At 30.8% G+C, this 67,738-nt stretch overlaps 6 protein-coding genes across 6 annotated transcripts; all 6 read left to right on the forward strand.

Annotated features, from left to right (window-relative positions):
* The first annotated feature begins 4,054 nt into the window (after positions 1-4,054).
* On the forward strand, positions 4,055-6,011 carry LOC128190863 (uncharacterized). Its single transcript, XM_052863073.1, has 6 exons — positions 4,055-4,175; positions 4,259-4,308; positions 4,392-4,535; positions 4,757-4,916; positions 5,292-5,323; positions 5,534-6,011. The coding sequence occupies exons 1-6, from the start codon at positions 4,087-4,089 to the stop codon at positions 5,926-5,928; spliced, it is 870 nt and encodes a 289-aa protein (XP_052719033.1). The 5' UTR covers positions 4,055-4,086; the 3' UTR covers positions 5,929-6,011.
* Positions 6,012-13,130: 7,119 nt separating this feature from the next.
* On the forward strand, positions 13,131-17,956 carry LOC128189719 (multiple epidermal growth factor-like domains protein 10). Its single transcript, XM_052861454.1, has 6 exons — positions 13,131-13,363; positions 13,597-13,655; positions 15,370-15,513; positions 16,186-16,312; positions 16,441-16,472; positions 16,659-17,956. The coding sequence occupies exons 1-6, from the start codon at positions 13,275-13,277 to the stop codon at positions 17,093-17,095; spliced, it is 888 nt and encodes a 295-aa protein (XP_052717414.1). The 5' UTR covers positions 13,131-13,274; the 3' UTR covers positions 17,096-17,956.
* A 3,733-nt stretch (positions 17,957-21,689) lies between these two features.
* On the forward strand, positions 21,690-26,468 carry LOC128189723 (uncharacterized). Its single transcript, XM_052861459.1, has 11 exons — positions 21,690-22,029; positions 22,668-22,729; positions 22,808-22,984; positions 23,066-23,180; positions 23,280-23,308; positions 24,142-24,235; positions 24,319-24,347; positions 24,640-24,711; positions 25,471-25,582; positions 25,726-25,769; positions 25,866-26,468. Exons 1-11 carry the CDS (start codon positions 21,935-21,937, stop codon positions 26,033-26,035), a joined length of 999 nt encoding a protein of 332 aa, XP_052717419.1. The 5' UTR covers positions 21,690-21,934; the 3' UTR covers positions 26,036-26,468.
* Positions 26,469-35,226: 8,758 nt separating this feature from the next.
* Positions 35,227-39,664, forward strand: LOC128189725 (uncharacterized). Its single transcript, XM_052861461.1, has 6 exons — positions 35,227-35,488; positions 35,611-35,669; positions 37,571-37,714; positions 37,868-38,087; positions 38,197-38,228; positions 38,933-39,664. The coding sequence occupies exons 1-6, from the start codon at positions 35,415-35,417 to the stop codon at positions 39,385-39,387; spliced, it is 984 nt and encodes a 327-aa protein (XP_052717421.1). The 5' UTR covers positions 35,227-35,414; the 3' UTR covers positions 39,388-39,664.
* Positions 39,665-40,932: 1,268 nt separating this feature from the next.
* On the forward strand, positions 40,933-43,950 carry LOC128189721 (uncharacterized). The gene is made up of 6 exons (XM_052861456.1): positions 40,933-41,332; positions 41,572-41,630; positions 42,644-42,787; positions 43,063-43,255; positions 43,371-43,402; positions 43,545-43,950. The coding sequence occupies exons 1-6, from the start codon at positions 41,262-41,264 to the stop codon at positions 43,667-43,669; spliced, it is 624 nt and encodes a 207-aa protein (XP_052717416.1). The 5' UTR covers positions 40,933-41,261; the 3' UTR covers positions 43,670-43,950.
* Positions 43,951-49,960: 6,010 nt separating this feature from the next.
* LOC128189724 (uncharacterized) lies at positions 49,961-54,232 on the forward strand. Its single transcript, XM_052861460.1, has 7 exons — positions 49,961-50,112; positions 50,274-50,335; positions 50,651-50,785; positions 51,335-51,433; positions 51,849-51,966; positions 52,070-52,146; positions 52,433-54,232. Exons 1-7 carry the CDS (start codon positions 49,967-49,969, stop codon positions 53,056-53,058), a joined length of 1,263 nt encoding a protein of 420 aa, XP_052717420.1. The 5' UTR covers positions 49,961-49,966; the 3' UTR covers positions 53,059-54,232.
* The last annotated feature ends 13,506 nt before the right edge of the window (positions 54,233-67,738 follow it).

Genomic DNA, 67,738 nt, shown 5'->3' on the forward strand with positions numbered 1-67,738 from the left:
TTACAAATATCTCTTACCACATCTTATATTATCATATAACATATTAAAATTATAAAAACTAAATACATATTTAAATCAAAACTATGTCCAATTAAAAGAAAAGAAAATCAATAAAAAAAATGACCACAAAAAAAAAAAAAGAATAAAAAAAAATTAAAAATTAAAATCATCAAAAACTTCATAATTTCTAATGTTTTTATGTTAAAAAGTACAGAGTATTCGCTATGGTAATAAAAAAACAAAACATTATGAGAAGGATTGTCAGAATCCTCCGCATTAACACTGTTTGTTATTGCCACATTTCATAGAACTGCTTCAAGTGGTTTCCTATAGTTAGAACCTGCACACATTATTATTATGTATTAAAATACTGCAATATAGGACATTGAATGATAACCAGACACATACTGTTATACAGTTATAGATATTACAGACATTGTTTGAAAGCACTCTAAATTTATTGATTTGATAGTCTTCATAAGAATGATACACCATAGATGGTTTTGTCTAAATAAAGAATGGTATTGTTTAAACGCAGTATGAGGGGAAAGTTAAGTATTCGTGGTTTCTTGTCGTGTATGACCGTGGTTGCGTAATTATGTAATCGTCATCCGTTCCACAAATTTAATGCTTTTGATCAAACGCTTGAAGTCATCTTTTCGTAAGTTCTATGGTCGATACAACGACCTTGTCAGCAAATACAATCTTCCACTGGGTCGCATGCTAATTGACGTTTTTGATACTAATTGTTAGACCATTATGAATCACCTAATTGTCTACGGACTTTTTCGATTTTTTTTTCCGATTACGAAAAAGAGCACACGGCGGGTATGACCGGTCAGCAGAAGGTGCTCATTCCTCTTAGGCATCTGAATTTACCTTTATCTTTTTGGAGGTCAGTGTTGCTCTGCTTTGAATTTGTATTTCGTTTTATGGATTTTTGAGATGGTTCATGGTTTGTTATTGTATTTTTTTCATTATAAAAAGTTGCTATAACAATTTCAAATTAATTTAATGTGAAATTCATGAAATATTATGGAAAAACATAATAATTATTAAATGAAGGAGGGGTCATTGATTTTATTTCCTGCTCAGTAAAACTCCACAGAATGGATTTAATGAGACCGGGAAGTTATAAACAACAAGCATACACATTTGAAAAATATGAAGGACCATTATTGGTATATATGTGTGTTTAGGCACTGTTATAATAAATCCGATAGGTGTATATATATATAAATGTAAAGGACTTTCAAACATCGACAGCATATCACATTAACATGTTTCCTCGTTCCTTCTTGTTTTAGAATAAGTCTATTATACCCAGATTATACGAGAACAATGTATAAGTTTTATATTCAGAGGTGTTAATTCAAAACTATTGGATAACTTTCTAAAGTTTTTTTTACAGCAAAACTTATTTTAAAGTATGTCCAGAAGGAACATGTGGCAAAATGGGTGAAGAGTCGAAATGCCCATTTAAATTAAACAAAACTTGCAATAAAGTATTAAATGCGTTCCCAGGCGATTGTTCGTGTTACAACACATAAACATACGAACACAAATACACACATTACTGAAAGAAAACTATTATCGTGTATCGCGAGCATTTGTTTTTTCCGGTTATTGATTATGGTTTGTACAAGGCTGATTTTCTTGTTTATTTTGCAATAGAAATGTTTTATTATGGTTGCTCTTTGTTACATTTGCACTGTCATGTCAAACTTATCTTTAATGTAATGAGGATTTTTCTCAGGCAACAATTCTACAGGTTACGCTAAAAATAACACATCGAAGAATCTCTCTCTCTCTCTCTCTCTCTCTCTCTCTCTCTCTCTCTCTCTCTCTCTCTTGACCTATCTATCGACAAATCTATGAATTTTTTAAATTGACGATTTAAGCACAAAGTAAACAATATTTATTTTTTTCACTTGTACAGGTTACGCTACGATAATAGATCGAAGAATATTTTTCTATATCGGCAAACTATACTTATTTTTTTCACCAAAAATGACCAAAGCACTGTCAGTTGTATACGTAAGTTTGTTTTCAAAACATAGATTTAGATGCATCTATCAAAATAAAAACCTCAAATAATATTTTTCTCTGTGTGTTGTTAATAGTTTTTTATTCTATTCTAAACTTCACATTAAAAGGGATTGTTAAAGATGACACTAAGATAAAAAATTGAAAAATTGCTTCATGTAGTGATAAAAAGTAATTTGATAAGTTTAATTTGCTGATGTTTGTTCATAGCCATATCCATGTAGTAGCCAAGCATATATTTTTCAGATTATGCTTAGCAGACAAGTAAAAATAAAACTTGAGCCTTGTTAACATATTCTAAGCGGCTGGTTTATCTAATCAATTAACTATACGACAATGCATATTACTGTAAATGATATTGTATTACACATGTACTAGTAGTTAACAAGAATGTCGTCCAATGATGCAGTTAGTGTAATTATTGTCAGTGGCCTTGATGTATGAAGGACTTCGATACAAAGTAACAACGAACCATGCTTAATCTTGTCCAAAGTCAGAAAGATACAGCAGGAGAAAAAAATATTAATTATAAAAACGTTGGACCAACTGGCTATATTGGTATGACTAAAAATGATATATTACCCGTTGGCATAGCAACATCGGTGATGGAATATATACCTAGATTTATGGGTGTATAATTAAAATATAAACCGCAAGTTTTAAAGTTTACCGGGGTATTAACTTGGTTGGTGACGTGATCATATTCTGTGAAGAAGGTTTGATCACGTACCAAAGAAATTAATATTCCATTGAACCTTTTAGCATTGCTGTTTATTACTTTTATTTAAGTTTGACAGGGACAAATTATTCTGAATCATTTCTATAACAGTGATTTTACGTTTTTTAAGCGCGTGCGATAGCCATTGTGATGCCATGAAAAAGTTCACGAAGAATTGAACGTTTTCGCTGTTTTAAAAGTTTATATAAGGAATTAATTCAAAGCAAAATTGCAAGTGTAGATGTCAAATCTTAATTTAAAAAAAAATTAACAAATTGTTTAACTTGGATAATAGATATATTACATAGTAAATTAAAATAAAATTGGCCTCATTTTAATGTTCATAATGTTAGCAATACCTTATTTTCTTGAAAGCTTATAACAACAGGCCCCGGGGCCATAAAACTTAAACCAGCTCACTTTTGATCTCAGTCTCACTTTTTCACTATATGTTTCTTTTGTAAAAGTGAGACTTAGATCAAAAGTAAGCTTGTCTAAGTTTTATGGCCACAGGGCCAGATCTGTTTTTGGTGTTGCATAATTTCACTTTTCTTAAATTCATTAAATTGTTAAACATAAAAAATGTAGATAAGTTTTGAAAAAAAAAATTTCTGTGAAGATTTTCTTTACAAGGCAATTATTCAACTTTCAAAAAAATAGCAAATACGCGCAAAATGACAAATAAGAAACAACTAGATTATGTAGATGATAATCTTGCGATCATTATTTTTTTTTATATTTATCCTTAACATGGTCGTACTATTTATAGATCCATAAAATTTTTTCAAGTGACTTCCAATACTCAGAAACTTTAGGGGCTATTCACTTAGTTTTGTACATGTGTACTGAGTGATTACCAGACATTTCCTGTTATATAGGCTTTAATTAAATAGATCGGTTTTTTGATAAAATTCATAAGTCATAATTATGATAATGAAAACAACACACTACATATTACTTTTTGTCTGAATAAAAAAATGGCATTGTTTCAATGCAGAAATAGAAGAAACGTGTTTTTTTTAGTTTTTCTGCCGTGTGAAGGTGCGTTTCAGTGGTTATGGTTATTGTCATCTATTCTACAAATCAAAGTTTTTTTTCTATTATAACAGTTATCTCATAGCGTGGTGTAACAACGTATTGTAAAATATCAAACTACTTCCATGCAAATGTTTTTTGAAAATGTTAATCTGCTTATTAGTTCATAGCGATCACTAAATATAAGAAGGATTCTTGATAGTATTTCCTGCTCAGAAAAACCCTACACAAATTATTTTCATCAGACCAGGAAGTTGTCAACAACAAACACACAACGTATAAAGAATATGGAGGATTATGTACATATGTTTACAATGCTGATGTTTGGTGTCAATGTGTGTTTAAGCTCTACTACCGTGGACCCCAATATGTGTAGGTAAGGTATTGTGAGGGACTATCAAACATCGATAGCATAACACATTTATAAGAATGTCTTTAAACGTTTTTGTCTTGTTTTAGCTTAGGTATATGCTGTTCAGACTATATCCTTGAAGGAGATCGGTGTATAGGTAATATTTTTTTTTAGAAATATTTAATCAAAATAAACGGAGTTCTTTTTAAATATTTTTCAATGAAACATAATATCTTAAAGTGTGTCCAAGTGGAAGACATGGCAAACATTGTAGCATAGTCTGCCCTAATGGATTTTTCGGACAGAAGTGTCAGAACAAATGCCCATCAGATTGTAACAACACCTGCAATAAAGTATCTGGATCTTGCCCAGGCCAAAGACAAGGTAACATCACACCTTTTGCTGGAATTAATCTTTATTATTACACACTCTCATTTCAAATATCAAACATTATACTTATATATAATCGACTTAATAAATTTAACTTCTTACGTTAGCATCACAGGCCTTGTCTAATTTACAGGACACAATTAAGATCGTGTTTTTGTAATATTTGCATTGTTATACTATGTTTATCTCCGAAGTTGTATGGATTGATTTTATAGGCAACAATACAACAAGTTACACTAAAGATAATCCAACAACGAATGATTTTGAGAAACAATTAGCAAATTTCCTAGGAGAAAACCTGTGGATAATAATTGGAGTAACATCGATATTTGTTTCTATTTCCTTCATCGGGGCGTTAATATACTGCGAAATCTGGTATCTATCTATCTATCTATCTATCTATCTATCTATCTATCTATCTATCTATCTATCTATCTATCTATCTATCTATCTATCTATCTATCTATCTATCTATCTATCTATCTGTCTATCTATCTATCTATCTATCTGTCTATCTATCTATCTATCTATCTATCTATCTATCTATCTATCTATCTATCTATCTATCTATCTTTCTATCTATCTATCTATCTATCTATCTATCTATCTATCTATCTATCTGTCTATCTGTCTATCTATCTATCTATCTATCTATCTATCTATCTATCTATCTATCTAGATTCGATAACAGTTTTTCCGTCGTTATTTTTAATAATAATTAATTATTTATTAATCAAACTGGCATTTCAGCAAACGGAAAAAAGAAGAAGTCACAACAACATGTATGTACTATTTTCAAACTAAAACTGAAATCCAACTTGTAACTTTTTTTATGATATATGATAATATGAGTATTAAATTATTTGTGAATATATACATTATGCATTCTGAATATTATAAAATACAGTAAGCAAGATACATAATACTATTGTGTTTTTGGAGTTATTTAATTGATAAAATGATATTAGTAAATACAAATTATTATTTTACAGTCCAATCAGATCAAAACTCACAACAGTTAAACGGTTTAAGATATGAAAGCGATAGCGTTTTTCGCAACAATTCATCTACCTTACAACCGCCTCCTAGAATTCACGAAAACACTACGCCAACGGGAGATAATGCAGCTACGCGACCAGAATGTGAATATAGTAAATCCAAAAAGCGTTATAGTCTCGTTAAAAAAATAACTATTTCGCGGGAAATGACGTCACACTCAGAGTACAGCGACGAAAATGAAGACATGTATGACAGTGATGAATTTGACGACAGTTTTGATGCTTGTAAAAAAGTTCAAATTTCAGATCTTCCAAAGAAAGATTCCTTTAAAACGTTTCAATCCGAAAATATAAAACCAAAGGAAACTTATGGAAAAGTATGGCTTTAGCAATATCTATGGACTAGCAATTTATAATAATTTCGAATTGTCTTTGCAGTGCTACAAGAACTCAATTTTTTCAGAAAAGAAACAAACTTATTAGCTTTGATTGTATTAGCCCCCAAGGGACGAAATATTGCCCGAGCATCAAACGGTCACTGGTGATATTCCGCCGACTGTAAGAATTAACATTCAGATGTTCTACCTGATTTTACTTCACAGTAATTCGCAAATCCTTATATCCGTTATGATTGTAAACCGTCGCATTGCACGTCTGTTGCAACCACTATTGAAATAAAACCACTATTGAAATAAATTATTTCAATAGTGGTTGAGAATGCATTTCATTAGAAAAATCACTTTGCAACCACTATTGAAATAAAACCACTATTGAAATAAATTATTTCAATAGTGGTTGGGAATGTATTTCATTTAAAGAATCACTTTACAACCAGTATTGAAATACAACCACTATTGAAATGATATATTCAAATAGTGTTTCGGGATGTATTCCATTTTGAAAATCAATTTACAGACACTGTTGAAGTACAACTACTATTAAATAATTTTTTCAATCGTAGCTTAGAATGAATTTCTTTATTAATATCACTTTGACAATTTATATTTTTTTCTTTAAATTTCTCTTTCTAGAAACATATTATGTCCTATGATATTGTATATTATTTGCACAATAATGAACATCTTGTAAATTGCCAGAACTTCTATTCAAACCCCCTGTGTCTTGAATAATTTCTTATTGATGATTATTATTATAAAATTAATATGACTATTAATATAAATTATTTCAATAGCGGTTGGGGGTGTACTTCACTACGACCACTATTGAAATATATTATTTCAATAGTGGTTAAGGATGCAATTCATTTCAACCACTATTGAAATAATTTATTTCAATAGTGGTTGGGGATACCTTTCATTTCAACTACTATTGAAATAAAGTATTTCAATAGTGGTTGATGATGCATTTCAGTTTTATGTCTATTATTATGTCTGTTTGTTACACTTTCCTTTCTGCTACAGGAGTTTCTTAAAAGAAGAAATATGTCTTATGAGATGATGAATTCAATTTTGATTATAATGTTCTTTGATTTACCTCTATATGGTCATGTTTCCCATACCATCTGTCATCTGGAACCGAAAGTGTTATGCACAGTCGGAATAATAGGCATTAGAATAACATCCTACCACAATTGAAATATTTTATTTCGATAATGGTTGTAATGAACCGCATTGTTGCAACCACTATTGAAATAAAACCACTATTGAAATAAATTATTTCAATAGTGGTTGGGAATGTATTTCATTAGAAAAATCACCTTGCAACCACTATTGAAATAAATCCACTATTGAAATAAATTATTTCAATAGTGGTAGGGGACTTATTTCATTAGAAAAATCACTTTGCAACCACTATTGCAATACAACCACTATTGAAGTAATGATTTTAATAGAGATTGAGGATGTATTTCATGATAAAAACTGTTTTACAGACACCATTGAAGTTCAACTACTATTAATTTTTTTTTATCGTTAATGGGAATGAATTACTTTATAAAATAATATAACTATGTGATCACTATTGTAACACATTTGGAAGGAAAGAAGTTGTAAATCATATTTGCAAACTATTTTGAAATGCAAGAAATCTAACGAATAATATCAAATACACAATTATGATACAAGTTTCACTACTGTGTAGAAGTAAATAACCAATTCTTGCAAATAAACATGCATATACATTTCTTTTTATCTAACAACTAATTCAAATGCACAATTAAGGTACTAAAGACTTGCATATTTCACGGTAATAGTAATCGATATATGATATAAATGTACTAATTTTAGGATGTCCACTGTTGTGCAGAAATAACCAATCCCCGCAGATAAACATATGAAATTGTGTTCAGATCTTTTCTTTACCTTTCTCTTTCTATAGATATATCATGTTTTATGGAAATTGTAAATTATTTGTACTAGAAGATAACGTTGTAAATTGCCAGAACTTCTATTCAAAACCCCTGCATATTAAAAAAAATTTATAGCTTATATATCATTATAGATTTATGTAATAATGAACATCTCTATTAAGATAGATATTTTCAATAATGGTTGAGAATGTACTTCATTAAGACCAATATTGAATGAAATAAACTATTTCAATAGTGGTTGGGTATACGTTTCATTATAACCACTATTGAAATAAATTTTTTCAATAGTGGTTAGGTTTGCATTTCATAACAACCACTATTGAAATAATTTATTTCAATTGTGGTTAGGGATGCGGTTCATTACAACCATTATCGAAATAAAATATTTCAATTGTGGTAGGATGTTATTCTAATGCCTATTATTCCGACTGTGCATAACACTTTTGGTTCCAGATGACAGATTGTATGGGAAACATTACCATATACGAGGGTCAATCAAAAAATACGAAGACAATGCGGCTGTCTATCATATATTTTTCATAAAAGTCATACTTAACAGATCAATCTGTGCACCAACACTTATGTTATTGATATGCGAAGTTTTAGTCCATTTGATGAAACGGTATTTTTGTTACCCCTTTTTAAAAACAACATGTTTTGTCACCACGGCGCACGGTAACGTACAAAACATGACGTCAAAATTAAACACGCACAGTTTATAGATATACCCCATCTTTATATCACGCTTAGTCTCTTGTGCCTTTCTTCTTACAATTTAAAATGGCACCGAACCACTTAACATCTTATTTGCACACATTTGCTCGAGAATCATAAGTTAGTTCTTCAATGTTTTCATTTTCTAACCGTGTATATCTTAGTTTACAGTAAGGATAACCCTGCACGTCGGTTGACGTTACTTCTTTTATGACCAAATATTTACAGATATTCTACTCTCTTTCGGACTGTTTTATATTCAAAATACAATGACCACCGCCCCCACAAAATTTATTACAGTTAAACACAAACTTGCAAATAATTGTTGACTTATTTTTTGCACCATTGAGCATTTTCACAGCTTGTATCGGCTTTTTCCTGAGTTAAATCCATTTTATTTGTACTTCTCGTTGCGCCGTGACGTCAGGCGACGTCAATGTTTATAGTCAATTCTAAAGAGGACTATCTGACTTTAGTTGCTAATATCTGTTCGACAAAACAATATATCCTATCATTATTTGGTACATAGAATACCATGACTATACTAAATTTGAAGTTTGAATATAATTTGGTTTTAAGCCAAATTTATAGAGATAATACTTTCAACATTATATGGTTTATTGTTGACATAACACACATTTTGACCGTGCGCCGTGACCTCATTTTTGCAGGATTTAATTCTAAATAATTCTTAGAAATAAAGAAATTTATTAACTTTTTTTCTTGCAAATTGTCTGAAACTATTGCTAAATTATGTCTACCAAATTTAGTAATGATATGACGTTAAGTAACATAGCTATGACAAAAGTCTTCGTATTTTTTGATTGACCCTCGTAGAGGTAAATCAAAGAACATTATAATCAAAATTGAATTCATTATCTCATAAGACATATTTCTTCTTTTAAGAAACTCCTGTAGCAGAAAGGAAAGTGTAACAAACAGACATAATAATAGACATAAAACTGAAATGCATCATCAACCACTATTGAAATACTTTATTTCAATAGTGGTTGAAATGAAAGGTATCCCCAACCACTATTGAAATAAATTATTTCAATAGTGGTTGAAATGAATTGCATCCTTAACCACTATTGAAATAATATATTTCAATAGTGGTCGTAGTGAAGTACACCCCCAACCGCTATTGAAATAATTTATATTAATAGTCATATTAATTTTATAATAATAATTATCAATAAGAAATTATTCAAGACACAGGGGGTTTGAATAGAAGTTCTGGCAATTTACAAAATGTTCACTATTGTGCAAATAATATACAATATCATAGGACATGATATGTTTCTAGAAAGAGAAATGTAAAGAAAAAAATATAAATTGTCAAAGTGATATTAATAAAGAAATTCATTCTAAGCTACGATTGAAAAAATAATTTTAATAGTAGTTGTACTTCAACAGTGTCTGTAAATTGATTTTCAAAATGGAATACATCCCGGAACACTATTTGAATATATTATTTCAATAGTGGTTGTATTTCAATAGTGGTTGTAAAGTGATTCTTTAAATGAAATACATTCCCAACCACTATTGAAATAATTTATTTCAATAGTGGTTTTATTTCAATAGTGGTTGCAAAGTGATTTTTCTAATGAAATGCATTCTCAACCACTATTGAAATAATTTATTTCAATAGTGGTTTTATTTCAATAGTGGTTGCAACACACGTCCGTTGTTTACTTTCCTTGACTGACTGTCTATTATGACGTCATCTTGTTTTGGAGTTGCGAAGAGTTAATTACGTCATTGTTCACGAATCAAAAAATCAGAGGCGATTATTTGAAATAGAGGGAATGGTCTCTAGATATTATTCCTAGCCGGTCAATATCTAAAAACTATTGGCCGGTCAATGTTTTGCGGACGAGCTAATTTTCCAATTATTGACTATTCGTCTATATAGACTTATACAGTGAGAATATACTACTGAATATAACAATTGTGTGTTATTAATTTTTTTGAAATTTCGTAGAATTCATAAAACCATTTTGGTTGGTGTATAATTAAATAGATACAAATTAATGAGACAAAAAGAAAGAATTCTTTTTTGGTCATTGATTTATTTGATTATCTGGTCCAACTTAGAATGTTGTGTTATATTTGGTATTTAACACGAATATTTACAAAGACGGTGTTTTATTTTGAGTATATAGTTTAGATTTGAACAATAAATAACCATTTGGAACTTGTGGTCATTCAGATTTTTTTTACACTGCTCTTTATCAAACTTTATGTCGACGCCGCCAAACATACTTAATAACAATTCGAAATTACTTGGAAAGAAGGAAATGTTGCTAGAGCGTATTATAACCCGCTGTTAAACATGTAACAAAGGGCAAATTTTATTTTTAAAATTTCTCCTTTGTTAAATTGTATCCTAAAAGCACTATTGTATTTAAATTGTGTGTTGCATTCCTTTTTAGCTCACCTGAACCGAAGGTATAAGTGAGCTTTTCTAATTACCTGTTGTCCGTCGTCCGTCCGTCCGTCTGTAAACTTTTCACATTTTTGACTTCTTCTCTAGAACCACTGAGCCAAATTTAACCAATCTAGGTACAAAACATCCTTATGGGAAGGGGATTCTAAATTGTTAAAATACAGGGCACAACCCTTTTTAAAAGGGAGATAATTGCAAAACTGCGAAAATTGGGTGGGTGTCTTGAAAAATCTTCTTAAGAACCGCTGCACCAGATTTGCCAATATTTACACCAAAGCTTGTATATATAGTGAACATTTTAAATTGTAAAAATCGCAATCCCCGGGTCAATACTGGGGTCCCAAGAGGGGTACCATTTAATTAAAAAAGACAAATTTAACATAGAAATATATGGGGGAAAATGTTTTTAAAAATGTATTCCAAGGACTACAGTGCTAAAATTAGTGAGATTACTATATAAGTACCCTAAGATAGTGTAGATTCGAAATTGTGAAAACCATGATCCCCGGACTAATACTACGTACGGCTCCAAAATATGTTCAAAGTTTAACATAGACTTATATAATGGGAAAATGTTTTTAAACTCTTCTTTTTGAGAATTACAATGCTACAGTTTGTGAGATTACTATGCAATCATTCTAAGATAGTGCAGATTCTAAATTGTTTAAATCATTTTTTATCAAAAGAAGTATTAAAAAAAAAAAATTTCCATGAAAAGTTTCTCATAGTTAAATTATCTGAAAATACATGTGTATTTTTATCGACTAGTTTTTTGGTTTTTTTTTTTGGAATTTCAATCCCGACATCAATTACTCACATATTGGGATTCAAGTGATCGGGATCAAAGATCATAAATTCAAACAAAAAAGTAGGAATCATTGATAGACTTTATCAACTATACATGTATATAGACTTTCCATGTTTTTTTAGTTTAGTCTATAAGACAGATGATCGATGAGAATGCAAAATCTAACATGCCACATGTCCTCATCACACCTGCAATATTTTTATTTGATGAATCGATAAAGAAGCTTTTAATGATTGAAATACAAAACAGATGCCAATATCGTCTTTTAATTATTTAACGAATATTTTTCCATTTTTTTCAGTGAAATGGGATTTTTTTTTTAATGCAAAGCGGTATTTTAGAGCTTAAAATTCAGTCTCATTTGTTGTGTAAAATAACTATGAATAAAAACATGCCAAGGACAAAATTGTTTCTTCTTTTTATGTATTGTTTAATATATGGTAAAATCGTGAAATATATGAGTTTTACAATATTTATTCAGAGTTCACTTCATAATAAACCCTTTCGAAATAAAATGATACAAGGACTATTGTTCAGGTGAGCGATTTATGGCCCACAGGCCTCTTGTTTATTACATTTGCTTAATAAGTTTTTTTAATTTGATTATATAATTCCCACCGAAGGTTTAATGTAAAGTCTACAGAATGTAATAGGACATTTTATGAACATTTGAATTTTCAAATCTGTACAATAATTTGATCTTGTTTCGTTCTTCAATCCAAAAAAGAAGAAAAAAAAAACAAAAAAAATTGACATAGTTATTTTTGATTTGAATAATATATCAAAATAATAATATTTTTTTAGAGATTTCTATCTAAGAGAATAAAAAAATATATATCAATTGTAACAAATTATTTCAAACACTGTAGCATTAACTAAAACAAAAATGAACTGTTGTTTTAAACATTGCTTGTTACTGTAGTTTGGTTATGCTTTTTTGGCAAACATTAATATATCTAAAAATAAATGAAAACCGACTCTTCTTTAATTTTTCTAATCGTCTTTGAAATTTTTTTAATTTTCAAACATAAATTAAGAGTACCAAAAATATATACCTTATGATCCAAATGAAGCAACATTTCTATTTGCACATACAATAAATACTACTTAGAATATGGATTTGATTTGGTTAAACCATTTATTTAAATGTGTATTGTTTATTCAAGAGATGTGCGTGTGAGTAACTAAAATCCTGGTCGGCCTAGGAACGATGTTGAATACTAGAGCTTATTCATTGTTCATTTTTTCATTACCTCGTAAATCTTCTTCCTGTTGAACTAACTCGTTGGTTGGTTTAACTTTGAGTTCTGAAACTTCCTTATTTTCTTCATTTGCTTTCCAGAGTATGACCCCTGAATTCGTATCCTGTCACCATGCTTTTATTTTTTACCTTTACTTCTTGCAACTATATTAAGGATTGTTTTACATAATAACAATGATTGACACAAGCAACAGGTCGTTATGGAGTATGACGATTTTGGTCACTGAAATACTTTCAACACTGTCTGCAGAAGAATGTAACAGGTCAGTTTCAATTAATTATCATGTAATATTAATGAAATGAAGAATAATAAAGACTAGTCTAGCCCATTACATTTTGTAGAAAAACAATTAAAAACAATTCTATTGAGACAATAGTTATATATTAATCAATGTTATCATTTACTTTGTTAAAAGTAAATCAACCTTAGCTGTTACATCAAATGCATAAACGTTTGATCTTTTTGTAAAAAAGAGATACATCTTTAAAATTTAAGGATAAACACTACTTGCTGCTATAACGAATACTTCGACACTAGCACTGGAAAATGTTTAAGTATGTTTTTGATTATCTATCTATCTATCTATCTATCTATCTATCTATCTATCTATCTATCTATCTATCTATCTATCTATCTATCTATCTATCTATCTATCTATCTATCTATCTATCTATCTATCTATCTATCTATCTATCTATCTATCTATCTCATTTACAACATACACCATAGCATAGCATAGCGTTAAAACCTCATAGCATAGCATTGGGATGTCACACAATAACATACACTCTCATAGATTCTCATTCGTCATATCATACCATAGCATACCATAGCATGCCATAGCACAGCATTATTTTAACTCGGTTTTAAATGTTGTTTTTTTTTCTAATAAATGTATACATATTGTATTTGTGGTAAACTTTGGCGTCTTTTTATTCTATTTTGAAAATGTGGAGCTCTTCTGTGTATGGAAGCGTTTTTGTTCAAATCTCATAGTATACCATAGCATTGCATAGCATAGCATAGCATACCATCTATCTATCTATCTATCTATCTATCTATCTATCTATCTATCTATCTATCTATCTATCTATCTATCTATCTATCTATCTATCTATCTATCTATCTATCTATCTATCTATCTATCTATCTATCTATCTATCTATCTATCTATCTATCTATCTATCTATCTATCTATCTATCTATCTATCTATCTATTTTCGCTTTATTCATGTTAAATAACATATTCAACTATAACGATTGAATTGGATGCAGAACTGTAAAACTTCCTTATTTTATATGATTCGCATACAGATGTTTTAAATTTTTGTTTTATTTTTTTATCTCTGCGTGAAGGAAATAGGGAAATATTTCCTTAATTAGATATGATTATACGATATACCAATTAATATTATGTACCAGGAAGTATGTGAAGCAACAATTAGGCAAATCAGAATAACAGTTTATTGCAACACGATTAAAAAATCAGGTGTATAATGTAAATGCAATAATCTGTAAATTCCATAATAATCTTGAATATTATATTCAATTATCAAACAGTCGTACATTAAGTTTGGTCTTGATGTTCATTGTACAGTCACATAATTTGAATAATTGTCTTCTTCAGTCATTGTTACTGATACAGTGATTGTTCATAGTTTTACAAAGTATATATATTTTGTATGTACTTACTGTACTGAACCACAATATTAGGGACGTTGAAGAACAATATATGTTTCTTAATGTGATCCGACTTGTTAAAAAAAAAAAAAGGTAAAGTTTACTCTCCCACATAGCATTACAACAGCTGTATGTTACCTTAAAGAGATGACCTCGATGAAAAAACAAAACAAGAAAACAAAAAGATAAAAAAAAACCCAAAAACAAACACCACCCCCCCCCCCCTCAAAAAAATGACAATTACCCAATTAAGTCGCATTACTTTGTGATCGATCTCTAGAGTTATACTTGACTATAAAAAATTAAGATGTTAATGAATACCTTTGAAATGATAGTTTTCTTCAAAACACTCTTTGCAATGTGGTTGACTGTTCAGGTCCGATTGAGATTGTTACCACAGAAATAAATATTATAGCTCAGTCGTCTCTTGTTTCAGATACTTGGATGAAAAGCCGACATAACAGCTACTTTTACTTATACGAAGATGTTATGCCATTAACTTTGCTTTTACATTAGTAACTCTTACACCACAATACGTTTTTTATTCATGACGGTAATTACTCCATCATCTTACACCATATTTTTCAGTTTGCAGACATGGAAGTGTGGGATGGAATTGTGAAACACCCTGTAAAACAGGATACTATGGTTATCTCTGTCGCACGCCATGTGAGTGTGTAGATCACCTGTGTGACAAAGAGACTGGGTGTCAGCCACGACAAAATAAGACATGTAAGTTGCTTAAAAAACATTTAAAAAAATCAAAATTAAAATCACACATTTTTTATTTTCTTAAAAAAAAACCCCACGTACGCTTAATGAATCGTATAGTTAAAATTATATTATTATGATATAAGTCAAATTCGTGTTAATGTGTGAGTTTACGATTTGCGGTTGACAAATGCGACATATATGACTAAATATTCTCTTTGAGTAAGTTAAAAAAAATTACAATTGTGTATGACAGAATACCAGATTTATTCAAATCGGTTTGTTATTGTCATTTTAAAGCGCTAAGCATAGCTCAGCGCTTTATTGTCGTAAGACTTCTACTTCCGGTGTATCGAATAACCGCCCCTATGAGCAGAAGTATACAACATTTAAACTGGTTAGGGGACCAGTCTAAGGGGATTATGCATATAACTGCACGGGCTATTGTGAATCGTACGGGCTATCGTGAATTTAAAGTACGGGCTTACATACATCATTGCAGGGGATGTCACGCAGTGATGAGGAAATATAGTACGAAAACAAAAGCTGAAATGTTTTATACAATACATATATCTGTTATATACACACAGAAGCTGGGTTAGCGCTTTTCAGTACTATCAGTACTTTTGAATTCATCGATATGTTTTCTGCAAGCAAATAAATTAAACTACCAATATTTATCCAACTTTTTAGCAAAAGACGTCAGTGATAATGCCACGAAAAATCACGACTGGATAGCAGCTAGCCTCAGTATCATGGTGTTAATTGTAGTCAGCGTTATTTGTGCAATAGTTTTGTACTTCCGTCGGAAAATAAAGCGGTAATAACGATAATTTTACACCTTCAAATGACTTATTACCTTTCTTATATTGATGAAAAAATTTGATTGTAAATACATTGTTTCTGTGATAATATTGCAAACTAATGCATATTTTCTGATTTGTTTAGATATTTGAAACGTTCGGTGAATCTCTGCTTAGGTAATCAGTTTATATTTCAATATTACGTTTTAATATTTTCATTCTACCATTGTATTTATATATCAATTCCATTGTTGTATCTAAACATGTTTACGGGTGATTTTTCTTACTTTAGAAGTTCGCATTATTCATGTATAGGGAAATAAAATTACAATTTATGTACATACTTTGTTTTATTACATTTAGGTAAAGAGGCAACAACATCTCAAGAACTCTCAATTGTTCAACCACAAGATTGCGTTCCGGTAGAAATTGTTGACAACGAGAATGATTTATCTCCAGATTACGATGACATTCGTTACTCGCAATGTATTCGTAGTAGTAGATTCAATTGTGGTGACTCACCACTTTGTGGCAATAACATGGTAGGAAATCGTGTTGAAGCTAAACGTCCACATTTAACGGGGTTCCATAATGCTGATAACAAAGTTGAAGATTACAGTCGCCTGTTATTGAGGAAGAATACGAATACGTGCATTTTAGTGAAAACAGCTATAACAGAGGATGAAGGCTATGTTTTCTTACAAAAGAATTACAAAAAAGCAACTGCAGAATCATCCATTCAAGGACGTCAGTCCCTGTCCAGAATATCAACCATTCACGAAAATGACTCCGTGGGATAAAAAGTTAAACACAATTTTCTTTGAATATTTCTAAAACAAAAATTGAAATGTTAACACGGTTAAAAACAAAGCAATGCATCATAATTAAATAAAATGAGAGACACTTTGTATTTGAAGATTTGTGAGATGTACGAAATAGACATTTTCACTCTTTTTTTAAGATTCTATGATAGACCAAGTTATTGACCCTAAGTTGTTCAATGAAATTCATATTGATGATGATAGTACTTTTTTTAAAAATCCTTTTTGATACTATTTATCAATAATATACATGTGTGTTTTTGAAAATGACTGAAAAAACATACACGTATATATACTTTAAAAATAAATCAATACGCCCCCCCCCCCCCCTCTTGAGAAATGTATATTGCGAAAACGTGACTGATAAATGTCAAATTCAATGATACCCCTATTGCATCTTATATACGCGTTTCTTTACTTGTTCGCACACGTGGAGGAATATAAGTATATTAAATGAGAGTTCTTGTGACAAAGCCATTGCAATATTGTTTTGTCTCGAGCAACATATGAGAAGTTGTCGACGTACTAAGTTTTAGTCAGTTATTAGTGTTTTGATGTTTTGATTCTGCAGGAATCTCTTACTGTGAACAGTACAATGAACATGTTAGAAAACAAAATTTTTGATTTTATTTTTCACTTGTTGCGAATTTTGTTTTTGTTTTTTTATAAAAGAGTGAGTATGTACAGACAATCAACACTTTTAACTCACTTGCCAAGCTATGGTACAAAAAAAACCATCAATTATTAAAAAAAATCGTTGCCACTATCGCCTGCCGTTTAAAATTCTCAACTGTTCATGTCACAAAAAATGTAATCGAATAAGTAAATAGTTGACCATCACCGTATTTGTTGAAGTTTGTGGAGCGCTAGCTCTAAATGTTTTTTTGATGTGTTTTTCAAAACAACTCAAATGGATAAATCTCTGCAGTTAGCTGCTTATAAAAAATACAAACAATGGCCAGGAAAAAAAATAGGTGCACATGTGCCAAGGAACCTTCAAGGTTAGTTGGAGTGGTCCAAGCAGAGCGCAGTTTACGATAGGTTTGTTTCCTTTCAAAATAGTCGTTTATTTACTTAATTTAACCTTTTAAAATGATGTCATAACAATAAAACAGCCATTCTAAGTTCATATTGTTCATCACAGATCGATTGAGTTTCGCACAAGAGTTTGATTGATTTTTAAAAATAAAATGCCTTGTTATTTTTTATTCCTAATAACCAATCACTGTAATGGTCAAAAAAGTGAAATTTAGGAACATAGTTAAATAAACACCTGTCTGGGGCTTTGCAAATTTTTACTAGTCCTTTACATTCTTTAAATCTATACATAACTATAATTACCCTAATAACGTAACCTTATTACTTTATATTTAAGCATGGAATCATTATTTTTTGAAAGATATAGTCTCATAACTGCAGCGGTGTGTGCATACAAATTGAGTAACGCGCGGTAGCCCACCTCTGCCCGAATAAAAAACTGTCTTATGTTAAAAGCATAAAGTGTTTTGTTATTTTTTAATTTTTATAACGTGTATTTAAAAACATTATTTTTGTAAACTAACATGCCTAGAAATGAAAGTTTGAGTGTGTGTTCTCCACTTATTTGAATGGCACTAGATTACATTTGTTGTAAATCTTCCTTATTTTTCATGTTCAGTATTCATTTCATGGGAATCATCCAAATAATTCACACCATAAGGAAAATTACGCGATGACCCCAAATGATATGTCATAGTTCAGGAAACCCCTTGTATTCGTTACTAGTATTGTTATACTTTCATGTTAAATACTGAAATCTGATTGGTTAAGACGCAGTTAATAATATTTACTATTACCCTCAGCGTTAGCAACGCACTTGGCAACGGGTAACATTAAAAAATGTTACATGCGCGAAAATTATGCGCGTGCGGTTAGCTGTAGAATTCACGTTATTCCTATATAAAAGCAGTAAAATTTTCTTAATTTTTTTTAAAAAGACATTCAGTATAACAATATAAATAGTGCCTGTTGGGAGGATAACAGTTGAAATTGACACCCCTCGAAAACCATTGTCAACCTCCGCTTCGCGTCGGTTGACAATGGTTTTCTCGGGGTGTCAATTTCAACTGTTACACTCCCAAACAGGCACTATTTATATAATGTGTCCGTCAAAAATTAATCTGTAATGGATTTGCAGGAGAACTATAACTGAGAACTTGAAATATGCATGTACAAGTTATACCAAAATATATTTTTCTACATGTAGCATATTATAAATACAATATCAGAAAACGTTTGTAAAATAAAAATTACAAATGAAAGCATTGGTTGAAATGTGCAGGATTTTGAATTAAAAGTGAGAAAAAAATGTTGATTATAGATTATTATGGCTGTACGAACATATGGCATACGCGGCAAAGGCATTCAGTAAGTTGAATTTGTTATGTTGTTTGTAATTAATTTTATATGGTTTATAAGTGGTCTGTAAATTTCGCATGGGGCAAGATCACTATTTACTGACACGTATAAACTAAATTAGGTAAAAAAGAAACTTTGCAACGATTGTGTCTTAGCGATGGCATATGATAAATATAATAATGAGAATTAATTTTTATAACAAAATTAAAAGTTTCAATGTGGGTACCAAAACAAAATACTTGTAGTCTCTTCGCCCACTGAAGCCATACAAATATAAAGAAGTCATAAGTCTCGATGAATTAGTAATATATGTTGTTGATTATCCATTTTATTTCATTCAACTATATGCATATACAAAAGTAATGTGTTTATTTATGTATTGTCAATTAGAGAAGTTAATTATTAGGTATAAGAAAAATAAGTTAAATACCAATTAGGAGTTAATGCACTTGCATTACTGTTTAAATTTTTAAGATCATAAAGAGTCTTTCATATCACAAGTATCAACTTAATGTTTGGGAGACTTTTTTTCTCCCTAACAGAAAAGTTATAAGGAAGAAATATGAGAAATCAGGGAGACTGTCATTAATTGATACAGCATAACCTACAGGAATTATGTTATGCAAAGATTCAACCTTTATTAAAATTTTCAAAAGCAAGTTAATAAAAAATAAAACAACTTCTAAAAGTTTTAAAAACTTATACTATCTAATAATTTAAATTTATTACATGTATTCATACAGTTTATAGATGAAATGTCTTGTAATTGTGTTAGCTAAATGACAAATAAAACCATATTCTGTACTTCTGTGTATTTTGGAGTTATTAGTCCAACCCTATGACCCAATTACAACCGTTGTTGTATAGGATCACTTTAATTTCTAAGATGACTGTAGAAGATGGTTTTTATGATTATTTTAGCATTAAGTTGGCAAAGTTATTAACTAAATACAAATTACCAACTTATTGTAATATCAACACTAAAAGTAATACACATCGGTTGTAATTTTCATTGCACAGTAGGCATGTTGCATCACCGTTATATTTTTAACCCATCACAAATAAGACAATTGCAAATTATTAATCACAACAGTGGTTAACTGGGGCTGTGAAACGTCTTTTGAATGAAATGTTTATCTTTTTAATATATTTGGGTTTAATTTATACGATCGTAAACTCAGAATACAGGGTGACTTCAACTTCCCTTTCGGAGGAATTTCCGGCGAAGTTATCGATCATAAAGCGAGTATTTCGCCAATGTTGATGATGAGGTTAAATAAGGTTTCTATAAAAAAAAAACTGTGTTAAGAAAAAAATCAGTCGGCGGGATATTACTGGGTCGATCGCGATAGTGGAAACATAGATATTTTTAATTCTAACCTTATGTTATTTTTATTTTTTTCACATAACATATTAAATACTTAAAAGAGAAACTTTACACTAACAAATTCTTGAATATTACTCTTTTCAAACTGTTGTGTGTACTTAAAGCATCGGTGCGTCGTTTAACATCTCTAATGTTTTGTGACTTTCATTAAAATGTAACATGTTAAACTTTTTATCAGAGGAACTCTTTCATCCCATGATGTTAGAATAAACTACAGTTAAAATCATTCACATTTAACTACAAATATTGATTTTTACATGTATATGATAAAAGATGTCAGGGATGACAGTATTGTAAAACATCTGAAGAAAATGAAAGCGCTTATGTTTTACTCGATCTTTGTGTTTTCATTTATTTAAGTTTTATATATATTTCACCGACCACTGAGGTTTTTCTTGGATTTATATATATATATATATATATATATATATATATATATATATATATATATATATATATATATATATATATATATATCGGTTGTTCTGCCATTATTCCATATTGCGGTAGGTTTGCTAAAAAAATAGTTTTTCTCAAAATAATTTTAAACTTTAAGCTTTTTTTCTTCTGCAAACTTAATAATACTTGGAAACGATGACGTGTCAGTCTCATTTAAGGATGTAACGCTATGAAGATCATAAAAACACAATTTCTTAACTCAAGAATGTTGCAAATTTTATTGATAAATGTAGTGGTTCAACAGAAAAAAGTAAAAAATCGTCGAATATTTTATCATTTAAGACGCTCAAAGATGTAGACTTAAAACGTTGCTTTAAAGCTCTGAAACAAACCAATTAAAACCTAGTTTGTGTGTTTATATCGTCCCCATAAATCAACTGTATATGAACATAAAACTTTTGCTTTTCAAGTGGACATTTAAGCTAGCTAAGTTGTACATTTGATGATTTACGCAAATAAATCATTTAACGTTTATCACATTTAGTGCTGCATTTGTGCATACTGGTTTTATATTCAAAATAAGGATGTTTTAATAAAACAGATTAAAATTAGTTCCTGAAAAGCTACAACTGCATATGAACATGAAGACCAGCGTACAACAAAATATACTTTTATGGACGTTCTATATTTCGTTGGTATCAGTCATTTCTTTTAATTCTGGCTGCAGAAGGTAAGAAAATAAGTATCGTCTGTTTTATATTTGGATATTTTAATGGAAATGGACATTGATGGAAACCTAACAACAAAACTTTATGATAAACGAGATGACTTCATTTTTCCTATGGTCAACTTTTCTTACTTATTTTGCAATATACCTTCATCACCTGCATATGGTGTTTTTGTCTCTCAGTTAATTCGATACGTTAGGGCATACTCTTTGTATGAACAATTTCTAAGGCAATGCAAGCTACTGACAAAGGTTGATAAACCAGGACTATCAATAGTCTCGTTTGAAGCCCACTCCTCCTAGGCCCCTGGTCCTACCTCAAACCTTCTGGAGGTCCGTATTGCTCTGCTTTGAATTTGTTTTTCGTTTTATGGATTTTTGAGATAGTTGATGGTTTGTTATTGTCATTTTTTCACGTAGCATGTTTGTGATGTTCAAACATACATTCATGTCATATTATGTCATATGTTATTTTCCAAGTTTCCTGGTAACTTTTTTCAATAAATTATATTTTCACTTTCTGTAACTCAGTTACTCGGCAAAACTCACATTAATGTACTGCTTTTTTCTCTCCAAAAATGTATTTTCGATTTCAACTTTGTTTATATAGTGTTTTCCTTTTTTTTTTTATCGGTAAACAGAGTTCCAGACCTGCTTTGTTGCTACAATGAATTCCAAGATCCAGTCACCAATTCGTGCAAAAGTATTTCTCTTTGCTGTTGTTTACTTTTACCAAAAAAATAATTCATTAATCAAAATGACGACATGCTTTATTTATTAGCATGCGACCCCGGAAGTATAGGGTGGAACTGTCAAGAAAAATGTGTCTCTGGTTACTACGGAGATCTGTGTCGACAACCATGTTTTTGCTTGGCAAAAGACTGTGACCCAGTGATTGGCTGTCCAAGAACAGGTTCCACAGTGAAATCAATGCTGGACACATCTACAAAACATTATGGTGAATGCCTTGACATTTTTATTAAACTATTTATCAGTAATGATTAGTGTACAAGAAAATTGACTAAATTACTATTTGAAGGTTTACATGTAAAAGACCCACAACGAACAATCAGTATTCGTGAACAGCAGTTCTTCAGTTTACGTTACACAGAAAATCGAAGATCGAACACTTTGGAAATAATCAATACTACCAGGTACAATAGTTGTAAATATATTCTATTCCTGCTTTTTTTTCATCATTACCATGTATCGTAAGTAAGCTCTACAAATAAATTAACTTATATCAATTACAGGAAAAGAGAAAATAGCGTAACACAAACACGTATGTGCAACTTTCTAATTATGATCAATAAAAGGATGAACAAAGAACAGACGATATTAAAGCTAACATGAATTCATAAAAGCATTTGGTCGCCTTATTAGTTTCGATCGCTCCAAAACTGCCACTGGGGTATATATACCCGTTGAGAAAGTAACGTGGTTGCTTTTCGATCGAGGCATTCAGGTTGCAAGGACTTCTAAACGCATAAAATACACATTGTAGTAAAAAACTTGAAATAAAGGAAACCAAAATTAAATTTTTTTTTAATTTTTTTTAAAGATTTTCCAAGGTATTCGCAATAATATTTACAGATAGTGCTGCCTTTGCATGCACATCAAACACGTGTGTCGTTCATACAGAGTGCTTAACGGCGGCACTTCATCCAACACAGTAGATTAACGATAGTAATTTCAACAAAGTAACAACGTAACATCGTATCCATTGGTTTCTACAATAACGCCCCGTTTCAAAATCCATACGATCACTGACATTGCTCGATTTGCCACAATGTGCGGTTAGTGCATATGCGATAATACGTCTTGTTTCGTCGTTCATTGGTTATTCATTGTCCGTGTAGTGGTTGTCATATTATTTTTGTTCAAAACGCCTTTTTCTTCCAATGTAACGTGTTCGGGTGTATGGCATACCTGAATGCGGTAAAGCATGAATAGTGCTATTGGCCTTACATAGGGGTTGTGTAGCGATGAGCAGATTAATAGAAAACTAATATGGCGGTAGTCGAAGATAAAAGGGAAATAATGCGTTTTAATGAATTCATGTCAGCTTTAAACAAACGTGTTGATATAAAAGTATCGATATTTCTGATCAAATAGGTACGCCAAGATCCAGCTCTGACACCAGTACACCTAGTCAGGTTTCGATTCTTGTTACAAAATCAACACAGTCTCATGTTTCATATAAAACCAGGTATTGCTGATTTTACAATCAAAGTGTCATTTCGTCGTAATTCTTATGCTTGCTTTGAATTTGTAAAGGTATCTATTATACAGATACATCAAAGAACGGATTTCTTCAAAAGGTAATGTTTTTTTGAAAGCTAATGAATTTATCTAGCTAATGGTAAAATAATACTATTTACTATAGCGAGTGTAACAACCATTATAAAATTCCAAAATGGCAGTGAATGTCACAATAAAAATAAAAACAAATAATTTATTTTTCTTTTCATTTTTTTTAATGAAAAAAATGTTTTGAGACGGTTGGCAGTTTGTTATTGTCATTTTTCGTTATAGTTTTCATTTCCCTTTTCATTTTATGAAAGAGATAAGGTTCTTAAAATGTAACAAAATTACCAAATGTTTTGTACACAGTTACAAATCTTAGACAAACCACTGTGAAGGGAAAGCTCCCATTGATAAAAACGTCTCCATTTCACGCCACCGGTACGTTCTCTGTTATATACAAACTTTTCCATTGACAAAGAAAAAACACAACATTGTGCCAAACAATAACGCCAGTGTCATGGTGGTATCTTTGCACTCAAGTGCACTGTCCGAAAAATCGTATATGTCATGTGATAAACCATTGTTACAAACTGTAATCACTTCTCCGTTATTGATATGTTTTTGTCAGGCTATTATTTTTTCTATAGTAAACAGTTTTCCTGTAGTGATACTTGGTACAAATCTACTTGAAATAAAGTTTTTTTTATTTTATTTTTTTAGAAAATCATTAAAAAAGAGTTTTAAAAAAATCACTTTTATGGTATTAAAATCCCTGCTTAATTTCTTTTCTTTTCAGAAATACCTTTATTATTTAAAAGTTCTACAGAACTTGTTTGAAAATATTCTATAAAATAATAAGTTCTTTGGAAGGAATTATTTTTTAACTAAGGTTAATGATCCACCAGTCAGGTGAGATACACTAATTAAAAAGTTTTATGCGCTCTATCTAATTAACTATTGATTGATAACTTTGGATTTTTGTTTAAACAATTTCCGCCGAATGCACAGTTACCACCTTCCCACTGGTACAATAATCTGGCACAGTGTTAATTGTTTGCTTAAACAAACTAAATTTGAAAAACCTTAATAATTATATTTTATAAGCTCTAGTATTTGTTGTTTTAATTGGCAAAGTTGTTTATATTTATTGAAAAGATCATATCAAATTTTACTCTAACCTGATTTTGAATATTTTAGGTAGACAGGAGCCGGACCTCCCCATCAGTAGTATATGGCCGCTTCTAACATTGGTGGTAGTCGCTTTGTTTCTGTTGGTTCTTGGACTAGTAATTATCATCATACTGATAGCGTAAGCTATTCCGTAAAGTATCCTGATTCATTTAGATTCTTAAATCGTTAAGAATGTTAAACTCTTAAGGGCGAAAATATTTTTCATTGTATTTAAAATCTATTAAAAATAGAAAATAATAATAACAATTTTAACTCACTCAGGTGGTACGTTTTGAAAGTTTCAAGAAAAGATCAACTCCCAAAAGGTATGTGTCTTTTCAAATAAAAACACCTGATACAAAATAGCCTAGAGTCTAGAAAAAAGGCTTCTTCAAAGAATATGCGATCTTCATTTATGATAGGGGTAAAGCTGTTTCCATATAGGAGTTCCATGGCTTACAATCAGATGCGGACAACTCTGGATCGTGGATACTCGTCTCTAAGGAGATTTGACCCCCGAACAGCGAATGGGAGACGATCGGGATATATGACCACCAATAGCTTAGAAATGGCCGCGACCAGTACGGTGTAAGCCAAATTAAATGCAAAATATCTGATCGTCTAGGAAATAGGCATTTGTTGATGCTTAGTATTCCAGAAACCTTTTATACTTAAAGAAGAAGAAATTTATTGAAAATATAGCTGAAACAATGCTACGTACTATCGTTACGTATAATGTTGTAGTTACGCCTGATTGAGCATCATCTAAAAAAGATATTTAATCATTCCGATCAAATCATATTCATAATACATGCGAGATTCTGGAGTTACTGTTTTCTAATTCGTTTGTTTAACTTATTACTTGTTTAAAGAATTGTACATTTATTGTGGAAGATGCTTTTTGAAGAAATTGTAAATAATCAAGGTTTGACAAATCATTTGTATGTCACATTTTTTTCTATTGAAAAACGTTGTGCAACATTTTGAATTATTTTCGATCTGTACCATTCTTTACAACAAAACCTATTAAGGCCATGTTAAAACAGTTTCTAAAAAGTTACATAGAAAAAAAGGTGTTCAATAAAATGCATCTAATCAATAAGAATTGCTTTTTATCTTTCTACAATAAAACACAAATGGTAAATACAAACCAAAATATAAATCATTCTTAAATGAATCTCAATGATGAATAAAAGAAAAATGCAGTATATGTGCTTCTTGCATAGCCAGTATAACAACCACAAATTGCTTGATCATTGGACTATATATTACCTTAGATAAAAACATAATTTAACTTTAAATATGTGAAGGCATGTCTATTTGTTTATGCATTCAAACTGTGTAATTCAACTTTGCTTTAAAGACAAAAGAGTTTAGTAAACTATAGCTACTTTACTAAATTATTTTCAAATAAAAACTTAAGTGAAGGGTTATTAGAGAAGTGTGCGCTTTAAATGATACAGTATATCATTCATACCTATTGAAAATCTTTTGCTATACTATTGAATGTGATTTTAATGATATGATACAAAATTTCAACGCAGTGCTAAAAGATTTCTATGTCATGCTACGAGAAATTAAAATAAAAGGCTTAACGGTAGTACGGTATGCTATGTTATGGTATACCATGATGTTTTAAACAAAAACAACTCCATTAACGGAACAGTTACAAACATTTCGAAGAAAAATAAAAAGAAGCCAAAGTTAAGCACTAATCTGCAATGTGAACACTGATTCTTTTAAGTAAAAGCATTTAAAAACCGAGTTAAAATCATATACCATGCTATGCTATGGTATGCCATGGTATGATAGGACGAATGAGAATCTATGAGATTGTATGTTATGGTTTGACATTCCAATGCTTTGCTTTAATATTTCGATGCTATGCTATGGGGTATGTTGTAAAAGATATGCTTGAACTGATCGTCAATATTGATACGTTTATCACGGCCTTGGTATTACCCTTCATATTACATCAACCAGAGCCACTCCGGCTATAACAAATGCCGAGATTAAATCTGAAATAACCATTTAATACCAAATTTTTGTTTTAAACTAAATAATATCAACATCAACATCTCTAATACACTTTTCAAAACGCCAATGAAAACCTCCTGCCGAACTCTAGACTGGTAGTTCGGCCAATTATAAGAACATTTCGATGCTTTTTAGCTCACCTGAGCCAAAGGCTCAAGTGAGCTTTTCTGATCACAATTTGTCCGTTGTCTGTCGTCGTTGTCGTTGTCGTCGTCGTCGTCGTTGTAAACTTTTCACATTTTCATCTTCTTCTCAAGAACCACTGGGCAGATTTCGACCAAATTTGGCACAAAGCACCACTAGGTGAAGGGGATTCAAGTTTGTTCATATGAAGGGCCACACCCTTTTTAAAGGGGAGATAATTGAGAATTATTGAAAATTTGTTGGTATTTTTCAAAAATCTTCTTCTCAAAAACTATGAAGCCGGTAAAGCTTAGACTTGTGTGGAGGCATCATCAGGTAGTGTAGATTCAAGTTTGTTCGAATCATGGTCCCCGGGGGTAGGGTGGGGCCACAATTGGGGGATCAAGTTTTACATAGGAATATATAGAGAAAATCTCTAAAAATCTTCTTCTCAAAAACTGTTTGGCCAGAAAAGCTCAAATTAAAATGGAAGCATCCTCAGGAAGTGTAGATTCAAGTTTGTTCAAATCATGGTCCCCGGGGGTAGGGTGGCGCCAGAATTGGGGGATCAAGTTTAACATAGGAATATATAGAGAAAATCTTTTTTAAAAATTCTTTTAAAAACTATTAGGCCAGAGAAGCTCAAATTAAAATGGAAGCATCCTCAGGTAGTGTTGATTCAAATTTGTTCAAATCATGGTCCCCGGGGGTAGGGTGGGGCCACAATTGGGGGAGCAAGTTTTACATAGGAATATAAAGAGAAAATCTCTAAAAATTTTCTTCTCAAAAACTATTAGGCCAGGAAAGCTCAACTTTGAGTGGAGGCATCATCAGGTAGTGTAGATTCAAGTTTGTTCAAATCATGGTCCCGGGGGTAGGGTGGGGCCACAATTGGGGGATCAAGTTTTACATAGGAATATATAGAGAAAATCTCTAAAAATCTTCTCAAAAACAATCAGGCCAGAAAGACTCAAATTATAATGGGAGCATCCTCATGTAGTGTAGATTCAATTTTGTTCAAATCATGATCCCCGGGGCTAGGGTGGGGCCACAATTGGGGGATCAAGTTTTACATAGGAATATATAGAGAAAATCTTTAAAAATCTTCTCCTCAAAATCTAGTTGGCCAGTAAAGCTCAAATTAAAATGGAAGCATCCTCAGGAAGTGTTGATTCAAGTTTGTTCAATTCATGGTCCACGGGGGTAGGGTGGGGTCACAATTCGGGGATCAAGTTTTACATAGGAAACTATAGAGAAAATCTTTTTAAAAATTTGTTTTAAAAAGTATTAGGCCAGAAAAGCTCAAATTAAAATGGAAGCATCCTCAGGAAGTGTTGATTCAAGTTTATTCAAATCATGGTCCCCGGGGGTAGGGTGAGGCCACAATTGGGAGATCAAGTTTTGAATAGGAATATATAGAGAAAATCTCTAAAAATTTTCTTCTCAAAAACTATTAGGCCAGGAAAGCTCAACTTTGAGTGGAGGCATCATCAGGTAGTGTAGATTCAAGTTTGGTCAAATCATGGTCCCCGGGGGTAGGGTGGGGCCACAATTGGGGGATCAAGTTTTACATAGGAATATATAGAGAAAATCTCTAAAAATTTTCTTCTCAAAAACTATTAGGCCAGAAAAGATCAAATTTGAGTGGAAGCATCCTCATGTAGTGTAGATTCAAGTTTGTTCAAATCATGGTCCCCGGGGGTAGGGTGGGGCCACAATTGGGGGATCAAGTTTTACAATCTTTAAAAATATTCTGGGAAAGTTTTCGGTCCAAAACTCAGTACTTAGTGTGAAAGCACAGGTTATGAGATTAAAGGTAGATTTAAGTTTGATGAAACCATGATTCCCTAGGGAATAGTGGGGCCACGAAATGGGGAGGGGGTTATAGGAATAGAGAAAAATCTTCTTACAGGTACAACAACAAAAGGGGCTCGGTATTTACCAAAAAATAAGAGTTGGATATTAATTGGCAGATTTTCATTTTTTTTTTTAGCAAGATTTACTGTACTCAGTTGTCAAGATATTTTGATACTGTAATGCTAATTTGATCAGAATTAAGGCAATTGTTGTTCAGGTGAGCGATGTGGCCCCTGGGCCTCTTGTTTGTGTTTTGCAGTTAAAAAAGAATATTACGTACTGGCTATTTTAAGAGAAAAACAAAATAATCGGTTGTGGATGAGCCGCATATTTCCGTGTAATAAATGTATGGTGTAAATGTTAAATGTGCTTCCTTGATTTTATACAAATAATGAGGAAAGACTATCTAAACTTCCCTTTCCATGTCCTGCTTGAAATCGAATAGTGACAACTTAACTAGAAATATTTTCTGTTTTCTAATTTCCCAACCACGACATTTTAACATAGTTCCTTTTCCTTGAGAACTCGTAATGACTTATACATATCAAGTAAAAAGGTAGCAACTGTTGGATATACCACGTCTTGTTCGTGGTTACCACTGACAATATCGAACTTTTACTGTACACCAACTATTATTCGTGACGACTTTATTTCGCGACTAATTTTCCCGACAAATATAAAAGCGAAATGCTGGTCCACGGCAATACATGTAAATATTCCCGACAAGGAGGCTCTCGAAAACCTTGCGAAAATTTCTCGCACGCAAATAAAAGTTTGTTTACCGTATTTTGTTGTTGCGTTTTTATTACTTTTTGTGCGATTTCAATTTTTATCCATGCATTGATTAAAAAAAATGTACAGAAATAAATGATAACACAAATGGACAATATTCATGAATTCATATAACATGCTGATACAATGAATATGTTAACGAAAATTAAAAAGAACACAGGTATGAATGATCTAGCTATACTTTCTCTTTATTTTTTCTCTCTCCGTCTGACTCTGCATATGTATCACAACTGGTATGCAGCATAACCCTCTATATGTTGTAACCACATTTCATAGCAGGAAGACATATAAATAAAAGTTCGTTATTTCATCAGTGGTGGAGGAAATGTAATCAAAATTAAAACACGTCTCTTAAAAAATATAAAATATAATTCTGTTTGATTGAGATAACATGCTTGAAAAATACATGAGCTAATTTAAAAGTATTAATTATACGCATAATACTTAGTAGAGAAATGTAACATAAGCACAAAACACAGTGGGATAGAGAGAGAGAGAGAGAGAGAAATGAGAGAGAAATGAGAGAGAGAGGGAGAGAGAGTGTATTTATGGAAACTATAGCTAATGCCTTTTTTAATTTTGTCATTTTTTCCAGATAGTTTATTTGATAGCTTTTTTCAAAATACATTTTTCAGTGTAAACTTTGGTTTCTTGGTTTTTTTTTATCGGTGTTGACGTAAAGGATAAGGCCTGTCATGGTTGTTTACAATCCTAAAGGAAAATCTGAAACCGAAATGGTATACCGAGCTTCAGCTAAAAAGTTCCGTATTCGTATAACAGAACTTCATAGAGTAAATGAGCATTTAAGTTAAACGTGCGATCTTTATTATAAAAAAATAATGAGGAAAGATACATAATTTTCCTCTTCGTGTCATGTTTTTGTAAATCGTAAGAGTTGTGACAACTTAAATGAATATACTTTCTACTTCACTCTGAAGCTCGACATATCATCGTTGTTTGTTTCTCCCAAAACTCCGAATTACTAATATTTATTCCAAAGAAAGAATCTACTGTTAAAACACCATGTCTCGCATGTGGCTTTTATTTGAGATTATTTACATTTATTTTGCTGTTGTTTCTACAGCTCCCTGTAACAGGTAAGTGATTTTCATTATTCATTTACATTTAATTATGCTTTTTTTTCTAACTTCAACATATGAATACTTTGTCAATGTTTACTGTCCAGCAATACGGTTCATACAAGAATCATATTTTCAAAAGGGTTAATACAACATGCTGCTACAATGAATATTTTAACGAAAAATCTAAAGAATGTACAGGTATGAATGATTTTGTTTCATTTTCTCTGTATTCTTAATCTCTTTCTCTATCTCTGCACATATATCCCTATTGGTCTGCATTTCCGCTTTTATGTAGAATATTATCGCATATCCAGTAAGATATATATCAATGCCTTGCTCGTCATCGTTAACCTGAACTAGTGCGACAAGAAAAACATCGTTTCCGCAAGTCTAGAATTCACTCAGGGGCAGCAGCTATGGTGAATCAACTGACCAATTGTCTCTTGTTTTAGGATACCTATATATTTTAGCATCAAGCATCGTACCCGTGAAAAATAACTCTTTTTAGTGTTTTCATAAGACCCAACTCGTTAAGTTTTTATCAAAAATAAATACGCATTTTAAAACAGATAAAATTAATGAATTTCTTATAATTATTATGTATTTTGTCAATTGTTACCATCTAAATGATGTATGGAAAAGCATTTGTCTCAATTAGGTTATATATCTTAACTCTGTTCTCTAGAGAAGTGTTATTGTGATCATACTTTTGATGTTACCACCTTTAATTTAATCTGCTGATCTATTAAAAGAACATAAACAAACCATTCAACTGCTTTTATAAGCACTTTGTTTTAGCAGAAATAAGTTGATAATTTTAAAACACTTATTCAGATGCATATTCTAATTGGTGTTTATTTATTGTAAGTGAATAGCAGGAATATGTTTGTCAGTCATCGTCATTAATCTAGGGATTTAGCGTTCAGATGACTATGCTACGGCTTATACTGGGTTATTTTACACTGTAAAGTTTGACTTCTAACAGTAGTTTAATTATCAATATTAGGCGAAAATTAGAGCACATAATTCAATCAATAGCCTCGACCAGCCAAATGTATCATTAAGGAATCAGAGACTTGCTTTTTCATATTGAACAGAGTATCAAACAGAAATAACGATTTTCATTCAATTTTTACACTATATTAATTTTGAAAGGAAGATTCAAGAGCGGCGCAGTCATTTGGTATATGTCGAAAAATTCTGCGCACTATGTAAGCATTATTAATCACTATGCAATTTTAAATTACCCATGCTCATATTGATCAATCGACTATTTCAAAACATTTATCTTTGAATTTTGAACCGCAGCTGTTTTTTTTACGACATAAACAACATGTAAACACAATGGCTGCATGTTTAACTCTTTACACATTTAAACAATATGTCCGACAACGTATTACTGTGCGTTTCACATGTTTTTTGTTAATGCAAAGGAATATTACAAAACTACATGTGTAGCATTAAAAATGTTAAAATGTGAATAAGATAAAGGGTTTCTAAAATACGAATAAAACTACGAATACATATAAGATGTATACAAAATCGTATATTCTTATTATTATTGTTCTTGGTGTGCAGATATATAATGAACACTTGTGGTAATTTTCATAGCTATGGTTTGATCATTTCGTTAACTCATATTATATGAATGAAAAATAACCCACTTAAATAGGATGTAAATGGTTGTTTAGCTTTGTTAACCAAGCTTAATTATTCATCATCATCATAATTTATTAATAATTTTTGCATCATTTTAATCTTTTTATCAAAGCCATCAAATTTTTTTTTTTAAATCTTTTTTATTAAAAAAAAAACGCATTTAAAAAATCTTTATGAAATATATTTTAAATATTGCTCAAATCTAAATAAGTGTTCTCGTTACCTTTTTTTCAGTATGTAAAAATGGAAGCTTTGGATGGAATTGTGAAACACCCTGTACGTTAGGACTCTATGGTTATCTCTGTCGCACGTCATGTGAGTGTGAGGCTCACCTGTGTGATAAACAGACTGGGTGTCAGCCACCACAGATTGAGACAAGTAAGAGTACCATTAGCTATAATAATGCTATGTATTCGTCCATGTATGCAGAAAAATGAACACGGAGAAGTCTTTTATATTTTATTTCTATCCGTTAACACAGTGTTAGAGATTATTGTTAATAAATAATATGAAAAATAATTATATTAAGTAATTCGTATGTCAAGGCACCGCTTAAAACTTTGTATACGATATCCACAGCCATTTCAACGAGCGTTTTCACAGAATCAACAGGCAAAGGAGATATACATGAAATCACGGTGAGACAAAAGCATATTCAGTCAAATGAAAAACAACCATAAATTCTTGTGAACTTTCTTTTGATTGATTCCTTTACAACATTCGTCCTTGTCGGAACATTTTTTTAAGAAAGCGGTACAAAAATTTTTTATTTAATTTTAATTAATTGATAATTATTTACTGAAAGTCCTAGGAATTTACAAAAATGATAACAACACCACGCTTCGTTTATTTCAGATTTTTAGAAGATTAATGGATCTGTATCCAGGTAAAGTACTCTCAGTAAAAATAAATTTAAAAGCACTGCAAGCTATCTCATCATTTTGTTATATAGACCATTGAGTTCATAAAATCATCGTCCTTATCAAATAATATTAACATAGATAAAAAAAAATGTTACTGTTTGCAAATTAAGAAAACAATACATTTTCTGAAAGCAAATCCATTTCGCAAGCGAGTTAATTCTGCATATTGAAATTGCATGCAAGATAAATACTAAAAATGCATGAATGAAATGTTTAATCTATGCTGATGTACTTTACTGTCCACATAAGTTACGTCATATAATGACGGTGTAAGTTCACAAATGTCGAAAATTCAATCGGTAAATTTTTTTTCAAGAATTTGACATAACTGCATGGAAATACAAAAGCTGTTCTATGTTTTTCTATTCCAAAGTAAAATATATATTTGTTTATGATTTTTGCAGTGATTTTGTATATTTATTTTAGTCTCTGTGTTACCAAAAATCGAGTTTTATTTGTTGAATTTGAATTGCATGCACATGCGTCAAACCGATTTCTTATAACTTTAACATTCATTAATACTGCGGTGTAACGTTACCTGTTCGCCTATTTGAACAAAAGTTTATTATTGTATAAGTCAAAAACATTTGTTAACAATATTTATGCGTTAATTTAATTTTGACTGAGGATAAATAGTACCACATTCATTTTCAAAATTACTCATTTTTAAAATCAAGTTTTAGATGAATATTTTGTACGTTGCCTTAAGTCACTTTTCAATTGCAAATAAGCCCGAATCTCAAAAAGTAGAGATGACCACTTCATCATATTTTCAGGGTGGTAATGGTATACCACCAGTAGATGACCCTGAAAATTTCAGGTCCAAAATGTGAATTCTAAATTTTGAAATGCGAACTGCGTTCAAGAACGCAGTTCACTTTTCAATTGCAAATAAGTCCGAATTTAAAAAAGTAGAGATTACCACTTTACCATATTTTCAGGCTGGTAATGGTATACCACTAGTAGATGACACTGAAAATTTCAGGTCCAAAATATAAATTCTAAATTTTGAATTGCTAACTGCGTTCAAGAACGCAGTTTACCTTTCAATTGCAAATAATCCCGAATCTCAAAAAGAAGAGATGACCACTTCACCATATTTTCAGGGTGGTAATGGTATACCACCAGTAGATGACCCTGAAAAATTCAGGTCCAAAATGTGAATTCTAAGTTTTGAATTGCTAACTGCGTTTAAGAACGCAGTTCACTTTTCACCGAGCTTCAGCCATAAAGTTCTGTATTCGTATAACAAAACTCCATCGCGTAAATGAACTTGTATGTTAAACGTACGATCCTTTTTTTAAAAAATAATGAGGAAAGATACACATATTTCCTCTTCATGTCATGTTTTAGTAAATCGTACGAATGATGACAGCTTAAACCAATATACTTTTTTAACTTTAACTCTGAAGCCCGACATATCATCGTTGTTTGTTTCTTCCAAAACTTCCGAATTGCTTATATTTATTCCAAAGAAAGCATCTACTGTTAAGACACCATGTCTCGCACGTGGCTTTTATTTGAGATTATTTACATCTATTTTGCTGTTGTTTTTACAACCCCCTGTAACAGGTTAGTGATTTTCATTATTCGTTTACATTTAATTATTCATTTTTCTAACTTCAACTTATCAATACTTTGTCAATGTTTAATGTCCAGCAATAAGGTTCATACAAAGTTCATATCTTTTAAAGGGTTAATACAATCTGCTGCTACAATGAATATTTTAACGAAAAATCTAAGGAATGTACAGGTATGAATGATTTTGTTGTATTTTCTCTGTATTTATTCTAATTCTCTTTTCCTCTATCTCTGCATATACATCTCTATTGGTCTTTTAAGTAAAATTTGCAATTATAGCATATCTAGTAAAGATTTATCAAGGCCTTGATCTTCATCGTTAACCTGACCTAATGCGACAAGAGAAACATTGTTTCCCCAAGTCTAAAGTTCAATCAATGGCATCAGATATGGTGAAACAACCAACCGATTTTCCCATGTTTTAGGATATCTTTATATATCTTCATCGGGGTGTACTTGTGATAATTAATTCTTTTAATTGTTTTCAGAAGAAACAATTCGTGGCACATTTATTAACAGATAATTATGCATTAAACAACCGATATTCTTTTTAATAGTATTGATAAAATTAATGATTGTATAATATGTATTTTGTAAATTGTTAAAATCAAATGGTGTATGGAATAGCATTTGTCTCAATTAGGTTAGATACTTAAACTCTGTCTCCGGAGAAGTGTTATGGTGACCATACTTTTGATGTCACCACCTTTAATTTAATCTACTGATCTATTAAAATAACTTGAAAAAAGAAACTGCTTTTATAAGCACATTTTAGCAGAATTAACGTGATGAATTTATCATATCTATTCAAGTACATATTCTGGTGTTTAATTAAATGTAAATGAATAGGGATATGTTTGTCAGTCGTCGTCATTCATCTAGCAATTATGCGGTCAGATAACTAACTTACGGTTTATACTGTGTTATTTCATACTGTTAAATTTGACTTCTTGTAGTAGTTTAATGATCAAGATTAAGCGACACATAGGGCTCATAATTCAGTCAATACCGTAGAAAATCTTTATTATATTAATGTATGATAAATGAATGAAAGACTTGCTTTTCTGTTTATGCAGAGTATAAAACAAAAATATCGTTGTTTATTCATCTTTTACTCTATATAATTAATAGATGGAAATTCAAGAGCGGTGCAGTCATTTGGTATATTTCTTAAATTATGGTTAACCTGGAAAGTTGCACTATTGTTATGTAATATCAGTATGTATATTATGTATATTGTGCATTCAAGTCATTGTAATCAATACTTAGATGACCTAAAAGATAACTTTTAAGAACAATAGTAAAATAAGCATAATAAAGTTATCTTTTAATCTTGTAGCAATTAAAGTTTTTTCTAGAATACGTCGACGGTCCAATAAATCTCAGTCTATTGACCGGCGGTCGAATAGATCGCAGTCTATTGACCGGCAGTTCAATAGATCACTTTCAATAGATCACTTTCAAATTTGAATACACATACAAAATAGACGAAACTAATTAATCTGTAATAAAACAACAAAATCCCTTCGATTACTTAATAATTGTATTTACCCGACATTATTCTAAATTCCTCCGGTCCATCAAATATAAAATTTGTCATAATCTGCTTTGTTTTAAAGAAATTTAAAGAAATCAGCCAAAACAAAAAAGAGTTTTACATTTTGTTATAATAAAAATGTAAAAATGATTCTAAAGTTTGTTCATATAAACAGTAAACTGTTAAATTTTACTGAGAGGGTAGGAGAGAAAAAATAAATGATATTGTAAACCAACAAATACTACTTATAAAGACTTTTAAGGCTCAAATAAATGTTTCAAGAAAAATTAGTATTAGCTCAACTAATATATTGTCAGTAATTTGCAAAAGATTTTTCAGCTAGAAAGCGAGTATTTTGAACACTGCATATTCAAGAATATTACATTTTTAAAATAGGTATACATGTTTGGGATTATTTTTATACAAGGGTTGTTAAAATCTTTAAAAATTATTTTCCTTGATTTTAAAAATCTTTACGAAATAATTTTTTAAAATGTTCAAATCTGGATATAAGTGTTCTCGTAAACTTTTTTCAGTGTGTAAAAATGGAAGTTTTGGATGGAATTGTGAAATATCCTGTAAGTCAGGATTCTATGGTTATCTCTGTTCAACGCCATGCGAGTGTGAAGCTCACCTGTGTGATATACAGACTGGGTGTCAGTCATCACATAATGAGACATGTGAGTGAAGCATTAGCTCTAACATCGTCATGTATCGCTTCTTTTATTGCGAAAGAGAATGAAGATTGAAAAACCGCTTATATATATATTTTTTGACACATTTACTTAAAAAAATAAATACATGATTATAGGAAATGATTTCTTATGTTAAAGCACCCCTCCAAACTTTGAATAAGATATCTACAGCCTTTTCAAAGACAGTTTTCACAGAATCTACATACCAAATGGGTATACATCAAACAAGTGAAAGCGCGGTGAGAAAAAAGCCTATTCAGTCAAATGAAAAACAACCATGGATTCTTGTGAGCTTTCTTTTGATTGGTTCCTTAACAACATTCGTCGTTTGTGGAACATCATTTTATTTTAGAAAGGGGTACAAAACATTCTTTTATTTACTATAATGTTAATTTATTGACAGCATATTTACTGAAAGTCGCATGCATTTAAAAAATGACAACAACTCAACACTACGTTTATTTTAGATGTATCAGAAGATTAATGGATTTGAAACCAGGTAAATTATTCTAAGTTGATTAATTTAGTTGTACTGCTAGTTATCGTATCTGTTATATATATATATTATTGTTTTCATAAAAGATATCATTCTTACTCTAATAATTTCAACACTGTTAAGAAAATATGTGTGCTTGCTTACAAAGATAACACTGTGTTAAATTTAAAAAATAATTTCGCGGGTGAGTTAAGGCTGCATATTTCATGCAAGATATTCACTTAAAATACCTAAATGAAATGTTTAATCTATACTGATGTATCTTACTGTAAATATAATATATATATTCAATTGACGTCAAATTATGATGATATATTAAGTTAAGAAATGTCGGAAATTCAATTTGTATAATTTTGTTCGTAAATTTTGACATTAACTATATAGAAATACATAGGCCGGTTTATGTTTATCTTTTGTATACATGTAGTTAAATAAATCTCTTCGTTTATGATTTGAGCAGTACTGTGTTATGTTATTTGTGCATTTTAATTGCATGCATCAAATTGATTTCTTATAGCTTTTACATTCATTAAATATCCTGTCCTTGTGACGTCACCAGGTTGCGTATTGGAACATTTGATCATTAATGTCAAGTCAAAAATATATAAACAATATCTATCAGTAAAATGCATTTTTCATCAAATTTGAGGTGCATATTTTGTAGGTTGCCTTTACTCAATTGTGCAGTTTATCAATTCGTCTTTTAGGCAGGCCTGTAGGGGTACATCAATGTTCTAGGACTAACAACTCTCCAACTATTGATCGCTCTTTGGGTTACGATGACATTAGGCATTCTCAAATGATTCGTAACAGTAATATTAGTGAGGAATCTTGTTTTACATCGAGTAGGACGAGAATGACAAGTGATTCAGTTAAAAGTAGACATTTACTGTCAATTATTTATGATAATTATCATGAAGACGATGAAGATTATAGTCGGCTGTTGCTTAGGAAGAGACAGAGTGTTTGCATTGCAAAGAAAAACATTGCTTATGATGATGACGGATATGCTTTCCTGCGATTAGGTATCACCGAACTGAAACCTGACCTTATTATTCGAAGACACCGATCTCTGCCTTTGATATCATCCATCCAAAATTCTATCTCTCTAGGTTCCCAGGATGTAAAACGATGTTTGTCAGAGAGTAATATTCCTCTTTGAAATTCTTTTATTCAAATGATTTTTTTGTTCAAATCAGGATGTTGCAAAATATGTCATCGACGGAAACAAAACCATAATGCAGACGATTATATATTTTTATTACAACGTTCTATTAAATAAACCCCAATAATAATATTTGAAAAAAGATAACAAATGGCCCTGACATATAAAGTGTACTATTACACTTACTTATTGTATTAAACTTTATCATTACATGATTAATATAATTTTGTAATTTTTGCATTTTGTATCGTTCGAGTTATTTTGCACGAGTTTCACTTTGCGTTTGGTATGTTTACAGTTCTTGATACAATGTGTTAACGTTCACTACAATAAATAAATTATTTTTAATCAATACTTTTAGGAGTTGTTCATTTTTTTGTTTTTGTTACATTTTTGTCCTTTCAGAAATAAGGTGTTTACATACGTTTTAATCAACACTTATAAACAACATATTGTGCTGCCTTTGAGGAAGTATATGTTGTTTGAAAACAATCAAGTCTTCGATTGTTTCAACTTTATGATGATTTTGTGAATTACAATTTTTTTTTAATTGCGCCGGTTTAAACTTTGCAATATACATAGTAAAAGTTTCCTCAATAGAACACAGTATATCTTCCGTGTTGAAACATTGAAAAAGATTCACAACATTTTCAATATCACAGGGAAATGGCAATCCTTGAAATCCAGAGAAAATCAAAATCATTTAGTATTTTTGTTAATTACAGTTTGCGTTTGTCTTTTAAAAAATCATAGTATAAAAAACATGAACCCTGAACTTTATTTATTTACAACGATCGATAAGCAAGTTTTAAAACTTATATTAATATCTCTCGTTGGCACGGATGTTAGCGCGAGGGGGTCATTGGTGTGGGAAGAAGCCGGAGTACCTGCCAGTGGAGAAAACCGACATGTCCAAGCGGGCGACCGCCATACCCTATCACATGCAACCACTGTCGATCATGGGGATCGAACTCGGGTCGCAGCGGCGAAATGCGAGTGCATTGTCGACTACGCTACTTGGACACCTCCTAAAAAATCATAGTATTGAAAAAATCATAGTATAGAAATACTGGAAAGTAAAAACAAATGTTTCATTTCACAGTTACTCCGTTTTTTGGTTGTTGGTGTCCACCAAATATGTGTCAAATAGTCTGCTTTTATTACATCGAATTGTATTGGAGTTGCAATGTGTTTGCAACGTAACAATAATCAACCTTCATATGAATAAAAAACAAGACATTTATTTCCTCATTGCTCTTTTAAGATAGTTGATAAAACATATTTTAAGCAGTTTTATACTTTCCAAGTTGCTCACAAATCTGCTTGCTCATTTGTGTGTTCGTTTGTAAACACTTTACTTATTATTGCTTAGAAATTCACATTCATTTAAAGTCGCGATAAGCGAGTACATTAAGTTTATGAGTTCACAAATCAGAAGCTACACATCGTTGGGTGCTACGTTGTTGCATAACTTTTATACCTTTTTTGAAAGAAAGTACAATTACCGGCGCTTGCTGCATATAAGTAGTATTTACGAAGAACTTTAAATATCTCTGCATTTAAACATATTAAAACCACTTGCAGATGTATATATATTTGCCCATAGATAACTAAAAAGGAAATCCGTAATCAAAATAAATCTGAATAATTAATTATTTCTTTCATGGTACTTGGTATTGACGTTAATTTTGCACCGTTATAGACGGAAAAAAGTTATTGATAGTTATAAAGGACACTTAAATCCATGTTTTGTACTATAAATTCATAAAACAGAGTTACACTAACTTCCTGTAATTCAACAAATTATTAAGAGCTTTTTAATGAACTTTTGGTATTATTGCTAAAAAAGGACAAATACTGTTGCATAGAACATGTCGTTAATGGGATCGGTATTAATCATTATTCAAATTATATTGACGGTTTCTGCAAAAGATTGTAACAGGTCAGTTGTTGATTGTCCATGTTCTTTATGAAATAAACAAAAATATTATTTGAAATGCTTTTTTAAGTTTTAAAAACCAACTACAATAAATCGATATGTAAAGAAAAATATTTTATTGTGAAATGTATAATATCAACTTTACAATCGGTGATGCATTGTACATGTACAACTTAAAAAGCTTTCATTTATGCATGCGTATCAATATATTACATTTATTAAATGTTTCATTACTTTTTTAGGAATAAATTTAGGTGTTGCTACAATGAATACTTTGACGCAAATACTGGTCAATGTAGCGGTATGTATGCATGCATGTAGGTGGGTAGGTAGGTAAGTAGGAAGGTGGTTGATGTGGATGTGTCCGTCCGTTGGTCCTTCGGTCCATCGTTTTGTTCCTCGGCCAATCCATCAGATATTCATTTTTTCCCATTAAGTTGAAGCACTTCCCTTAATGAATACATACACCTTTCATACTTACACTAAACAGATACAGCGATCAAAGTATATCATGGTTATTTCATTAATTTTACATTAATACTATATAATTTTCTATAATCACGTACTATATTCTGGTTTATTACAAACTTAGTAATATATACAGGTTTTTGGCATATGTGATACAGATGACATTACAAAATCCGTATCGGCCTCCGGGGCTGATACAGGTTATCAGCCCTCGAGGGCTGATACGGATCCGTATCACACCACTTTCGGAACTCCTCTGCCTTTTTTCGCTTCGGCATTTTTGCATGTTTACAGACGAAAAATATAATATTTTCAGTTACAGTGGACATTTTTAAGTGCAGTTGAAAACTTCAAATGCTAGCTAATGTTTAAAGCAGTCAACTGTTAAAACCTGATGAAATTCCGTTCTGTATCTTCATGTTTGTTAAAACAAGAAGAACTCATATTTTTATTAAATACATGTATATGTGCAGACTATTTTCAAATAATATGAATAATCAATTTGTTCAAGTTGATGGGTTGTTTTTTTTAAATTTATTACTAAGTATTTAATAAATATAATAATAGATACCCTTTTCCATATCACAGCTTGTATCAGCCCTCGACCAATATCATCCCTCGGGCCTTCGGCCCTCGGGCTTATATTGGAGTCTCGGGCTGATACAAGCTGTGATATGGAAAAGGGTATGTATTATTCTCTATTTCTCAAAGTTTTTATACCGTTTATTATAGGAAAATACACCTTTACAATCTAGTTATAAAAAAAAATAACCTGTGTCTTGGTAAAAAAAAAATGATAAGTATCAAGAAGTCGCTAGATAATCTATATTAACTCTTCTATTGCAGTGTGTATGAATGGAAGCATTGGATGGAATTGTGGAACACCCTGTATGTCAGGATTCTATGGTTATCTCTGTTCAACGCCATGTGAGTGTGAAGCTCACCTGTGTGATATTCAGACTGGATGTCAGCCACGACAGGAACAAAAATGTTAGTTTTTCACACGATTAAACAGTATTGCTTTATTAATGCATAATCGTCACTAAATTTTAATTTAATTTTTATAACGTTTTCCATTATCAATCAAAATGAAAAATCAATGTAAATGTTCTTGAAAGTATCAGCATACGGACAAGCATAAATGATGTAATCTCAAAAAATCAAATTTCCAATATCTTTCAAATTGCACCAGAGAAAATATTATTTCTGCAATGATAGTTTCAGTTATAAATAACATAAAAAAAATTAGTATTTAACTTCACCAGATTCTTCAATAGCCCCGAACAGTAACGGAATAGACCTCACCTTAAACAGATCACAAAACGAAAGATCAATCAATTCTGCGCAAGATTCTACAAGATATCGCCTTTTAATTATGGTCACTTTTGGCTTTGTGGTTTTTATAATGACAGTCGTTATTCCAGCTAATGTTTTATACCTGCGATGGAAAATTAAGCGGTACCAAACTTTTTTGTTTTCTGTTAAATGATTGCATGTTTACCGTCGAAAAATGTTTGTAAATTAAATAAGATCTATCAAAAAAATATATAGACATGTATATTTGTTATTTCAGAGATATAAAAATGGCGACGAAAAATTCTTCAGGTACTTATAGTGTGAAAGCTTATAATGTGAAATCTTGTTTATAATCAAACATACAAATGTATCCCACTAGTTTTTGAAATAATTTGTTGTTATACCGATGTGAAAATTGGTTATTGAATGCATACGTTTTATTTGTTTGTAGAAAGAAATGACACAATTCGCCAAAACTATTGTACACTTCGCCATTTGACTAGCAGTCATCAAGATCTGATCAATAATGATGCTTTGAACTCAGCTTACGATGAATTACATTGTTCATACATGTAGGTTTTTTTCATTTCTGTAACATTTAACAATCAAATGGAAAAAAAGGAAAAACAAAAGGCTAGTGGTAGATTACACTTTCCTCAGTATATCAAACATACTACATATATACTGATGTATTTAGAAGAAAATGCTTTGAATATTACATTACATTAACATTTTTACAGTGCTAGATTAAATTTGATTGTAACTTTTTAAAACTTTTTTTTTAATGTTAACTGTTTCTTTTAATAAGTCAATCAGGTTTGTGTTATATACAGATCGTTAAAATTATGAGAAGTTGATATTATTTTTGTTTGTTTATTTAATGCATATTCAAATGTGGAATTATAGATAGGTACCCATATTAGAAGCAGTTTTTCTATAAGATCAATTTAAAAAACATTACCGATTAAACAAACTCTAACACTAGGGTAAACCCAGACTAAATCCCGGGTTTACTTTTGGGTATATTTGGGGTTTACTACAAGTTTACTATTGGAAAATCTGTGCCCAGTTGGGTTTCATTTTTGGGCAACTCAGGGTTTACTTTGGGTTCACTCGCGGTTTGCATTTGGGTTTAAAATTGAGATGTGAAGCAGACCCGTCTTTTATATAATTATCCAATTCAATTGCCTGTAATTCTCACCCCGTGTATATTCGAAATACACAAGTTGCGTCTGCTTCAGGAGTCTACTTCTGATTGGATTTTTTTCAGGGGTTTCTTGGGTTTTCCTCATTGTCTGCTTTAGTAAACCCAGAGTAAACGAAGAGTAAACCCTGAAAGTAAACCCAGGGTTTAATTTGGGTTTACTTTCTGTTAGGTTGGGTCTGATCGGTACTGTAATATTACAAATCATTAAAAAACAAAAACAAAAACAAAACAAACAAACAAACCATAATTAAAAAATGATTTAAGATTGTTTGCTTTACATTAAAAAATATTGTTACCTGTATTCTAGCATAGTTTTGGATGTTAACTTTTTATGTGCAGAATTTTTCCAAATACCTATTTGTTAATTCATTAAATTTACAATCAAGCAGATGGAATGTTCATCTAATAAACAAAAGCAAAATGTCATTATATTCTTATAAAGAACCAGCTTGCCTTTACTGCCATCAGTGTACCATAACACAGAGATGGACCTGTGAGGAAGTCTTAGGTTTGTATTTAAAGCTTCATTTTGGCGTTTTGAGACTTAACCTTTATCCAAATCTCCAGTAACTGTTAATTCCGCTTTTATTGTCTGCTGTTTGCAAATATCAATACTTTAGAAGAAGAAGGGGTAAGAATCGGAGGGATCTCGGATCATCTTTACTCTAGCTCAAGCTCAAGACGCAAACATTATATACGTTTGGTAAAAGAGACCATGCTCCATTCATACAAAAATCAAAATAATTTTCCCATATTAATACACATTTTAAATTTAATATGACAAAGTGAGAAGAATAACTTAAAATCGCCAGATTGTTAACAGACGACAAATGCCATTTTTGCCATTGTACCTCATCCCCCATTATGAGGCCTGGAGCCCTTCTCTTTGGGCAATTGAAATGAATGGTTTTATATTGCATATCTGGCTCTGACAAAACGGCTCAAAGATGGTAAATAAATGTCATATTTCTTGCAATTTAGATTTACAATGTGGTAACAATTGACCAATTAGTTTTAAAGTAGAGTTAAATACAAAAAAATGTTAACAGGCGACAAAAACGCACGACGAAGGACAAAAATAAAAGGCAAAAGGTAACCTACGACTACGTGACTCAAGTGGCCTAAACTAAACAACTTTTCTCTTATGAAAACTTTACTACAAGAAAATGCGTTTCAACCAGTACAGTTCTTTTCCTGAGAACTTGCAAATTCATTCACTCGAATAATTAAACAAGCATTCTGAGAGTATTGCATAAGCAATACACGTCCCCTACCGGTTTGTAGAAATTTGTGAAAATAATGCACTTTTATGCAGAATGTCATTTCTTACCGTCTTAACAGACCAACCGGATAACGAACCCGATTGTAGTAATAAATAAAACCCTGTCGATTAAATCTACAACACAATGCTTGACACTATTTTACAGAACTTATTTGTTTGCTAGAAACAAAAAATGGAATGATCCAAGAAATGCACGATATTATTACTGACAACATACTTTCCTCGTTTATTAAATACACACTTAGCCCGAACATTAAAAACTTGGAATATAAAAAAATTAATTTTCTCGAAAAGATCTCACCCAGACGTGTGAACTTGATCTGTAGCTTGACATTTTGAAGCTGTTCAGCAAATTTCATATTATTCCTCAAACGCATAAAGAAAAAAAAGTGTGGAAAACTGAAGTGGGACAGACAGACGGACGGACGGACGGACGGACGGACGGACAGACAGACGGACGGACAGACGGACGCAGAAGAAAGCTATAGTCCCCTTCGGTGAAAACCGGTAGGGGACTACTAAACACTGTTTGATATAAATTACTAAATCATTCAGTCAGACTGTATGTTTTATTTTCATTTTCTGAGCTAAATATTACAATTCACTTACTCATTATGTAAAAATTTAGCAAGGTTAGGTTAGGTCATTTTCTGGCTCTATATGCACATACTATTATTTAAATAAACGGACATAATTTTTGGTCAAAAAATGTAGCATAATAAGCAATGTTCTTAATTTGATCTATATCGGATTTTAAAGGATATCAATGTTTATTTTTGACGAGAAATCAAATGTAAATAGCAAATATCAATCTGATTCAATTCAATTTTTCTACAAGTCTTTTTACGGAACATTTGTTAATACTTTTGTGAGAAATAAAAAAATCTGACATTTTTAATTTGCATATATGTATTAATTATAGAACATTTATATGAACTTGACTGATCACGTAATCAAATCCCGTGAAGCCAAAAGGATTTGTCAGAAGGTCAGAAGGTTTTATCAAATACTAACCAAGGTCATATCCCGGTGACCTTTTTGACAATTATTTTTTTTACTGTAATTTACGTTTGCAAAAGGCAAATAGGTCAGAATTATTAACCTTGCCGTTTTAGTATGTTTAGAGTAATATAACTATCAAACGAAAGCGCATAATCAGAGTGACATCATAGAATTTTTTTTAGCAGAAGTTAACTTTTTCGCTATTCTATAGTTTCAGGACGCATATTTACAACTGTGAATATCAAAATATAAAAGTAAACTTGAGCAGAGCTCGTGGCAAAGCCACGAGTAGGTCTTCCGTTGTTGCTGGGGGGTTGAAAATATGTGATATGGTGTCAAACGATTATAATGACTAAACTTTCAGTTCTGCTTTTGTTATAAAAACGTGTTGTGATTGAAAGCCTGTATATAAAACGTGTTTTGAAAAAGAAAGGAAGAAAATGTTTTAGGAAAACTATTTGTCGAACACAGTTTGTGTAATCGTTTCAAAAATTCTTTAAAAAATGAGATGTTTAATGGCGAGTTAAATTTTCAAAGGGTAGCAAGCATTGATATAAACAGTATGTACTCATGATTCATATCAGGAATTGTATTTTTTTTTTAACCGAACCCGCCTACAAAACACGTAACCTTTTCTATGGGATAACTTCTTTATTTAAATCTTCCTAAATTTTTGAAGACTATGTGCAAGTTTAGAATTATTGCGTGCTGACAAAATTTAGTAATTAGTCAAAATTGATTGCTTCTCTGAACTTTTCTACTAGGATATGTGTGTCGTCTGATATTATTAAATGATACGAGTAGACTTGGACATTCAAAATAATATATGATCAGCTAAAAAAAAAGATCAGCGGGAGAATTTATGCAAAAGCGAGCATCTAAATTTTACACCAGATGGTGCTGTATCATAGAGACACCGCTATGTAACGTGAATTAAATAACCTTATTTACAGAAATGAATATTACTTCTCTCGACAATGTTATAATATGCAAAATCCTTATGTTTTTGTCAGTGGGTTGACTACTTAAATTGAAAAAAGACTTCAATTGCGCTTGCGTAAATTGGAATTCTGGGAAGAAATTAGACAGTCCGTGTTAGAGAAATTCGAAGAAATTATGAAACTGGTCAGTTTTTTAGATCAAACTGCGCATTGATGTATTAAAGGACTATCATGGGTATCGTCTGTACCTACGGTCCAGAATCCGTATGTGTAGTCATACATTGTATGTACATCGATACACCTTTACCTCCCCACCTACAGCCATACAAATCAGGGTGCAACCTTCATATACTCATGCATAGTATTATAGTTCTGGAAACTATTTATCTTGTATTTTAATATATTAGGCATTCATTGTTCAGCTAAAATTAGTATTCCACTGGCTGTAGCTAACCTTGTAAGTAAATTAAGTTGCATTACAGCCTTATAATACACAACTTCAATTAAAAGGTGTTTTTTTATATCAATTTTCATACAATTAGCAATAAATACAATCCCAAAATAACGCACATCTATCTCACTTAAAGCTGACATGAATTCATAAAAGCAACAAGATTGTCTTCCATTTGAAACGGAAGACCCAATTATACGTTTTAGAATGACACAAGATAATTGTTAAATCGTTAACATTAACATTAATTACGAGTTCTTTGAAAAACAGTTGCATAAATCCGATTTAAAATATTTTATAATTAAAACCCTTCATTTTAAGCTATGAAAATTTCCGTTCTGATACTCTGGGCTATAAAACAACTTCCTCGATTTTATCGATGTTAGAATGTATTTTTTAAAAATGAAATAAAGTGAGACAAAAATGAGTAATGCTTTTCCTCAAATTCAGCATTTGATAGTTTTTTTATAGTTTAAATTCATTGTTAATATCTGCAGAAATGGTGAAAGAAAAAAATCAATGAAACTTTGAAAGCCAGTAGTTACCAGAAGAATAGCTGTATAATACGGAAGTTTTTTTTGCTGTTAACATCCATTTAAGATTACTTCTATATTCATCAATTTTACCAAGTACTTAAACTCAATTTAATTTAATAATATCGGAAAGTTAAGTATATTGGTTTTAAATATATAACAACGTCCTTATTACATAAATATCAATGATGTAACAATTTATCAAAAACGTTATAATCCTTTTATAATCAAAGCTGTCATACAAATGTTTTATTGCCGAGAATGTTTTTGATGTTAATCAATTCAATGTCACATTGACAGTTTGGAATTTTTGATTATTGTGTCTATGGTAAAGATAGAATTCTTTCCCATTTTTTGCATATGTTGGATTAATCATGCCTCGTTTAAAAGTAAGTCACCGTTGTGTTATTCTTTTAACAATGTTATTCATTACTTAGCTTGATGTACTGTTTTGTACATTATATAGAGTAAAAAGCAACAGATATATGCAATCTACTAGGTTAAATGTTTTATCAGCAGACATTTAATAAAAATGCTAATGTGTAAGTCAGTGTACAACTGTTATAAGGCTAAATCACAACTGGAATCGGTGTCCTATTCGATACAACTTAGTCAAAGACAGGGATTTTATCAATGTGTGATGAAATTTACTAACAACATATTTTGAAACATTATCTTGCACAAATGTAGGATAATTGAAAAAAAATCAAATCGGATTCTAACGCCTTCTTTCATCTGCTAAAAAACTAACAGATGGTTTTACCCGCATACGTCACAATACGATGGGCATGGAAAACGTATAAATTCCACTTGACTTTATACATATTAACATATTTTAAAAAAAAGAACAAGCCTTGTTTTTCTAAATTATTATTAAAGAATTCAAATGGAAGGATATTATATACTTTCTTCCACAATTATACTCTAATTATAAATTAAAACAGGACAGTTTCGACTTTTTTAAAGATAATTCATTTTTCGATATTTTCAGTTATCCAAAATTGCTGAGGATTGAATGTCAATAAACCACAAAGACATTTTATGAAAATGAAGACTGTTTTTTTTAACCGTATAAAGCGCTTAAGGGCTCATTTTTCATTTTATTAACATTATGAAGCTTATAAATCAAATGTTCAATCAAATTCCATAAATTTTAAAAATATATAGATTTGTATAGTGCTCATATCATTTTGTCCAGCATGTGATTAGCCTTATGCTTATGACATCATATTAGGGAAATAATTTTGGGTGGGTATCCTTCCGCCTAGAAATTGGGCTTGTTTGTATCAACCAATTATTTACGTGTAAACGTACCATTTCATCGACGTATTAAAAAGTTGTGTGGATCTGTGCCTTGTAATAAAGGTATTTATCCTTTATATTGTAACAGTGTATTATAACCGTTTTAAATCCTTATATTTGCTATGATAATTGTTAAATGAAGTCTATTTTTTAGCATGAAAAACATTCTTTTACTTTTAACGTTTTGTTGGATACTGCGTTGTACAAAAGCTTTACTGGAATACTCTACGACAAACGACAACTACAATCAAACTAAAGAAATACCAAACCGCAATCAGCCTGAAGGATATGTTTGTAATAGGTGCCCATGAATTTGTTATAAAACAACTTTATATTTACTTTTTGCCGCTAACATTGAATAAATTTGGTATCAATAATTTCATTTTAAAAGTACAGAAATTTTGTTTTGCTTTTAAATAGCTGCTTAGAAATATATCAATTCATTGTTTTGCATAAATGAAGACAACCTCATAGTCCTTGCTGCTACAACGAATACTGGAACAATGACACCAAAAGTTGTACAGGTAAGTTTTGTGACAATTGACATATATCTATAAGTGGCTCAAGTTTATGACTGGTAACGAAGTTTCAATATCGTAAAGCAATCTGTTATTTTATAATACATTTGTTGTCAAAAAATAACAGTCAAACTTTCAAAATCAATCACAATAAAACAATAATTGACATAACTTAACTTAATCGATTATTACAGATAAAGTATACATAATGGCTCTTATCGTATAAATTGTATTTGATCTTCTATTGAATACAAAACGTGTTGAAACGTTTAATCTACTGTTTGACAGATTTTTAAAAAGTATTTCTGTTTTGTTTTAAAGAATGTCTGATTGGAAGTTATGGCTGGAATTGTAAATCAAGCTGTTATCCTGGATACTTTGGAAGATTGTGTCGAGGTCGTTGCCTCTGTAATGCATCGGAATGCCACACTGTAACTGGATGCATCCCGACAAATTGTATATGTTTTTTATTTAATGTAGTATTACCTTCTATTATACCATTTTTTAAAACATAAAATGCCTTAACTATAAAATATTGATCTTTAAATAACTGAGAATCCCAAATACATGTATATCTTTCATACAAGTTTTTTCACCAAAGCAATGATTCTTTAATTGATTTTCAATACTGAATGTTGTTGTTTACAACACAAATAGGCAAATCCTACTGTTTTTTTGTGTCTAATAAAATTTTACGAAGTTATTTTTATGTGAATATGTTCAAATATCAAAATCAAAATAATTTCTGTAAAGTGCTTATTTTATTAATTTTATCTGAATCTTTTTTGTACATTAAAACATTCAAATTATTGAATATCTTAAAGTTAGACTCTATTGATTTAACGATATCGAATTTATTTTACAACTTTAAATAATCATATTATTTATTGATTATTTATCTAAATTCCATTTTCGATATTCCATCACAAAATGCATTATATATACAGATTATGAAATGTTTTTAATAATCATCAAATAGAATATGTTTATTTCATTTACATCTAGATTCTCAGTCAACTACAATGTTAGATACAAAGAAACGTCCAGAATCAAGTTTACAGCATGTATCAAAAGGCGTCACAACAAAGATATCAACATACAGAGGTATCAATATCATTAAGAAAAAGTATTGCAAGGCTTTTTGAAATGTTTTTGTTTAAAATAAATCAAACAAAATAAATCAAATACGGCACTTTTGTTTGTTAGATACAAATTTAAAGATAATTCACAAAATCGACAATATTATTTACTCAAACGCTTGAAACTTTATTCATAATTAAATTCTGTTTGTAATTTACAATTTTTAAACCTTTTATGTTAACATTTATTTGAATTTTTTTTATTGTTCTTTTAATTACATTTTAATAATTGATCAAGTTCAAAGACACGTTTCTTCTGAGCAAAGCTGAATTTCGTAAAAAAAAATATTCTTTTTGAACCAGACTTTTAAAACAGCTCTGAAGAAACGTACATTTATTTTTTTAATATCATATAATGACCTTTATTTGCTATAAACTAGGGAGAAGCATTAATTTCAATGGCGCCAACAGTCAAAAAATGACAACATTTGTAATTTATCTGTTGGGTACCATTTCTACATTCTTTGTCATTGGTTGCTTTCTCCTATTCTACTCTCCGTAAGTTGAAACTGGAATATTACGAAGGTCTTACGATTTTGAGCAATTAATTAGAAGTAAAACAATTGAAATTCACCGGTTTAAATCAGGTTTTTTTTTTTAGAAGAGTGAATATGAATTCCAACTGTTGTTTTCTTGGTGTATGTAACAGACAATTGATATGCCCCTGTTTGGATCAAGGTACGAAATAAAATCTAAATATATATAAAATAAAATATTGTAACTCATAAACAAGAATACGTAAATAGAATAACTAATTATATCTATGATGTGTCTTTTTCGTCAACATTGCATGTAGAACTGTTCAATATATAGTACAATTAATTATAACATTGGCTTTATTTGTGTTTAAAAAAAATCGTTATATTTTCTTAACATTCATTATTTATATTACTTTAAAAAGCGCCGATACTATATCTTTTTTGGTTCATGTTTGTTAATTAACTGAATGTTTATATTTCTATAGAAGGTGTAACAAAAGTGATCCAAGAAGACACGGAAATTTCTACTGTAAATAGAACATCTTTGTGTGAACAGGTGACACAAAACGAAGACCCGTACTCTGAAATAAGATATTCTCAGTGTATAGAAGAAAGCAGTTCTCACGGAGCATGTAGGAACACGAATTTTTGCCCGATGCGAGAGTGCGATTATTCAGATAAACATAACCTCTACCAAAAGCATATGGATCAAAATGTATACGATCACATTAGATTAAAAATTAATTATTCACAAACGGTTTCTGATAAAAATCCTGATTCAAGAAATGAGAAATTTGTGTCCCTTTGGAGCAAGCAGTCACTCAAAAAGGGAGAACTAGAAAAGAACGATATAAAAAGTCAAAGTCTGACATTTCCTCCATACACAGCTTTAGGACACAAAACGGGTAGTAGTAATAAACATAAGCATGTACTGCCTAATTACAGTATGCAATTAGCAGATATAAAGTTAGATGCTGAACTGGATCGTTTCACAGAAGAAGTAAATCAAAATTCAATAGACACGGATGGTATGATTGACGGTCGGAGAAACAACCGCCCGTACAGTTTGGCTCATTGCTTGTCAAAATCAGATATTAGTATGGACGAATGAGAATCCTGCAAATCTACCGATCATCATTCTTGATGGAGAAAACAGAAGGAAAGTAAAAAATCAATTTACTCGCTGTGTCCCTTAACTCAACATTCAGGTATATCGACGACGTATTATCAATTAACAATTCTTATTTCCATCCTTAAATCGACTCGATATATACAAGCGAAGTTAAAATAAAAGATACCACGGAGTCTGTGTCATCTGTTTCATATTTGGATATTATACTGGGAATTGACATCGATGGTAACCTAACAACAAAACGTGTATAATAAACGCGATGACCTCAATTTTCTATAGTCAACTTTCCTTACTTATGCAGCAATATACCTTCATCATCTGCATATAGTGTTTTTGTCTCTCAGTTAATTCGATACGCAAGGGCATGCTCTTCATATGAATAGTTTCCAAGGCGAGGCAAGCTACTAACAAACAAGTTGATAAAATAGGACTATCAACAGTCTCGATTGTAATAATTTTTTCCTAAGTTCTGTAGTCGATACAACGACCTTGTCAGCAAATACAGTTTTCCACTGGGTCGCATGCTGACTGACGTTTTTCATACTAATTGTTACACCATAATTAATCACCTAATTGGCTGCGGATTACGACAAAGAGCACACAGCGTATGCAACCGGTCAGCAGAGGATGCTCACTCCTCCTGGGCACCTGATCCTATTTCTATCTTTTTGGAGGTCCATGTGCTCTGCTTTGAATTTGTGTTTCGTTTTATGGATTTTTGAGATAGTTGACGGTTTGTCATTTTTTTCTGTATCGCAAAAGGAATATACGAAACAGAAGTAAAACATACTGAGGGAGATAAAATGTTAAAACTATCAATTGTGTAACTGAAACAAATATAATATGTTCTTAATTAAAAAAACCACTATATTAATTAAGTGCATGAGAAACAAAACGAATTTTATCTTAAAAAAAGAAAATACTTTCAAAGAAAATGACCAAAGATTTCAAGCCCAGTCGACGGTTTAGAAAACACTTATTAATATCTAATATGAATAGCCTAGACATATTTTTTATTGTTTTTGCTTTGTTTCTTTTCCTCTACTATTATTTTTTTCTGTCTCGTTTTCTGAAAAATGCTTAATCCGATGTTAATGAAATTTTATTCATGACATAATTTTTAAGAAAATTACAAAAAAAAATTCCGTGTAATTCCGGTACCAAGATATCAAATATTTGAAGAGATTAGTCGTTACAACATGATTTAGATGTATAAACAATATTGACTGGGAGAAGAACAACAAAAAGGGTTAGGTTAAAGAACGAAGAGAATGTCATTACGTTTATCTTTTATTTTATAGATAATTGTATTTCATAAATTTCCTCATTTGATTCCTACCTATTGGATAATAGAATCAACACTTTTTTATTACACACCATGTACATTGATAAATTAAAGCATAAGCCTTAAAAATTTTGGCCTTCATTTTCAGACAGATTATATAACGTTTTAAATCAATAAATCGATTAAATCTTAAACAAATCCATATGAATTTGTCGATTTGAAAATTAGGCGTATATACATTTGCTTCAAACTAAAGATAATGAATACAAGTAATGCTAGTATTTCAATGATGATTTTCATTTTAATTTAATCGTGTCAGTATTTGTACACAAAAATTAATAATGACTCTCAAATCTTTGCAATTTCGGTTGTTATCTCGCATTTAAGCCTTGACTAGGATTTTGTATGATAACATTTTCTTAACTGAAAAATACTCCCTGACGAAGCGATTTGTATCTGGGATAAACTATTTTTAAACATTTTTGTTCGGTAGCAAAAGTGATATTACAGGCTAATCACGAAGCAGCTAATACAACTCAAAGTGACATATTATGTATATTGTAGTTTTTTGCGATTTGCAACATATATCAAACGTGAAAGTTTCACATTAAATAATTGAATATCAAGTGTTACCAGAAAACTATAGAATAACGTAGTAATATAAACTGATAAATTAATTCAAAACCAATAAGGTGATAAAAAAATAAGTTTTATTTTGATAATTTGTACATAAAAAGTAATTGTTGTATAGAAAACATACATTTAGTAAATGAAACATATTTTATTATTTGGATACGTTTATGTGATCTTTATAAACAATGACATACTTTGTTTACCAAACTATTGTCTTTCTTCCTATGAAATTAAAAAATTGTGGCGGATCTGTTTTTATAGATATAAAAGGACAAAATGTTTTATTTTAAGCTTTCATTTCGATAAAATGTAAACAAAATATGTATATTTCATATGCAACTTGGTTAAGGGTCAGCTAAAAAAGCTCGAAAATATTGTCACTGATATATGGCAGACCAAAAAAATACTAATTTTAAATACGAATAAACGTCTACAAGGAAATTGTAAAATTGTTGTTTGTGTTTTATTTCTGTACAATTACTCTTTGTAACACATTCAATATCCAATTAAAACGCGAAATTTTAATCTACATATCGAATTAGTGGCTTTAAACATAATTAGAGTCGTAATATGAAATTAATTTATGCGTGAAATATATGAATTTTGAGATATAGTTTCCTTGTAAAGTAGGTTCACGACAAGGAAATATAATCAAATCAACTTAACGATTCCGATAGCAAATTGTTGATGCCGCCCTGCAGATTTGGATTAATCAAGGAAAAGTCAGCCTTGAGTTTCCAATTTGTTTTATTATACTTTCTATCTGTTGATAAAACGCTGTTGTATGCAATTGACAGCAGGATCCACCACAGTGAAGTAACCGCCTCATAAACAAGAGAAAATTTAAACAGGTATATATATCTATCAATTTTGAATACTAGATTGACTTTATATCATAGGATAAGACACATCACGAAATTGACGTCAAAATACAAAAAAGGCAGCGTAAAAAGTTAAACAGTAGCATCAACATGGTGGACGTAATGTCTTTTTAAATTAATATTGGCCCAAGCGTTATATCGTACAAAATATATCTCAGTTGGAGTAATCCCCCTTTGAATATGACGTAATCACTTTTAAAATTACAACAAAAGTTGTCATCACACAGGGGATATGCACAGACAACGGATGAAAAGCGCAAGCTGACACGGTCGATTAATGCTGAATTCCGACAAATCTATACAAGCGGTGACATTTTGTAATGGAATTTACCGACGTAATTTCTTATGTTTGTTTGCATATTACTTAAAAGTTCGTCCATGAAGAACCGCTTTGCCTTCTATAAGCTTTGAATAATCCAATTAATTTTCGAAGATAGTCAGTTTTAAAACTTTAAAGTAATAATTTTTAAAAAGTGTCCTTGGTCTAAATTGACGTTCAAATCATATGAAAACTATCATTAAGTAATATAAATCGTTGAATATTAATAATAGTATGCAATAAAACTTTCTTTCTAGTAACTTTTTTACTCAAATATATCAATTATATCAATTATTGAGACCTATATCATCTCAGATATGTCACTGTCAATCAATATATATCTTAAATACATAATGCAACTTTGACACGGGGATTTTATATCTCAAACAAGTAGCATTTGCTTATTTAATGAATCTGAAAATGAAATTATTTTAATTATTTAGCTACATTAACATGCTCAAAAAATAAAAAAAAATAATTAAGGGATTGGGTAGTGAGGTAAACGTTGGAGAACCATCCTATTTTGTAGCAGTATTTCGTTGTTAAAATAGGGTTGTCAATGCTCTCTTTGTTTCCAGTGTTATAAAAATAAAATTGCGAATGATTGAGGATCTCCATGGTTAACAATATTTTAGTTCTTTTAAAAAGATTAATGTTGTGTTAAACTGTTAATGTAAATAAAAAAAAACCCAGACAATTACTCTCGAGAGTTGTCAACAGGTAAGGTGCAGTAAATTGTTGGTTTTCTTATAAAATGTTTTCCATTAAATGTTCTAGACAGTTGTAAAAAAAGAACAGGTTCAATATTAAGGAATAATGTTGTTGTATCAAGATAAATTCTCTGTAGTTATGAAAGTTGTAGATACGGGTTCTGGCACGCATTATCACATTTTTTTAAATATTTCCTACAATGATAATAATTTATATCATAAGTAGCAAGTTGCCATAAGCTCCTAAGGGCGACCGGTCCAATTGAATCGGACAACAAACATAGAACCAAACATAACAGAAATAGAAAAATGGTAAATCTTAGCAACTTTGAGGCAATAAAGAATAATTTTTTTTAAGTACTATAAAGTTATTTTTGAACCAAACTCATACATTTGAAGCTGAATCTAAAATAGACATGTTGTATAAAGAAGGGTTTTGATATGGTTACAATGTTACAAAAGAAATCTACAACAAATGAATAAAAACATTTTTGTAAAGCAAAATGCTTCTTTTAAAAATTATATTAGATCTAGAGCCATTTTTTGGTTACTCTTTGTGGAAATCATGACAATCTTTTAAATCACATATATTCAAAAACACTAAACAAAAAAGACAATCACTTTTGAGACTTGGCACCACGTAAAGTGCAGTGAATTTGATAATGTTCTTATATTAAGTTTTCAATTAAATGTTCTGGACAGTTGTGAAAAAAACATGTTTTATATTCATGTATCTCATTTCTCAATGTTGTTTTAAGATCAATTCTCTGTAATTATGAAAATTGTGAAAAGGGGTTTCAGCGCGCTTAATCACAACTTATTTCTTATATTGCATACAATGATTATACCGAGCGCAGAGAGGGGCGGGCAAAGCCCGCTTTGCGAAGCGAGGCTTCATGGTAACACGTATATATAAGAAAATCATTGAAAAATAGAAGTTTAATCAGGAGTACTAGGTACTAAAAAACATAGTAGTTTAAATGCATTATTATGAATTTTTATTTGATAAGGTTATTTCCATCGTTTTATTATTGTTTCTTAGTTCCTTTTCTACTGTATTTACTTCCTTAGAATTAACAGTTTCTCACGATTCTCGCTTTCAGAACGTCATGTGGCTCTCGAGGATTTTGATACTTCAAATTGTTTTAAAGGTTTCTGCCAAAGAATGTAACAAGTATGTTTTCTCTCACATTGTTATTGCGGACATTTAAATATCAATACGATGAAGAATACAATCAAGTTGAACATTTCTTTTTTAGATTAAAATACAAATGCTGCTACAATGAATATTTTGACATCAACACTAACAGATGTGTCTGTATGTATCTTTCCAAAATATCTCTCTATCTCTCTATCTCTCTATCTCTCTATCTATCTCTCTCTCCATCTATCTATCTCTCTATATCTCTATCTCTCTATCTCTCCATCTCCATCTCTCTCTCTCTCTCTCTCTCTCTCTCTCTCTCTCTCTCTGATATGTAAATAATTTATAGAAAAATTTTAAAGAAAACCCTGTAAAAATGTCTCATAAATGGAACTGGAACAGCTTTAAGACTGAAAATATTGAATATTAAAAAAAAAAACACGACGGAGGGGGGGGGTGTCACTTTGAAGGTATGTAAAGGGTAAATCAATGCACATATAATCATAAAAAAAACTTATATAAAATACCTATGTTGAAAAAAAATATCAATAAACTTTATACCATGGTAAAAGTAAACGCCTATATTATATATATTATTAAATATATTTACCAAAACACCAAATTTTAACCCAGGATGGGAATTACACCCAAATCTCTATTTTCAAAGTGCTTTAGTTATAAGCTTTTTAGGTTTATCATGGTATTTTGGTGTGGTTTTAACCATCCCAGGTCAACAGAATTAATTTGCCCATCGCTCATATCGTGTTTAATAGGCTGATTGATGCCTTTTTTCGTAGAAACATTTGACGAGCAAAAAGATTTAAATCTGATTGAGCTTTTACAGACTGTCAAAAATGATATCGGGACATAAATCATAAATTGTAAATATGAGTCCTCTGTTAGGAGTTACAATCGGAATTGCTCGACGGCTCAGAGAAAACAAATCAACAACACCCTAAGTGGACCTACAAAACCGCAAAATACAAACAATCTATTCCATTTTCAGCATGCTTGGTTATTTCACACCCCGCTCTCAATCCCAAGTCTATCTCCGAAATGAACTTGCCTCGTGTGCTGCATTCATGACCCCGAGAGGCCTGTCTCTGTATATTCACACTTCATCTCTTTTGAGTTTATGTCTAATTCAACTTTTAACAATTCTACCTTTAAATTCGAGAAGTAAACTGTGAAGTCGCGAACCAGCGTCCAAACAACAAATTCAAATACAGCCGCCACTCCTCGCTTCGTTTTAATCTGGGTCACCTGTTACTAAGGATGCGCGGGTAGTTTGAAATTTCATTAACGATTAAAACAAAGGCATGAAAATAACACGGAGGGTTAAATTTGTTTCATGTATTGAATTATAAGGAATTAATTTAATTTTGACGTATGTTATACGATATAACATAACTTCGCGGTTTATAAAGCTTGAACTGCCTCATGTTATGTTATATAGTATACCATACGTCAAAATTAAGTTCATTCCTTACACGGAATCGGCGACATACTGGAATTGCAGTTTTACAGAAAATAAGTAATTATTAATGCATGTTGGCGAAAGTAAATTAAAATTAACATATGAAAACATGGTAAAAAAGCTGACGTGTAGGTCAGTATCATATTTCGAGGGTGTATCATTTCCTTTCTTGCACTTGCTTGATCTGGTTAAACGTAAACAAGATATATATCTAAAACAAAACGCAATATTTGAAGTTTGTATGAATGGAAGCTTTGGATGGAATTGTGAAATACCTTGTACGTCAGGATACTATGGTCATCTTTGTTCAACGCCATGTGAGTGTGTTGTTTCTCAGTGTGATAAACGAAAAGGGTGTCAGTCACCACAGAAAAAGACATGTAAGTTCTGCACCAATCAAAAATAACCGATCAAATCGTTTTCTTATATGCCAACGTGATAAACATGATAAACGTTTTAAGTATGATCACAATTAGCTTCAAGATGTTTTATTATTTTTAGCAGCAATCCAAACCAGCAATCACATCCGGACAACTTTGTCAACCATCTTTGAAACAGCAAGACAGGAAGAATACATTGGTGTGTGTGTAAATCTATATATATATATATATATATATATATATATATATATATATATATATATATATATATATATATATATATATATATATATATATATATATATGATATTTGTAAGACTTCTCGTTTTAGTTAAATAATACAAAACTGTGCCATTCAGTCCACTGGATCTGAACAGGTTACTGAATAATAAAGATATTCCATTAAGTCATCTTTTAGGAAGCGTTAAGCCACTTTTCAGTTGGTTTAATGTCACAAATATATCCTGTAAAGATATTCAACTCCAATGAAGTTTGGAATAATTCAAAGTTTAATTAAACTACAGATTTTAATTCAGATAACAAAAACATTTATTCAAAAAGTAAAATCGAATGAATTTTCATATGGAAGCTACTATCAAGTGCAACCTTGACTTTCCATGTTGTATTGCTATTTATAAAATGTTCAAAGATTTATTTCTTTCCTCCTCAGAGGTTTTAACAAATACAAATGCTGCTATTGTATTCTTTACCGGACACAACTAAGTTTCTACCCCCCCCCCCAAAAAAAAAATACAAAAACAAAAAACAATTGATATATAACGCGAGTTATGTATGAAATACTATGATTTCGAGATAATTAGGCAAAGTGTTGGCCACATTGATGGATATAAATCCCACCACGTAGACATAAAATTATATCGCGCAGTCGCGTGTCATGAGAGTGAATGTCCAAGAGAAAACACATTTATAAAAGAGCGTCGGATGACTCAGTCACTTGAGTAAGTGACACTGTTACATGTAGTACAGTAGTTATTGTAAATATATACCTTATTCATTGATCGATAAATAAAAGTCAATCATTTATTCATATATTTCGAGCAAAACAAATAGAAGATGGTTGTTTTTATGGGATAAAACTTCGAATTTTTATACTTTTTTTTATATACAAAGTAATATTGATCTATTTTGTTCCATAAATACTTTCTTTGTTTTAAATTTGAACAATAAGAACAAGTCTTTTACAAGCAGTTGAAGACCAGAAGATTGACGACGTTTTTATGTAAGTAAGAAAAAACAAAACGAAGCATATGTATATAAATGTATATTATGCAAATATATGCTATGAATAAGTGATTATTTGTGGGAATAAGCTTTTACCCTCTGTACGAATTATTGATGGACGAAGTTAGAAGCACTTGTTATCTGAAATGTTATTTCATTTGTAACTTAGAACATAAACCTTCGTCATTTTTTCAGGTTGATAGAATATCATGAAAAAGATTTTACGAGGGTTGTTGGAAAACTTCGCAGACAAAGTGATTTACGGCAAAATTACTCTTTACTTTGTAGGATGGCGTATTTTTTTTATTAAATGACTGTCGATTGAAAATAAGTATACAAAAAATCATATGAATTTGATTTTTTTTAAAAACGTAGTAATTATTACTTTGCATGAATTAAATTTATGGAGCACCATTTCATATTTCTACGACGACAGTTGACGTCTTGAACAACTGAAAGTAAAACGTGTTACTTTTTTCAAAGTAAACACATTTCACCCATTGTTACCCATTTAAAAAATGCACGTTCATATCAGTAATTGTCCAGTTTTTGTACAATGTCTTTTGTGGCATATCCTAATTTAGGTCCAAAAATCTCTGCTCTCGCAGTTTCGACTTTAGATTTCAGGGGGGAAAGCAAAATCCATGTGCAAGATCCGGGTTGTTAGGGGGTTGGTCTGCTGCAAGAGCTCAAAACATCAGTTCTTCCGTCTTTAAAGTCTGCGATTTTAAGTGTAAACCTTTGTTCTAAAAAAATAGCAGCATCTATGAACTTTTTGGTCTCCATCGGAGATTTTCCTGCATGCACACATAATTAAAAGAAGCCCCGGTGCTCCCGTCAACGTTTTTGACTCATTTTTTCGAGCGTTGTTCGTCCAAATTCGGCAATAAAATGGTCAGAAATTCTTTAATTTGATTGAAATTTTGACAAAATGACCTTCATAAGTCATTGTGATGTCATATGAAAATTCATTTTTATGCGCTTACACGGTACATTGTCTTAGTAAGGACAAATGCGTACAAAATATTAAAAATTAAAAATGTGACATGCTCTGCGAAGCATATCTAATCAAAACAATTATGCTGTATATTTTTTATGGTGCATCTAATACATACAAATCTTTACATATTTCTTAAAATATACACCAAGTTTAAATCTGAAAAGTTTCGCTGGTATCATGCGAAGAGTTCGCTGACAATCGAAATTGTCCGCGAGTCTTTCTATCAACCCTCGTATAAAATTAATTGAAAAAGCATGGATATTATATCAATATATATATATACAATGTATATATATATATATATATATATATGTATGTTAAGATAAGATTGCAGTTGGACGTAAAGTATATTATGCAACTCTTCAAGGAGTTGTATTTAATTGTGTTTACATTGTAGTTTGAGTAATCGAAATTAGTGATGTGTCGTCAGCAAGAATAATACAAGGAATGTACAGGTTATCCGCAGCTCAGTGTATTGTTTTGTACATAAATTCTAATTACTATTTTAATGGAAAAATTCTATATCCGGTTTTTTCTCGTGTCACAAAATTTGGGAAAATTGGGAAAATCTGAAACATTTTTAATTTGCGTCGGTCATTCTTTGCGATTGAAAAAGTTGGTTATAGAAAATGATACCGGATATATTTTCTGCGTAGTCAATTATTTGTGTTTTAAAAGAGATCGCGAAAAAAGCAAAAATTACAGGATATACGGTAATATCATTGTTCGTGGGTAAGTATCCTCCGCTTGCAAATTGAGCTTCTTTGTATCAACTAAAAACAAAAGTAAAAGTTTACTATCAATCACAGTAGTAAATCACATTGCTTTTTAATTTTAGGAAAGAATTAGTTTCATAGAAAATGTTCTTATGAAAAATGACAATAAGAAACTGTCAACCATCCCAAAAATCCATAAAACCAAATTCAAATCTAAAGTTTTGTTGTTAGGTTACCATCAATGTCCATTTCTAGTAAAATATCCGAATAAGAAACAGATGACGCAGACTCTGTGGTATCTTTTATTCAAGTTCACTGGGATATATCGAGTTGACGTAATTATGAAAATAACAATTGTTAATTGATAATACGTCGTCGATTAACCAGAATATTGAGTTAAAGGCCACAGCAAGTGATTTATTTTTTCACGTACAAGTTTTTGAATAAATCCTGCTTCATAAAAATACAAAAATATGTCCTCTAACAATGGGGCACAATTGGTACCCATGGGAATTCCAACAAAATGTTGGAAGACTTGATTACCAAAAACTACATAGATGTTGTCTATCAAAAACTTAAGAACAATTTTAATGTTAATTTTAGAGTACCTAAGTATGCACTCAGAGTGGTTTTTTAACAAAATAATATTTAGATATTTACGACTTCCATTTTTATAAACAACTGCCAATGATTAAAAAGCCCCTATATTTTAATTTGTCGTGGGGAATTGCTGTTGAAAAATCATACGTTTTAATGTTTTTGATTTTGGTAGGATTATGTGACCTTTACGTTTTTAATAATTGTTTAGAGTTTTTAAGTATCGACATCTGATTCACACCGCTTCTGGATAATGTATTCGAAAAATCAGAATGTATTGTGTGTTCATTATTAAACTGAGTTTTTAACTCACTTTGGTTGTTATAATGCTTGATTACTTAAATGTAACATTTTTTGGTTATGAAATGTTTCTTTTAAAACACATTATTTACATAAATGTAGTCTTTAGAAAATAACATTATCTTAACTTTATAACTCCCAAATCTAAATATATTGGTTTTTGATTTGATTATCATAAAAAGGTGTGCGCAAGTCCATTTTTTATAAATGTGAATTGTTTCAAACCTTATAAAACATAAGGCAAACCGTAATTAATAACAGGGCAGATGATAAAGGCTTTTAAAGGGTGCGTGTATATGGTGTTGTATTGTGGTAACCATTTGTTTTATAAACATTTATCAGGAAATTGTAAAGGTTTTGATTATGCTATAATTTTTGTTACACAAATATTTAATTTAAATTCAAAATGTAAATCGAAATATTAAATTAGTGGCTATTAACCGAAATAAAGTCATTACATGAACAAAATATAATTGTGTAACATATGAATTTTGATACATTTTCCTTGTATAACAGGTTCACGTCAAGGAAATAAATCGTAATTGACCTTCCAATAATAAATTGTTGACGCCGCCCTGCTTTGGATTAATTAAGGAAAAGTTAGCTATGAGTTTTAAACATAATTTATGATATTTTCTATGTGTTGATTAAACGCAGTTACATACATTTGCAAGAAGGATTTAGGTCACCAGAACAGTAAAGGACCGCCTCATAAATGCGGGGGAAAACAAGAAAAAATTCAAACAGGTAACTATTTATCATTCGATATTATTAGCTTATATAATCTTTTGATAGTTTAATTTTATACACAAATAAGTTGTTGTGTCTTGGACTATGTTGATGTTATGTCATACAACAAGACTCGCTATGAAAATGCCGTCTAAATATTTAAAGAGATCTTGAAGAGTTAGACGGTTTTATAAACATGGCGGACGTAAGGTCTTTCTAACTAAATATTAACAAAAACCTTATATTGTACAAAACAATTCACAGAGTAATCGTCAATTGAACAAAACGTAATCACGTTTAATATTACAACAATAGTTATCATCAGACATGGAATATATATGCACAGACAACAGATGAAGAGCGCAATTTGAAGCGATCGATTTATGCTAGATTCAGACAAATCTAAACAAGCGATGACATTCTGTCCTAGAATTTACCGACGTACATTTTTATGTTTGTTTGCATACTTAAAAATTCGTCATCGATACATAAAACACGTTTGAAAAACAGCCTTTATGAGCTTTGAACAATCCAGCTAATTTTCGTAGATAGTCAGTTTTAAACTTTTAAAGTAATATTTGTTTAACATGACCTGGTCTAAATTTGCTATGACGGTCAAATCATATCTGACATATCACACATATCTGACACTTAAATCATCTCAGATATGTCAGTGTGAAACAATAAATTTCCTCTTAGAAATATAGTATAACTTTGACACAGGTGTTTTATAATCCAATGAAATGGCATTTGCTTATTTTATGAGTATGCTCATGAAGTACCAATTATATGTCAATAAATTTTTTCATGATGATTTACTACATGTATGATATAATGATATTCAAAAAATAAAAAAATAAGGGGTTGGGTGGTGAGGTATTCGTAGGCGAACATCGTATTCTGTAGCGATATTCCGTTGCTAAAATATGACTAAGTCTCAGACTTGCCAACTTGACATCGTGATCAGATTAAATCATACGCTCCTTCAACTCATTCACCCTGACTGCCACCTACATCAAAACCAAACTGAAATTCTTAATAATTTGTACCGGGTATACCCTTCATGGTGTGAGGGGGTGTAAACAGCTAACATACATATGTAAACGATTGCTACTGAGGTCATTAATTCAATCAAGATAATTGTTCTAATAAAATTGAATTTATTTAAACACGAACTGATTAAAATGCATGCATTATGTGACTCATCAGTCACAATGAGAAATATTTCAAATTAAAATCAAAGACATAAGTTTTATATAATCGAATGTATTTATGTCATTATACAACATAGAAAGTGTTTAAGAAAAAAAAATAACCATATATAATGTAATAATGTAATATATAATGTAAGCATTGTATACACCATTGATTAAATAGTATATGGACTCAAAACAAAGGCTAGTATTGTTGAATTTAATGTTTATTTTCACTCGTTGAAGTATGCATGCATAGTCTCCAGTGTTATAAACACAAGATTGCGAAGAAAATGAGAGCGGTATTTCTTCAATTATAAATCAATGAAATATTCTAAGAACTCAATAATTAAAAATATTCTAGTTCTTTTAAACAGATTGATGTTTGTGTTAATGTAAATTAAACAAAAAAGACAATCACTCTCGGGACTTGGTAACACGTAAGGTTTAGTGGATTTGCTAATGTTTTCAATTAAATGTTCTAGACAGTTGTGATAAAACAGCAGGTTCAATATTAATGTATCTCACTTCCTTATGTTGTACAATGTATCAAGATAATTTTAAAAATTGTAAAAAGAGGTTCCAGCGCGCATAATCACAACTTATTATTTTTATATTGCATACACTGATTATACATGTAATGTACCGAGCGCAGCGAGGAATAATGGTAACACGTATATATAAGATAATCAGTGAAAAATGAAAGTTGATTCAGGAGTACTAGGTACTAAAAACACTGTAGTTTAAATGCATTGTTATATTTCCGTCGGTTTGTTATTACTTCCTTACTTGAATTTACTTCCTTAAAATTAACAATTTCTCACGATTTTCGTTTTTAGAACGTCATGAAGCTCTCGAGGATTTTGATACTTCAAATTGTTTTAAAGGTTTCTGCCAAAGAATGTAACAAGTATGTTTTATTTCACATTATTATAGCGGATATTTAGATATCAAAACGATGAAGAATACAATCAGTTTGAACATTTCGTTTTTAGATTTAAAAACAAATGCTGCTACAATGAATATTTTGACAACAACACTAACAGATGTGTCGGTATGTATCTTTCCACAATATCTATCTATCTATCTATCTATCTATCTATCTATCTATCTATCTATCTATCTATCTATCTATCTATCTATCTATCTATCTATCTGTCTATCTATCTACATCGATTCATCTATCAAAATCAAGGGTAACTAGTGTAAGAGAGTTACGTGATTCTGGAAAATCAGTATATGTAAATCATATCATATGGATGTTTTGATTATTATTGATCACAGTGCTTTAAAATATTACAAAAATCGATGACATACTGGAATAGCAGTTTTACAGAGAATTAGTAATTACTAATGCATGCTAGCGAAGGTAAATCAAAACAAAAACATTTAAACATAGTTTAAAAAAAACTAACGTTCAGGGCAGTAACGATATTTTGAAAGTTTATAATTTATTTTGTTGCACTTGCTAGTTTGCTAGATTCGGTTAAACGTCAACAAGATATTAATCTATAATAAAACAAAATATTTAAAGTGTGTAAAAATGGAAGCATAGGGTGGAATTGTGAAACACCCTGTACGTCAGGTTTCTATGGTTATCTCTGCTCAACACCATGTGAGTGTTTGGCTCAACAATGTGATAAACAGACCGGGTGTACGTCACAAAATACGGCAAGTAAGGTTTACACTATATAACTTCTAAACCAATTAGATATAAACTGACGTATTTGATTTCTCATATGTCAACATGATGAACAAAGAACAAAACACATTTTTCAATATGATCAAAACAAATTTAAGATGTCTGAGGTTCGTTCTGAAAATATTATTTTTAGCAACACTCCGAACCAACAGTTACACCCCGACTACTTTGTCAACTATTGTCTCTGAAGAAAATGCAAGTCAAGAAGAGTACATCGGTAAACATACATTTTACAAATTTATATGACTGATTTGTTGTTAAATATTAATGAACGATGACAGAAAGCAAAATATAAAATATATGAATAACTTACTGCAAATAAAGGATGAAACAATTAGTGATTGAAAGGCA

The sequence above is a fragment of the Crassostrea angulata genome, chromosome 6 (assembly GCF_025612915.1).
Source record: "Crassostrea angulata isolate pt1a10 chromosome 6, ASM2561291v2, whole genome shotgun sequence".
Classification (NCBI taxonomy): Eukaryota; Metazoa; Mollusca; class Bivalvia; order Ostreida; family Ostreidae; genus Magallana; species Magallana angulata.

What these genes read in the sequence shown, in the direction of transcription:
- LOC128190863 (XM_052863073.1), top strand. Translation starts at nt 4,087, where the DNA reads ATGGAGGATTATGTACATATGTTTACAATGCTGATGTTTGGTGTCAAT. An exon ending in GTGGACCCCAATATGTGTAG is followed by an intron (nt 4,176 to 4,258) that starts GTAAGGTATTGT and finishes GTCTTGTTTTAG; the next exon opens with CTTAGGTATATGCTGTTCAG. An exon ending in TGAAGGAGATCGGTGTATAG is followed by an intron (nt 4,309 to 4,391) that starts GTAATATTTTTT and finishes AATATCTTAAAG; the next exon opens with TGTGTCCAAGTGGAAGACAT.
- LOC128189719 (XM_052861454.1), top strand. Translation starts at nt 13,275, where the DNA reads ATGATTGACACAAGCAACAGGTCGTTATGGAGTATGACGATTTTGGTC. An exon ending in GCCACGACAAAATAAGACAT is followed by an intron (nt 15,514 to 16,185) that starts GTAAGTTGCTTA and finishes CCAACTTTTTAG; the next exon opens with CAAAAGACGTCAGTGATAAT. An exon ending in TTCGGTGAATCTCTGCTTAG is followed by an intron (nt 16,473 to 16,658) that starts GTAATCAGTTTA and finishes TATTACATTTAG; the next exon opens with GTAAAGAGGCAACAACATCT.
- LOC128189723 (XM_052861459.1), top strand. Translation starts at nt 21,935, where the DNA reads ATGAACATGAAGACCAGCGTACAACAAAATATACTTTTATGGACGTTC. An exon ending in CACATCTACAAAACATTATG is followed by an intron (nt 22,985 to 23,065) that starts GTGAATGCCTTG and finishes TACTATTTGAAG; the next exon opens with GTTTACATGTAAAAGACCCA. An exon ending in ATTATCATCATACTGATAGC is followed by an intron (nt 25,583 to 25,725) that starts GTAAGCTATTCC and finishes TAACTCACTCAG; the next exon opens with GTGGTACGTTTTGAAAGTTT.
- LOC128189725 (XM_052861461.1), top strand. Translation starts at nt 35,415, where the DNA reads ATGTCTCGCACGTGGCTTTTATTTGAGATTATTTACATCTATTTTGCT. An exon ending in TCATTTTATTTTAGAAAGGG is followed by an intron (nt 38,088 to 38,196) that starts GTACAAAACATT and finishes CGTTTATTTTAG; the next exon opens with ATGTATCAGAAGATTAATGG. An exon ending in ATTAATGGATTTGAAACCAG is followed by an intron (nt 38,229 to 38,932) that starts GTAAATTATTCT and finishes TTCGTCTTTTAG; the next exon opens with GCAGGCCTGTAGGGGTACAT.
- LOC128189721 (XM_052861456.1), top strand. Translation starts at nt 41,262, where the DNA reads ATGTCGTTAATGGGATCGGTATTAATCATTATTCAAATTATATTGACG. An exon ending in TCTGCAAAAGATTGTAACAG is followed by an intron (nt 41,333 to 41,571) that starts GTCAGTTGTTGA and finishes TTACTTTTTTAG; the next exon opens with GAATAAATTTAGGTGTTGCT. An exon ending in CTGCGATGGAAAATTAAGCG is followed by an intron (nt 43,256 to 43,370) that starts GTACCAAACTTT and finishes TTGTTATTTCAG; the next exon opens with AGATATAAAAATGGCGACGA.
- LOC128189724 (XM_052861460.1), top strand. Translation starts at nt 49,967, where the DNA reads ATGAAAAACATTCTTTTACTTTTAACGTTTTGTTGGATACTGCGTTGT. An exon ending in TGACACCAAAAGTTGTACAG is followed by an intron (nt 50,336 to 50,650) that starts GTAAGTTTTGTG and finishes TTTGTTTTAAAG; the next exon opens with AATGTCTGATTGGAAGTTAT. An exon ending in ATGCCCCTGTTTGGATCAAG is followed by an intron (nt 52,147 to 52,432) that starts GTACGAAATAAA and finishes ATATTTCTATAG; the next exon opens with AAGGTGTAACAAAAGTGATC.